This window comes from Pseudophryne corroboree, unplaced genomic scaffold (assembly GCF_028390025.1).
Source record: "Pseudophryne corroboree isolate aPseCor3 unplaced genomic scaffold, aPseCor3.hap2 scaffold_875, whole genome shotgun sequence".
NCBI classification, from domain to species: domain Eukaryota; kingdom Metazoa; phylum Chordata; class Amphibia; order Anura; family Myobatrachidae; genus Pseudophryne; species Pseudophryne corroboree.
Window position 1 is genome coordinate 103137 of NW_026970454.1, and position 71839 is coordinate 174975.

Below are 71839 nucleotides of genomic sequence, written 5' to 3' on the forward strand. Positions count from 1 at the left end.
ATGACACCCAGAGAGTGAAACCCCTGGCAATGAGCATGACACCCAGCACGTGAAACTCTTGGCGTTGAGCAGTTTTTGTAAAAGTAATTAGAAGCTTTACTGTAGGGCATAGTGTATCACAGATATTGTGGTGTGTGACATAATATGTTCCAAAGGGCATTAATGTGTGGGGCTTAACATGGTGGAAATTACTGTACTTTTTTCCCTGTGGTGGCCGAGGTCTGTTGGTGCAGGGTCAAGAACTAGGGTGTAAGGTAGTCTTTGCCTGCAAGGCTACGCTCATTTTATGGAGACCATACCCATACATTTAAGTGTGGCATATACCTGCGCTTGCTCGCGGGGTGAGAACATCTCCCTAATTGAATTCAGCGATATGAATAGAGGTTGTGCAGCAGCCACAGAAAGGGTTAATCTCTGCAGCTTGTCACTAAATTACATTGTTGCAATTTTAGCTGGGAGCTGCAATAATTACTCTAATACATAACACAGCCAACACTTCTATATTCACACAATATACTGCATGGTGAATATAGAAGTGGTGCTTGCTAAACAGCACCTCCTACTGCATTCCACATCACCGCTGGTCACACTCATATCAGGCCCATAATGCTGTATACTATGCCATAGTGGTGCTTACTATATAACACCAGGTGCTGTGCAGTGGTCAAAACACACTAACTGGTCCCATGCTGTTGTTGAACTAAAGGCCTATACACACGATGAGATTCGGTCTATGCTAATAGGTTTAAAAAGGTTACATAAAAGCTACTTTATGTATTTATTCATTAAAGTTTTTAAGTTGTATTTTACAACCATACAATGATATGATATATAATGTATCGTATAATCATTACATAATGTTGATGGCATTGAATTGTCTCTGCCTTGACTAGTGGCAGCAGCTTCAGCACTAGGTGGAAGTGGATCTTGATCTTTCCCTATTTTACCCTCCACCTTTTTGTTCTCCATTTTTTAATGTGTGGAATTATATGCCAGTAATATATCTGGAATTAGACGGTGGTAATGTCTGGAATTAGATACCACTAGATAGATACCAGATATCACTGTGACTGGAATGATGACATATGCACAGTGACAGGACACTACCACAGCACCCTACAGCAGCCATATGCGGCACAAGACACTGGAGTATTAGTAATGTACTGTAGTATACTGAGCACCACAAGACAATGAGCAGTGATACGGAGCACTGATGAGATTACTAGAACTGACACTGAGCAGCCAGATGCAGCACTGGACTATTAGTAATGTTCTGTAGTATACTGAGCACCACAATGCAGCACAAGACAATGAGCAGTGATACTGAGCACTGATGAGGATACTAGAACTGACACTGAGCAGCAAGATGCAGCACTGGACTATTAGTAATGTACTCTAGTATACTGAGCACCACATTGCAGCACAAGACAATGAGCAGTGATACTGAGCACTGATGAGGATACTACTGAGAACTGACACTGAGCAGGAGAGACACACTACAATTTCATCTTGCGCCTCTTTTTTTATTTATCTTTGCATCATGTGCTGTTTGGGGCTATTTTTTTAAATGCCATCCTGTCTGACACTGCAGTGCCACTCCTAGATGGGCCAGGTGTTTGTGCTGCCCACTTGGGTCGCTTAGCTTAGTCATCCAGGGACCTTGGTGCAAATTTTAGGACTAAAAATAATATTGGGAGGTGTGAGGTGTTCAGAATAGACTGGAAAGGAGTAGAAATTATGGTTATTGAGCTTAATACTATAGGATCAAAATTACCCCCAAATTCTATGTTTTTAGCTGTTTGAGGTTTTAAAAAAAAATCACCCGAATACAAAACCCGAAAGGGTGGTTTTGCCAAAACGCGTCCGTATCCAAAACACAACTGCGGATCCGAAACCAAAACCAAAACGTGAAACACGAAAAATGCCCGCTGCACATCTCTAGTTAGGGGAGAAGCATGTAGCCTTATACAGCTATATCTAGAAAAATATACGATCTAATCTTTAACCAACCAATGCGAGAAAGTATTTAATGTGAAAATACGAAACACTAGACTAATTGGAGGTGCGCCCTAAAGCAAATTACAATGTTAGGATTAGGGGGTTCGGAAAGACCTCTAGTGTAAACACTACTATATACATTTTAAGATAGGAAGGTACAAATTACATATTCACATTGCATCTATGGGCTGGATTCAAATGTCCCTTTCCTCACTCAATCGTGCCCGTCAGCAGCTATTCTAATGTTGCTGCCAACGGGTGCGACATGTTTATTTCAGCTCGCTACCCCCAGGGGAAACAAGCTGAAATGTGTGCAAAGAGACCCATTTGGGCAACCAAACGGTGTCTTTTCATGATCGCGCCCATTACTTTATTCAGGTTTAGGTGCTTTGTGCACCTAAACCAGAGTGTAATGGGCGCAATAATTGAGGGCATTTGAATTTCCCTTATATGTGTGTGTGTGTGATATACACACAGACACACATACTGTATTTCTTTATATAATGGACACCTCAGTTTCTATTCATTCATGTCCTGCCCCCTACTCTGTCAGACCCCTTCCCCTCTACTTTTCTGACCCCAAACGCCACTCATTCTTGTTGAGTGCTGGTGGGCCCATTCAGAATTTTGCTATGGGGCCCACAAAGGTCTAGTTACGCCACTGGGCAGGGTTGTAGAGGAGGCGGTGCGAGGCATCCTGGGAACAGTCAAAGCTTTAGCCTGTTGGTGCCTTGGATCAAGATCCAACTCTACACCCCGATGTTAGTGTAGTGCCTTTTGGGGTTAAGGTTTTACAGAAAGTTACAGGTTTTTTTAATTTAGTAAAATATGCCCCATTTTAAAGATAGGGCATTTACATTTGTTGCACCTGTGCAGTACATAGCAGCCTGCAGGGCATGTACAGTGGCTTCATTTGGGTGCACATACATTGCCGGCTCCTGGTCGCAAACTGAAATTATTGTGTGTAAGTGGAATTAGCGGTGTTTATGTCATACAGGGGGGTGGGGGAGGTTTGTGGTTGGTGGGGGGCACGCTGTGTGATTATTATCCTGCATCTATACATACATGCGCTAACACCTGGACATACACTGATGTACCCACACCTAATATCCATACATACACGCCCTGACACCTGGACATACACCAACATTCCCACACCTGCATCTATACATACACATGCTGACACCTGGACATACACCAACATACAAGCACCTGCATCTATATATACACGCGCTGACAAATGGACATACACCGACGTACCCACTCTTGCATCTATACATACATGCACTGACATCTGGACATACAAGCACCTGCATCTATACATACACGCGCTGACACCTGAACCTACACTGACCTTCCCACACCTGCATCTATACATACACATTCTGACACCTGGACATACACAGACGTACCCACACCTGCATCTATACATACACGCGTTGACACCTGGACGTACACTGACGTACACACACCTAAATCTATATATGCATGGATGCAAATGTGGGTACGTCTGTATACGTCCAGGTGTTAGCATGTGTATGTATAGATGTTAGGTGTGGGTACATCAGTGTATATCCAGGTGTCAGCACATGTATGTATAGATTCACATGTGGGTAAGCCGGTGTACGTCCACGTGTCAGCATGTGTAGGTATAGATGCAGGTGTGGGTACGTTGGTGTACGTTTAGGGGTCAGCGTGTTTATGTATAGATGTTGGTGTGTGTATGTCAGTGTACGTACAGATATAGGTGTGTGTATGTATGTATGTATGTATGTATATGTATAGAGGAAGGTGTGATACATACATATAACACATACATGATAGATACATACATATACATACATATATCACACACACGATAGATAGATAGATAGATAGATAGATAGATAGATAGATAGATAGAACACATACATACAAGATAGATACATACATACATACATGATAGATACATATATATACACACACATACGATAGATAGATACATACATACATACATATATATATATATATATATCACAAACATATATGATTCATACATATATCACACACACATACATGATACATACATGAGAAAGACCTGGGATGGTGATGAGGCCAGGGCCCCCTGCTGATGTTGCGTTGAGGAAGGCAGTGTTCCAGGGCGGATGCCAGTCGGGGAGAGCGCCGCGCAGCCCGGGAAAAATACTGCTGAGGAGCTACATCTGGAAGAGCCCCTGGGAGGGAGAGTGCCACATGCCCCATCCTGCGTGGCAGACTCTGCAGGCCTGCACATGGGAAGGGAGGTCTCTGGCCACACATACTCACCCTTCTGCTGAAGCCCCGCTGCTGTCCCCATCAGCGCTCTCCAGCGGGGAGCGGGGCCAGGATGAACCTCAACCTGTGAGAACTATCTTCATGATCAAGAGATCTCATATGCAAGATAAGTATGTGTTGGGATAGGGCTGGGGAGGGCGGCTGCTCGGGCACACCCCCGTCAAGTTAAGGAGATTTAACTGAGGAAGCACAAGGGAACTCTCGTCTGGGGACAACAACTGCAGGGAGACCACATCTTTTCAGATGAACATGGGAGGGCGGAAGGCTGCCTAATACTGAAGCACCCTCAGACATTAAACCATATGCAACAACTATTGCAAGCATTCCTGGGGGAAGGTCTGCAGCAGACGGATTTGCATACGGTGATGTCATCCAAGCAGTGGGCCAAAGTTGGCTGGAACCCTCATCTGTATATGAAAAGAGAAAAGGGGCATGGAGGGCATGGCGGCCTTTTGCGGCGCTTGTATAACCCCAAGTTTGCATTAAACACCCCCACCCTCCTTCGGTGTGGGGCTCATGTTGGCCATGCCCAAGCCCCTGAAGCATTCAAGCTGATTTCTTGCAGCAGCTGGGCACTGTAACAGCTTCAGAGCTGCTCTACAAGACAAGTAAAAGGGTGTGGGCCCTGCAGCACCACCTGTAGTTTGCATACACACATATATAGGACAGCATCTCTTATATGCCCCAGGGTCAATAAAATAGTATCCTTGTCTAGGCTATCCATCCCCTCAGATAAGGTATTTGTCCATGCCGCTACAGCACTACACACCCAGGCCGACGCAATTGCCGGTCTGAGTAAGGTACCTGAATGTGTATAAATGGACTTCAGGGTAATCTCCTGTTTGCGGTCAGCACACTCTTTGAGGGTAGCCGTATCCTGGGACGGGAGGGCTACCTTCTTGGATAAGCGTGTTAATGCTTTGTCCTCCCTAGGGGAGGATTCCCATCGTAACCTATCCGTTGATGGGAAAGGATACGCCATAAGAATCCTTTTGGAAATCTGCAGTCTTTTATCTGGAGATTCCCAAGCTTTTTCACATAACTCGTTCAGCTCGTGTGAGGGGGGAAAGGTTACCTCAGGCTTCTTTCCCTTGTACATATGTACCCTCTTGTCAGCGACAGGGGGTTCCTCTGTGATGTGCAAAACATCTTTTATTGCCATAATCATAAATCGAATGGATTTTGCCAATTTTGGCTGTAACTTTGCATCATCGTAATCGACACTGGGGTCAGAATCCGTGTCGGTATCTGTGTCAACAATCTGGGATAGTGGGCGCTTATGAGACCCTGACAGTCCCTGCAACATAGGATCAGGCATGGGTTGAAACCCTGACTGTCCCAAAGCTTCTGCCTTGTCTAATCTTTTGTGCAATGAGTTTACACTAGCATTTAAAACATTCCACATATCCATCCAATCAGCTGTCGGCGGAGACACCACATTCATTTGCTCCCGCTCCTCTCTAATATAGCCTTCTTCCTCAGACATGTCGACACACGTGTACCGACACACTACACACACAGGGAATGCTTTTTCTGAAGACAGTTTCCCCACAAGGCCCTTTGGAGAGACAGAGAGAGAGTATGCCAGCACACCCCCCAGCGCTATATAACCCAGGAATAAAACAGTAACTTAATGTTTGCCCAGTAGTGCTGCTGTATGTAATTTGCGAATTATGTGCCCCCCCCACCCCTCTTTTCAACCCTCTTGTCTAACGTGGTATAAGCAGGGTAGAGTCCGGGGAGCTTCCTCTCAGCGGTGCTGTGGAGAAAAAATGGCGCTGGTGAGTGCTGAGGGAGAAGCCCCGCCCCCTCGGAGGCGGGCGTCTGTCCCGCTTAAACTGTAAAATTGGTGGGGGCTTATACATATATAAAGTGCCCAGCTGTATATATGTTATATTTTTGCGAAAGAGGTTTATATTGCTGCCCAGGGCGCCCCCCCTGCGCCCTGCACCCTTACAGTGACCGGAGTATGTGAGGTGTATGGGAGCAAAGGCGCACAGCTGCAGTGCTGTGCGTTACCTCAGTGAAGATCATGAAGTCTTCTGCCGCCTCTGAAGTCTTCTTTTCTTCTCATACTCACCCGGCTTCTATCTTCCGGCTCTGCGAGGGGGACGGCGGCGCGGCTCTGGGACGGACGGCGAGGGTGAGATCCTGCGTACCAATCCCACTGGAGCTAATGGTGTCCAGTAGCCTAAGAAGCAGGACCTTGCAACTCAGAGAGTAGGGCTGCTTCTCTCCCCTCAGTCCCTCGATGAGGGAGTCTGTTGCCAGCAGTGCTCCCTGAAAATGAAAAACCTAACAAAATACTTTCTGTCAGAAAGCTCAGGAGAGCTCCTGAAAAGCACCCAGTCTCCACTGGGTACAGTATCAAACTGAGGTCTGGAGGAGGGGCATAGAGGGAGGAGCCAGTGCACACCCAGAACTAAAGTCTTTCTTAAAGTGCCCATGTCTCCTGCGGAGCCCGTCTATCCCCATGGTCCTTACGGAGTCCACAGCATCCTCTAGGACGTTAGAGAAAATAGGATTTTAATACCTACCGGTAAATCCTTTTCTCTTAGTCCGTAGAGGATGCTGGGCACCCGTCCCAGTGCGTACTGTGTCTGCAGTTATTAAATGGTCCTTAACTCCAGAACATTTATGTGGAGATGAAAACATCCAAGGAAGACTTGACCATCTTCCTTGGATGTTTTCCCCCTGTGTGACTGCTCTCCAGCCTCGGAGGGTTGCATCCGTGGTCCCTAGGATCCCGTCCTGGATCCCGAACCATCGCCCCTCTAGGTGGTGAGAACTGTGCAGCCACCAATGGAGTGAGATTCTGGTCTTGGAAGACAGGATTATCCTCCGGTGCATGTGTAGGTGGGATCCGGACCACTTGTCCAACAGGTCCCACTGGAACACTCTGGCATGGAACCTGCCAAACTGAATGGCCTCGTAGGCCGCAACCATCTTCCCCAGCAACTGAATGCATTGATGGATTAACACTCTTGCTGGTTTCAGAATTTGTTTGACCAGACTCTGGATCTCCAGAGCCTTTCCACTAGAAGAAAACCTCTTCTGTGTCCAGTATCACTCCCAAAAACAACAACCGCGTCATTGGGACCAACTGCGATTTTGGCAAGTTTAGGAGCCAACCATGTTGTTGAAGAACTGTCAGGGAGAGTAGATGTTTTGCACCAACTGGTCCCTGGATCTCGCCTTTATCAGGAGATCATCCAAGTACGGGATAATTGTGACTCCTTGCTTGCGAAGGAGAACCATCATTTCCGCCATCACCCTGGTGAAAATCCTCGGAGCCGTGGACAGACCAAACGGCAACGTCTGAAATTGGTAATGACAATCCTGAATTGCAAACCTCAGGTAGCTTGATGCAGTGGCTAAATGGGAACATATAAGTAGGCATCCTTTATGTCTACCAAAACCATGAAATCTCCTTTATCCCCCGGACTGGAGATCACTACCCTGAGAGATTCCATCTTGAAATTGAATTTCTTTAGGTAGAAATTAAGGGATTTCAGATTTAAGATTGGTCTGACTGAGCCGTCCGGCTTCGGGACCACGAAGAGGCTTGAATAAAAACCTTCTCCCTGCTGACTAAGGCTGATTTGAACAATCGGTGAGGGGGAACATCTTGAAACCCCAGTTTGTACCCTTGGGACACTATTTGTAAAACCCACGAGTCCATGTCCGAATGAATCCAGAACTGACTGAAGAGTTTTAGACGTGCCCCCACTGGTGCGGGCTCCTGCAAGAGAGCCCCAGCGTCATGCAGTGGATTTGGCAGAAGCAGAGGATGATCTCTGCTCCTGCGATCTTGAAGAGGATGCAGACCTCTTCTCTCTTCTCCTTCCTCTACCTGCAAAGATAGGGGAATCTTAACTTCTTGCATATCTATTGGGCCGAAATGACTGCATCAGATAATGATGCGTCTTCATCCGTTGGGAGGGAACATAGGGCAAGAAGGTTGACTTACCTGCGGGAGCTGCCGAGATCAAATTAACTAGGCAGTCACCAAACAAGGCTTCACCTTCATAGGGAAGAGACTCCCTTTCTTCTTGGAGTCAGCATCAGCATTCTCTTGGTGAATCCACAATGCCCTCCTATCCGACACTGCCATGAAATTGGCCCGTGAACTCAAGAGTCCTATATCCCTTGCAGTCTCACGTAAGTATGCTGCAGTGTCCTTGATATGATACAACGTAAGGAGTATCCCATCTCTCCAGGGTATCTATATCGGATGACAAGGTATTCGACCAATTCTTGAATACTACTACTCACCCATGCACATGTAATGGCAGGTCTAAGTAATGTACCCGTGGTTACATAACTAGAAATAATGTAGCTTCCTGCATACGATCCGCTGGATTTGTGACAGGGCCCCGTGCAGAACAGGGGGTGACTCCCACTTTATTCTGTCCGCGGCGGGAAATGAATAAACAACCAGAATCCTTTTGGGGATTTGAAACCATCTTGTCGAGCTGGCCCAGACTTTCTCAAACAGAGATGGAGGAACGTTACATCAGCTTTCATTATATATCTATATATACATACATATAGACCCCTTTGTCAGGAACAGCAGGGTCTTCAGTGATTTTAATATGTCCTTAATATCCACAATCATGTACTGAATGCTCCTTGCCAATATTGGATCTAATCAGGAAACATTATGGTCGACATAAGTATCAGTATCCGTGTCAGTATCAGTGTGTAGTAACTGGGCAAAATAACATTTTTGCGACCCAGCGGGGCCTGAGGGAAAAGAAACATAGCCATGAATATCACATCTATTCTCTACATCTGTGTCTGGGACACAGATTTATCCAACCTTACTCTGATATTACTGAAACATTTACCCAGTCAGTTATTGGTGGTGCTAACAGGGCCACCATCATATGTCTGCATTCCTAATATAGTTTCCTCTTGGGAAAAACATTCAGCCACCGACATGTTGACACACATATACCAAGTACCCACAGACACACCGGCTTATGGGGGACAGACCGTCAGTAAATCTGTCAGAGGGACACAGAGGATTTTTCAGCTCACAATCCAGCGCCAAAAGTACACAGTCTGGGAAATAATAAACTCTATAGTGATAGACTTGTAATGCTCTAAAGATGTTCTGGTGAGGTGAGGAAGAAGCCCCGCCGCTGTAATGGCGCGTATCTGTCCCGCTCAGAAATAATTAATTACGCTAGCGGGGTAAGGACAGTGCCCAGGCACTAATGTCCACTTTTTCCAGCCTTTTGTGAGGAATTTATGCTGCCCAGGGTGCCCCCCCCCCCGTGCCCTGCACCCTGCAGTGCCTGTGTTTGTGTGGGAGCATGGCGCGCAGCGTTCCGCTCGCTGCTCGGTACCTCAGAATGCCGTCACTGAAGAAGAAGTCTTCTGTTCTTCTGCTACTCACATGTCTTCTGGCTCTGTAAGGGGGTGACGGCAGGCTGCGGGAGTGTGCATCTAGGCGTACCCAGCGATCAGCACCCTCAGGAGCTAATGGTGTCCTGTCAGCCTGACGCAGAGCCATTTAACTCACTAGAAGTTGGTCATACTTCTCTCCCCTAAGTCCCACGAAGCAGGGAGACTGTTGCCAGCAGCCTCCCTGAAAATAAAAAAAACTAACAAGTCTTTTCAGAGAAACTCAGTAGAGCTCCCCTGTAGTGCATCCAGTATCACTGCGCACAATACTAAAACTGGAGTCTGGAGGAGGGGCATAGAGGGAGGAGACAGTTCACACCCTTTGAAAGTCTTAAAGTGCCCATGTCTCCTGCGGATCCCGTCTATACCCCATGGTTCTTAATGTGACCCCAGCATCCTCTAGAACGTATGAGAAAACAAATAACGCACACACGAGGAGGAGAGAACTAAGGAAGCTATAAGGAGAAGAGGGGAGGGAGGGGGGGTTGAAAGGTAAGGTAGTAAAGGCATATTGGATAAAGTACAACCTTATACATATTCATTAATGTACCAGTAGTTAGAAGTAGAAGAGCTCTAACAGAAACCACAAAGCTTATCTAAAGCCACACCACACTGGATATGCCCAATCTCATTTGATTTTTGAAGCAAAGCAGTATTGGACTTTGTTAATACATGGATGGGAGACTGCTTGGTAGTATCAGATTCTTTAGGTGTTTTTAAACTACCAACACCATTTTCTTGGTACATTTAATTTTTACATGTATTCTTTTATGTACCAGAAGTTAGAAGTAGAAGAGCTGTAACAGAAACCACCAGCTCATCTACAGCCACAGCACACTGGATTTGCCCAATCTCTCCTGATCATGGAAGCTGAGCAGTGTTGGTCCTGGTTTTAGTACTTGGATGGGAGACCATAAGGAAATACCAGGAGCTGTGTGTATTTTTACAATACTAACACCGTTCTCTTGATGCATTCCATTTTGAAACATTGGGGCAGATCTATTAAGCCTGGTGAACTGATAAAGTGCAAGGTGATAAAGTACCAGCCAGTCAGCTCCTAACTGTCATTTTTCAAACCCAGCCTGTGACATGGCAATTAGGAGCTGATTGGCGGGTACTTTATCACCATGCAAATTATCATTTCACCAGGTTTAATAAATCGGCTGCTTACTCATTTATGTACGAGTAGTTAGAAGTAGAAGAACTCTAACAGAAACCACTAAGCTCATCTACAGCCACACCACACTGTATATGCCCAATATCACCTGATTTTAGGCCTGGTTTGTTCTTGGATGTGAGACCACCTGGGAATACCAGGTGCTGTAGGTAGTTTTATACTACCAACACCGTTCTCTTGATGCATTCCATTTTGAAACATTGGGGCAGATCTATTAAGCCTGGTGAACTGATAAAGTGCAAGGTGATAAAGTACCAGCCAGTCAGCTCCTAACTGTCATTTTTCAAACCCAGCCTGTGACATGGCAATTAGGAGCTGACTGGCTGGTACTTTATCACCATGCAAATTATCATTTCACCAGGTTTAATAAATCGGCTGCTTACTCATTTATGTACGAGTAGTTAGAAGTAGAAGAACTCTAACAGAAACCACTAAGCTCATCTACAGCCACACCACACTGTATATGCCCAATATCACCTGATTTTAGGCCTGGTTTGTTCTTGGATGTGAGACCACCTGGGAATACCAGGTGCTGTAGGTAGTTTTATACTACCAACACCGTTCTCTTGATGCATTATATTTTGAAACTTATTCATTGATGTACCAGTAGTTAGAAGTAGAAGTTAGAAACAGCAAAAATCATCTACAGCCGCATCACACTGGATATGTCCAATCTCATCTGATGTTGGAAGCTAAGCAGTGTTGTGCCTGGTTAGTTTTTGGATTTCAGGTCCTGCCTTCTGGTTTGGCCACGGCACCTCGGAAATTCACCAAGGTCATGGCCGTGATGACGACCCTTCACCATCGGTGGACCAGGGAGGAATCTCTCCTCCCGATAAACATTCTGGAATTGCGGGCAGTGTTCAATTCATTGACACTGGCCCTGCCTCTAGTACAGAACAGGCCTGTTCAAGTACAATCGGACAACGACACCACGGTAGTGTACACAAATCATCAAGGCGGCACTCGAAATTGCATGGCAAAGCTGGAAGTATCAAAAATCCTCAGTTGGGTAGAACGTCATCTGCCAGCAATATCGGCAGTGTTCATTCCCGGAGTCCTCAACTGGGAAGCGGATTTCCTCAGTCGTCAGTACGTTCACGCTGGAGAGTGGAGAGGCCGCAGCAGAAATGTCTGCACTGGTGTCAGTAGGTGACTGAGGCAGGGATGACTGGGAGATAGTGGGTGACTGAAGCATGTATGACTGGGAGATAGTGGGTGACTGAGGCCGGGGTGACTGGGAGATAGTCAGTGACTAAGGCAGGGGTGATAGGGATATAGTGGATGACTGTGGCAGGGGTGACAGGGACAGTAGGAGACTGAGGCAGGGGTGACAGGGATAGTGGGTGACTGAGGCAGGGGTGATAGGGTGACAGTGGGTGACTGAGGCAGAGGTGACAGGGATAGTGGGTGACTGAGGTAGGGGTGATATGGAGATAGTGGTTGACTGAGGCAGGGGTGACAGAGATAGTGGGTGACTAAAGCAGGGGTGACTGGTATAGTGGGTGACTGAGGCAGGGGTCGCAGGTATAGTGGTTAACTGAGGCAGCGGTGACTGGGAGATAGTGGGTAACTGGGGCAGGGGTGACAGGGAAAGTGTGTGACTCAGGCAGGGGTGATAGGGAGATAGTGGGCAGCAGATCACTGCCTCGCTGACAGCAGCACATCCCTGCTTCACTGACAGCAGCACATCCCTGCCTCATTGACAGCAGCACATACCTGCCTCACTTATAGCAGCACATCCCTGCCTCACTGGCAGCAGCAGATCCCTGCCTCACTGGCAGCAGCAGATCACTGCTTCACTGACAGCAGCACATCCCTGCCTCACTGGCAGCAGCAGATCCCTGCCTTACTGACAGCTGTATATAGGGCCTAATTCAGACCTGATCTCTGCTGTGCATATTCACACAACAGGAGATCAGGTCTGAAGTGTGTGTGTGTGTGCTGGTGCCGCAGTGCACCGGCACATGCCAGAGATGCGATCAGCATCTCTGCCCAGTGAGCGCCTCTGCCAACACATACTTATCTTGCATATGAGATCTCTTGTTCATGAAGATAGTTCTCACAGGGTGAGGTTCATCCATTACATTTTAAAGTAGGAAGGTACAAATTACATATTCAAATTACATATATGTGCTGGATTCAAATGTTTTCCCCCCTTCCTTTCTCAATTGTGCCCATCAGCAGCTATTCTAATGTTGCTGCCAATGGGTGTGACACATTCATTTCTTCTGTGGGGTACACTGGACTCCACAAGGATTCACATTGGGGTGTAGAGTAGGATCTTGATCTGAGGCACCAACAGGCTCAAAGCTTTTGACTGTTCCCAAGATGCTCAGCGCCCCCTGCTCTATAACCTCGCTTCCATGAACAGGGAGCTCAGTTTGTAGTTGGTGCCTTCAGTAGCAGGACACTTAACAGGGGGCTGCCTCAGGCAGCCTATACTTAGCTATTAATTTTGACAAGAAAAGAAGAACTTTTTTTATAAGAATGTACAAGGGCTGCAGCAGGCTAGGTCTAATAGACATCTTTACTGCAGCTCCATCACTCCCAGCGGCGCAGTATACTCCCGTGCCCTGGTTGCTGGGTCACTGCAGCGGAGGCTCCGGTTTCTTCCTAAGGTCAGTCACACACACACCGCCCTCCGGGATCACGAGGCCGCTGATGAAAGGGAGGTAAGGGGCTTCTGTGCCCACACTATACCGTGATCCAGCGTGGCAGTAGGGGGCGGGCCGTGTGCGCACTGGCGTGGACACTGATTACTGGGCAGCCGCTCCACTAGCCACCAGGGACAGTTAAGGAGCACAGCTCTGGGGGTTTTTCTCCTGTATTAACCCCATTTTGTACTACCTGCAGTGCATTGTGATAGGTAATAGAGCCTGATTCAGGTTGGATTGCAATCACAATAAGCAATCCAACTGCAAAAATTGCTAAGAGCATACGCATGCGCCTGCATTTTCTGTGACTGTCAATCGGTGTGGGGGGGGGGTCAGCAACACTCCATTTCAAAGTCGGAGATGGAGCGGTGCGGGGGCAGGGCTTCAACGGAGAAACAGGAGGCGTGGTCAGAGCGGCTGCATGACATCACATGCAGCCGTTGCGATCACAAAAATGGTGGCGGCTTCCTGCGCACACGTACAGTCTGCACTAACAGGAGGCTAACCCATTTTTTATGATCACGCTGAACTGCACTGAGACTGCAATTTCAGCGTGGTCAAGAAGGGAGGCGGCATGCTGGGTGGCCATGCCCTGTGATGGGTGGCCCCAGCATGCGAACCAAAGGATTGCAAATTCTGTTACTTAGCAGAATTTGCAATCCTTACTGAATTAGGCCATTGATTACAAAATTGTAAACAATATTTGAAGTTTTTCTTCAGGGACTAACACAAAAGATGCTTGGGGCTACTAACACATGGGTAAGCCACGTAAAGCTTCCCATGGGTCAGTGGCATCACAACGGGGTTGCGGCACACACCCGAGTGTCACCCACCAAGTGGGGTGACACCAAAGTGCCGGCTCTTCTTCAGTGACAGAATATGGGTGTTTCACTGTGACATTACGTGCAACACCCAGTTTCTGTCACTGTGCAGGAGCCAGCACCACTCACACACTAGTCCCCGGGTACAGCCCCCAACCCCCGGGATACCCGCAGCAACAAAATGGTGATTCAGGCCACGCCCCTACCTATGAGACCATGCCTCCTTTTTACCATTGCGCTGCTTATCTGCGCGCACTGCATTACAATCTCCCTCGCCGCCTCTCTGGGTGTCACCAGTGATAGTGACACCTCTGCCATGCTTGTAGCAGCTGGTCCTAAGATCTACGCCTCCAGCCCTGAGTGTTTTCCCTTGTGACTTGTTGATCATCATAGCGAAGCAGATGCTTACAGAAAACTGCAGGGGCTTAGATTGAAAAGAAAAACATTGACGAACCCATCATTTCAGCGACAGGGTCTGCCACACGACTGACTGAAATGACTGGTTGGTTTGGGCCCCCACCAAAAAAGAATCAATCAATCTCTCCTTGCACAAACTGGCTCTACAGAGGCAAGATGTCCACCTCATCATCCTCCGATTCCTCACCCCTTTCACTGTGTACATCCCCCTCCTCACAGATTATTAATTCGTCCCCACTGGAATCCACCATCTCAGATCCCTGTGTACTTTCTGGAGGCAATTGCTGGTGAATGTCTCCACGGAGGAATTGATTATAATTAATTTTGATGATCATCATCTTCTCCACATTTTCTGGAAGTAACCTTGTACGCCGATTGCTGACAAGGTGAGCGGCCGCACTAAACACTCTTTCGGAGTACACACTGGAGGGAGGGCAACTTAAGTAGAATAAAGCCAGTTTGTGCAAGGGCTTCCAAATTGCCTCTTTTTCTCCACCATTCTTTCAAAGGTGACAGAATCATATGCAGTGACAGTAGACGACATGTCAGTAATCGTTGCCAGGTCCTTCAGTCTGGACCAGATGTCAGCACTCACTCCAGACTGCCCTGCATCACCGCCAGCGGGTGGGCTCGGAATTCTTAGCCTTTTCCTCGCACCCCCAGTTGCGGTAGAATGTGAAGGAGGAGCTGTTGACGGGTCACGTTCCGCTTGACTTGACAATTTTCTCACCAGCAGGTCTTTGAACCTCTGCAGACTTGTGTCTGCCGGAAAGAGAGATACAATGTAGGTTTTAAATCTAGGATCGAGCACGGCGGCCAAAATGTAGTGCTCTGATTTCAACAGATTGAATCCTGGTTAAGCAAATTAAGGGCTCCATCCACAAGTCCCACATGCCTAGTTGAATCGCTCTGTTTTAGCTCCTCCTTCAATGTCTCCAGCTTCTTCTGCAAAAGCCTGATGAGGGGAATAACCTGACTCAGGCTGGCAGTGTCTGAACTGACTTCACGTGTGGAAAGTTCAAAGGGTTGCAGAACCTTGCACAACGTTGAAATCATTCTCCACTGCGCTTGAGTCAGGTGCATTCCCCCTCCTTTGCCTATATCGTGGGCAGATGTATAGGCTTGAATGGCCTTTTGCTGCTCCTCCATCCTCTGAAGCATATAGAGGGTTGAATTCCACCTCGTTACCACCTCTTGCTTCAGATGATGGCAGGGCAGGTTCAGGAATGTTTGGTGGTGCTCCAGTCTTCGGCATGCGGTGGCTGAAGGCAGAAAGTGGCCCGCAATTCTTCGGGCCACCGACAGCATCTCTTGCACGCCCCTGTCGTTTTTTAAATAATTCTGCACCACCAAGTTCAATGTATGTGCAAAACATGGGACGTGCTGGAATTTGCCCAGATGTAATGCACGCACAATATTGGTGGCGTTGTCCGATGTCACAAATCCCCAGGAGAGTTCAATTGGGGTAAGCCATTCTGCGATGATGTTCCTCAGTTTCCGTAAGAGGTTGTCAGCTGTGTGCCTCTTATGGAAAGCGGTGATACAAAGCGTAGCCTGCCTAGGAACGAGTTGGCAATTGCGAGATGCTGCTACTGGTGCCGCCGCTGCTGTTCTTGCTGCGGGAGGCAATACATCTACCCAGTGGGCTGTCACAGTCATATAGTCCTGAGTCTGCCCTGCTCCACTTAACCACAGACAAGTGGACATTGGGTACAACTGCATTTTTTAGGACACTGGTGACTCTTTTTCTGAGGTCTGTGTACATTTTCGGTATCGCCTGCCTAGAGAAATGGAACCTAGAGGGTATTTGGTACCGGGGACACAGTACCTCAATCAAGTCTCTAGTTGCCTCTAAATTAACGATGGATACCGGAACCACGTTTCTCACCACCCAGACCTGAGTTATCCGCTTTGCAGCAGGATGACTGCTGTGATATTTCATCTTCCTCGCAAAGGACTGTTGGACAGTCAATTGCTTACTGGAAGAAGTACAAGTGGTCTTCCGACTTCCCCTCTGGGATGACGATCGACTCCCAGCAGCAACAACAGCAGCGCCAGCAGCAGTAGGCGTTACACTCAAGGATGCATCGGAGGAATCCCAGGCAGGAGAGGACTCGTCAGAGTTGCCAGTGACATGGCCTGCAGGACTATTGGCTCTCCTGTCTAAGGAGGAAATTGACACTGAGGGAGTTGGTGGTGTGGTTTGCAGGAGCTTGGTTACAAGAGGAAGGGATTTAGTGGTTAGTGGACTGCTTCCGCTGTCATCCAAAGTTTTTGAACTTGTCACTGACTTATGATGAATGCGCTGCAGGTGACATATAAGGGAGGATGTTCCGAGGTGGTTAACGTCCTTATCCCTACTTATTACAGCTTGACAAAGGCAACACACGGCTTGACACCTGTTGTCCGCATTTGTGTACAGGATGCATACCTTCATGTCCCCATTTATCCACCTCATCAGGCGTAACTCAGATTTGCGGTACAGGACTGTCATTGCCAATTTCAGACGTTGCTGTTTGGTCTCTCCATGGCCCTGAGAATTTTCACCAAGGTAATGGCGGAAATGATGGTGCTCCTGTGCAAGCAAGGTGTCACAATTATCCCGTACTTGGGCGATCTCATAAAAGCGAGATCAAGAGAGCAGTTGCTGAACAGCGTATCACTTTCACTGAAAGTGTTACAGCAACACGGCTGGATTCTCAATATCCCGAAGTCGCAGTTGATTCCTACTACTCGTCTGTCTTTCTTGGGCATGATTCTGGACACAGACCAGAAGAGGGTTTATCTCCTGATAGAAAAGGCCCAGGAACTCATGACTCTTGTCAGGAACCTATTGAAACCAAAACAGGTGTCAGTGCATCACTGCACTCGAGTCCTGGGAAAGATGGTGTCATCATACGAGGCCATTCCAATCGGCAGGTTCCATGCGAGGACTTTCCAATGGGACCTACTGGACAAGTGGTCCGGGTCACATTTACAGATGCACTGGTTGATCACCCTGTCCCCCAGGGTCAGGGTATCACTCTTGTGGTGGCTGCAGAGTGCTCACCTTCTCGAGGGACGCAGATTCAGCATTCAGGGCTGGATCCTGGTGACCACAGACGCAAGCCTCCAAGGTTGGGGAGCAGTCACACAGGGAAGAAATTTCCAAGGTCTTTGGTCAAGTCAAGAGACTTGTCTTCACATCAACATCCTGGAACTAAGGGCCATATACAATGCCCTACGTCAAGCGGAGACCTTACTTTGCGACCAACCGGTTCTGATCCAGTCAGACAACGTCACCGCAGTGGCTCATGTAAACCGCCAAGGCGGCACAAGAAGCAGAGTGGCGATGGCACAAGCCACCAGAATTCTTCGCTGGGTGGAGAATCACGCAAGCGCACTGTCAGCAGTGTTCATTCCGGGAGTGGACAACTGGGAAGCAGACATCCTCAGCAGACACGACCTACATCCGGGAGAGTGGGGACTTCATCAGGAAGTCTTTGCACAGATTACAAGTCGGTGGGAACTGCCACAGATAGACATGATGCCGTCCCGGCTCAACAAAAAGCTACAGAGGTATTGCGCAAGGTCAAGAGACCCTCAGGCAGTAGCTGTAGACGCCCTAGTGACACCGTGGGTGTTCCGGTCGGTCTATGTATTTCCTCCTCTTCCTCTCATACCCAAGGTGTTGAGGATAATAAGACAAAGAGGAGTGAGAACAATCCTCATTGTTCCAGATTGGCCACGGAGGACCTGGTATCCGGATCTGCAGGAAATGCTCACAGAAGATCTGTGGCCTCTCCCTCTAAGACAGGACCTGTTGCATCAGGGGCCCTGTCTGTTCCAAGACTTACCGCGGCTGCGTTTGACGGCATGGCGGTTGAATGCCGGATCCTAGCATTCCGGTTGAGGTCATCCCTACGCTGATAAAGGCTAGGAAGGATGTAACGTTAAAACATTACACCGTATATGGCGAAATTATGTTTCTTGGTGTGAGGCCAGGAATGCTCCTACGGAAGAATTCCATCTGGGCCGTTTCCTTCACTTCCTACAAACTGGAGTGAATTTGGGCCTAAAATTAGGCTCTATTAAGGTCCAGATTTCGGCCTTATCCATTTTCTTTCAAAAAGAATTGGCTTCTCTTCCAGAAGTTCAGACTTTTGTAAAAGGAGTGCTGCATATTCAGCCTCCTTTTGTGCCTCCGGTGGCACCTTAGGACCTTAACGTGGTGTTAAGTTTTCTAAAATTACACTGGTTTGAACCACTTAAAACAGTGGAGTTAAAATATCTCACATGGAAGGTGGTCATGTTATTAGCCTTGGCTTCGGCTAGGCGAGTGTCGGAATTAGCGGCTTTGTCACATAAAAGCCCATATTTGGTATTCCATGTGGATAGAGCGGAATTGCAGACCCGTCCTCAATTCCTACCAAAAGTGGTCTCATCTTTTCATATGAACCAACCTATTGTGGTGCCTGTGGCTACGCGTGACAAAGGTGTTAATCAGAGACTTGGCTTTGTGGACACTTTTCAGAGAACAAATTTGTTAGCATAAAAATAAAGCCAGAAAATGAAGAGCTGTTTAATCGCGCAATTTGATTTTTTTGCCAGCATATTTCTTTTTCTCTGCAACCCACTGCTAAATTGTGCTTCCTAGATGTTTTTATAAAATCACTGAATCAAATCTAACTCTGATTACATCAGAGAAGGCCAGGTACCCCTACACCATAACAGGGGGTTTGAAATTTTGACTTGTCTACTTAAAGATCACCAAAATCTGATAACAAGGTCAATTAGGTCCCTGGGTGGGATTGAACCACCAACCTTTTGGTTAATAGCCGTACATACTAACTGATTGCGCCACAGAGACACTTTGCAAAAGTCCATACTGACAAAGGCTAATAAGCATTCATCTAAAACGTTTCCTAGAAAAACTTTAAAAAGTCAATAATCTGGAGAGTTTTTGTAAGATGTTTCTTCCATCAACCAACGAAGAAACACATTGGTACTTTCCCATGATGAGTGAGTGATTCAGGATCTCTTGAACTTACATGTGCAGCAGAGTACTGCAATGGAAGCATGCTGGGCCCATAACCCAGAGGTAGGCAGATTGAAACTATCCTCTGCTGTATGCATTTTTTTTTTGTTAATTAAAGTAATCCAAAACTGGGATTGATATTTTGTCTCTTTTATTTTTACTTAAAGTACAATAACTTTTACCATTTTAATTTGTTTTAATAGTATATTGACAGTATTGTTTTCTTTCAAAAATCCACTTCATTTTCTTTACCCTATTATTAAAATGGTAATTGACAAAAACAAACTACATTGTCACCAGAAGAGCAATACAAAATGTACAAGTGATATATTAAAATCATCTTTCCAGCTTGAATTTCAATGATGCATTGGGTCAACAATTTTGTGAGAAACATCTTCACCCTTAAATAAAGATTTTCTTAATTCCTTACCTGTGTGCTAATTAGATATCACCTTGTTTTCACATTAAACAGACTTCCACATGAGAAAGCAGCAAGGATGCAGTGGCGTTAATGTTTCCTGGTGTCAACCTGTATTATTTCAGTAGACATTGAAATAAGGATACATCTTGCTGCCTTTCCAATGAAGCAAGTTTAATTTAGTAATAGGTGAAAAACCATCCCTACAAAGGTGTTAATCAGAGACTTGGCTTTGTGGACACTTTTCAGAGAACAAATTTGTTAGCATAAAAATAAAGCCAGAAAATGAAGAGCTGTTTAATCACGCAATTTGATTTTTTTGCCAGCATATTTCTTTTTCTCTGCAACCCACTGCTAAATTGTGCTTCCTAGATGTTTTTATAAAATCACTGAATCAAATCTAACTCTGATTACATCAGAGAAGGCCAGGTACCCTACACCATAACAGGGGGTATGAAATTTGACTTGTCTACTTAAAGATCACCAAAAACTGATAACAAGGTCAATTACGTCCCTGGGTGGGATTGAACCACCAACCTTTTGGTTAATAGCCGTACACACTAACTGATTGCGCCACAGAGACACTTTGCAAAAGTACATACTGACAAATGCTAATAAGCATTCATCTAAAACGTTTCCTAGAAAAACTTAAAAAAATCAATAATCTGGAGAATTTTTGTAAGATGTTTCTTCTATCAACCAACGAAGAAACACATTGGTACTTTCCCATGATGAGTGAGTTCTTCAGGATATCTTGCACTTACATGTGCAGCAGAGTACAGCAATGGAAGCATGCTGGGCCCATAACCCAGAGGTAGGCAGATTGAAACTATCCTCTGCTATATGCATTTTTTTGTTTGTTAATTAAAGTAATCCAAAACTGGGATTGATATTTTGTCTCTTTTATTTTTACTTAAAGTACAATAACTTTTACCATTTTAATTTGTTTTAATAGTATATTGACAGTATTGTTTTCTTTCAAAAATCCACTTAATTTTCTTTACCCTATTATTAAAATGGTAATTGACAAAAACAAACTACATTGTCACCAGAAGAGCAATACAAAATGTACAAGTGATATATTAAAATCATCTTTCCAGCTTGAATTTCAATGATGCATTGGGGCAACGATTTTGTGAGAAACATCTTCACCCTTAAATAAAGATTTTCTTAATTCCTTACCTGTGTGCTAATTAGATATCACCTTGTTTTCACATTAAACAGACTTCCACATGAGAAAGCAGCAAGGATGCAGTGGCGTTAATGTTTCCTGGTGTCAACCTGTATTATTTCAGTAGACATTGAAATGAGGATGCATCTTGCTGCCTTTCCAATGAAGCAAGTTTAATTTAGTAATAGGTGAAAAACCATCCTTACAAAGGTGTTAATCAGAGACTTGGCTTTGTGGACACTTTTCAGAGAACAAATTTGTTAGCATAAAAATAAAGCCAGAAAATAAAGAGCTGTTTAATCTCTCAATTGGATTTTTCTGCCAGCATATTTTTTTTCTCTGCAACCCACTGCTAAATTGTGCTTCCTAGCTGTTTTTATAAAATCACTGAATCAAATCTAACTCTGATTACATCAGAGAAGGCCAGGTACCCTACACCATAACAGGGGGTTTGAAATTTTGACTTGTCAACTTAAAGATCACCAAAATCTGATAACAAGGTCAATTAGGTCCCTGGGTGGGATTGAACCACCAACCTTTTGGTTAATAGCCGTACATACTAACTGATTGCGCCACAGAGACACTTTGCAAAAGTTCATACTGACAAAGGCTAATAAGCATTCATCTAAAACGTTTCCGAGAAAAACTTTAAAAAGTCAATAATCTGGAGAGTTTTTGTAAGATGTTTCTTCCATCAACCAACGAAGAAACACATTGGTACTTTCCCATGATGAGTGAGTGCTTCAGGATCTCTTGAACTTACATGTGCAGCAGAGTACTGCAATGGAAGCATGCTGGGCCCATAACCCAGAGGTAGGCAGATTGAAACTATCCTCTGCTATATGCATTTTTTTTTGTTAATTAAAGTAATCCAAAACTGGGATTGATATTTTGTCTCTTTTATTTTTACTTAAAGTACAATAACTTTTACCATTTTAATTTGTTTTAATAGTATATTGACAGTATTGTTTTCTTTCAAAAATCCACTTCATTTTCTTTACCCTATTATTAAAATGGTAATTGACAAAAACAAACTACATTGTCACCAGAAGAGCAATACAAAATGTACAAGTGATATATTAAATTCATCTTTCCAGCTTGAATTTCAATGATGCATTGGGTCAACAATTTTGTGAGAAACATCTTCACCCTTAAATAAAGATTTTCTTAATTCCTTACCTGTGTGCTAATTAGATATCACCTTGTTTTCACATTAAACAGACTTCCACATGAGAAAGCAGCAAGGATGCAGTGGCGTTAATGTTTCCTGGTGTCAACTTGTATTATTTCAGTAGACATTGAAATGAGGATGCATCTTGCTGCCTTTCCAATGAAGCAAGTTTAATTTAGTAATAGGTGAAAAACCATCCTTACAAAGGTGTTAATCAGAGACTTGGCTTTGTGGACACTTTTCAGAGAACAAATTTGTTAGCATAAAAATAAAGCCAGAAAATGAAGAGCTGTTTAATCACTCAATTGGATTTTTCTGCCAGCATATTTTTTTTCTCTGCAACCCACTGCTAAATTGTGCTTCCTAGCTGTTTTTTATAAAATCACTGAATCAAATCTAACTCTGATTACATCAGAGAAGGCCAGGTACCCTACACAATAAGAGGGGGTTTGAAATTTTGACTTGTCTACTTAAATATCACCAAAATCTGATCACAAGGTCAATTACGTCCCTGGGTGGGATTGAACCACCAACCTTTTGGTTAATAGCCGAACACACTAACCGATTGCGCCACAGAGACACTTTGCAAACAGTACATACTGACAAAGGCTAATAAGCATACATCTAGAACGTTTCCTAGAAAAACATTAAAAAATCAATAATCTGGAGAGTTTTTGTAAGATGTTTCTTCTATCAACCAATGAATAAACACATTGGTACTTTCCCATGATGAGTGAGTGCTTCAGGATCTCTTGAACTTACATGTGCAGCAGAGTACTGCAATGGAAGCATGCTGGGCCCATAACCCAGAGGTAGGCAGATTGAAACTATCCTCTGCTATATGCATTTTTTTTTTGTTAATTAAAGTAATCCAAAACTGGGATTGATATTTTGTCTCTTTTATTTTTACTTAAAGTACAATAACTTTTACCATTTTAATTTGTTTTAATAGTATATTGACAGAATTGTTTTCTTTCAAAAATCCACTTCATTTTCTTTACCCTATTATTAAAATGGTAATTGACAAAAACAAACTACATTGTCACCAGAAGAGCAATACAAAATGTACAAGTGATATATTAAAATCATCTTTCCAGCTTGAATTTCAATGATGCATTGGGTCAACGATTTTGTGAGAAACATCTTCACCCTTAAATAAAGATTTTCTTAATTCCTTACCTGTGTGCTAATTAGATATCACCTTGTTTTCACATTAAACAGACTTCCACATGAGAAAGCAGCAAGGATGCAGTGGCGTTAATGTTTCCTGGTGTCAACCTGTATTATTTCAGTAGACATTGAAATGAGGATGCATCTTGCTGCCTTTCCAATGAAGCAAGTTTAATTTAGTAATAGGTGAAAAACCATCCCTACAAAGGTGTTAATCAGAGACTTGGCTTTGTGGACACTTTTCAGAGAACAAATTTGTTAGCATAAAAATAAAGCCAGAAAATGAAGAGCTGTTTAATCACGCAATTTGATTTTTTTGCCAGCATATTTCTTTTTCTCTGCAACCCACTGCTAAATTGTGCTTCCTAGATGTTTTTATAAAATCACTGAATCAAATCTAACTCTGATTACATCAGAGAAGGCCAGGTACCCTACACCATAACAGGGGGTATGAAATTTGACTTGTCTTCTTAAAGATCACCAAAATCTGATAACAAGGTCAATTAGGTCCCTGGGTGGGATTGAACCACCAACCTTTTGGTTAATAGCCATACATACTAACTGATTGCGCCACAGAGACACTTTGCAAAAGTTCATACTGACAAAGGCTAATAAGCATTCATCTAAAACGTTTCCTAGAAAAACTTTAAAAAGTCAATAATCTGGAGAGTTTTTGTAAAATGTTTCTTCCATCAACCAACGAAGAAACACATTGGTACTTTCCCATGATGAGTGAGTGCTTCAGGATCTCTTGCACTTACATGTGCAGCAGAGTACTGCAATGGAAGCATGCTGGGCCCATAACCCAGAGGTAGGCAGATTGAAACTATCCTCTGCTATATGCATTTTTTTTTTGTTAATTAAAGTAATCCAAAACTGGGATTGATATTTTGGCTCTTTTATTTTTACTTAAAGTACAATAACTTTTACCATTTTAATTTGTTTTAATAGTATATTGACAGTATTGTTTTCTTTCAAAAATCCACTTCATTTTCTTTACCCTATTATTAAAATGGTAATTGACAAAAACAAACTACATTGTCACCAGAAGAGCAATACAAAATGTACAAGTGATATATTAAAATCATCTTTCCAGCTTGAATTTCAATGATGCATTGGGGCAACGATTTTGTGAGAAACATCTTCACCCTTAAATAAAGATTTTCTTAATTCCTTACCTGTGTGCTAATTAGATATCACCTTGTTTTCATATTAAACAGACTTCCACATGAGAAAGCAGCAAGGATGCAGTGGCGTTAATGTTTCCTGGTGTCAACCTGTATTATTTCAGTAGACATTGAAATGAGGATGCATCTTGCTGCCTTTCCAATGAAGCAAGTTTAATTTAGTAATAGGTGAAAAACCATCCTTACAAAGGTGTTAATCAGAGACTTGGCTTTTTGGACACTTTTCAGAGAACAAATTTGTTAGCATAAAAATAAAGCCAGAAAATAAAGAGCTGTTTAATCACTCAATTGGATTTTTCTGCCAGCATATTTTTTTTCTCTGCAACCCACTGCTAAATTGTGCTTCCTAGCTGTTTTTATAAAATCACTGAATCAAATCTAACTCTGATTACATCAGAGAAGGCCAAGTACCCTACACCATAACAGGGGGTTTGAAATTTTGACTTGTCTACTTAAAGATCACCAAAATCTGATAACAAGGTCAATTAGGTCCCTGGGTGGGATTGAACCACCAACCTTTTGGTTAATAGCCGTACATACTAACTGATTGCGCCACAGAGACACTTTGCAAAAGCCCATACTGACAAAGGCTAATAAGCATACATCTAAAACGTTTCCTAGCAAAACTTTAAAAAGTCAATAAACTGGAGAGTTTTTGTAAGATGTTTCTTCCATCAACCAACGAAGAAACACATTGGTACTTTCCCATGATGAGTGAGTGCTTCAGGATCTCTTGCACTTACATGTGCAGCAGAGTACTGCAATGGAAGCATGCTGGGCCCATAACCCAGAGGTAGGCAGATTGAAACTATCCTCTGCTATATGCATTTTTTTTTGTTAATTAAAGTAATCCAAAACTGGGATTGATATTTTGTCTCTTTTATTTTTACTTAAAGTACAATAACTTTTACCATTTTAATTTGTTTTAATAGTATATTGACAGTATTGTTTTCTTTCAAAAATCCACTTCATTTTCTTTACCCTATTATTAAAATGGTAATTGACAAAAACAAACTACATTGTCACCAGAAGAGCAATACAAAATGTACAAGTGATATATTAAATTCATCTTTCCAGCTTGAATTTCAATGATGCATTGGGTCAACAATTTTGTGAGAAACATCTTCACCCTTAAATAAAGATTTTCTTAATTCCTTACCTGTGTGCTAATTAGATATCACCTTGTTTTCACATTAAACAGACTTCCACATGAGAAAGCAGCAAGGATGCAGTGGCGTTAATGTTTCCTGGTGTCAACTTGTATTATTTCAGTAGACATTGAAATGAGGATGCATCTTGCTGCCTTTCCAATGAAGCAAGTTTAATTTAGTAATAGGTGAAAAACCATCCTTACAAAGGTGTTAATCAGAGACTTGGCTTTGTGGACACTTTTCAGAGAACAAATTTGTTAGCATAAAAATAAAGCCAGAAAATGAAGAGCTGTTTAATCACTCAATTGGATTTTTCTGCCAGCATATTTTTTTTCTCTGCAACCCACTGCTAAATTGTGCTTCCTAGCTGTTTTTTATAAAATCACTGAATCAAATCTAACTCTGATTACATCAGAGAAGGCCAGGTACCCTACACAATAAGAGTGGGTTTGAAATTTTGACTTGTCTACTTAAATATCACCAAAATCTGATCACAAGGTCAATTACGTCGCTGGGTGGGATTGAACCACCAACCTTTTGGTTAATAGCCGAACACACTAACCGATTGCGCCACAGAGACACTTTGCAAACAGTACATACTGACAAAGGCTAATAAGCATACATCTAGAACGTTTCCTAGAAAAACATTAAAAAATCAATAATCTGGAGAGTTTTTGTAAGATGTTTCTTCCATCAACCAATGAATAAACACATTGGTACTTTCCCATGATGAGTGAGTGCTTCAGGATCTCTTGCACTTACATGTGCAGCAGAGTACTGCAATGGAAGCATGCTGGACCCATAACCCAGAGGTAGGCAGATTAAAACTATCCTTTGCTATATGCATTTTTTTTTTGTTAATTTAAGTAATCAAAACTGGGATTGATATTTTTGCTCTTTTATTTTTACTTAAAGTACAATAACTTTTACCATTTTAATTTGTTTTAATAGTATATTGACAGTATAGTTTTCTTTCAAAAATCCACTTAATTTTCTTTACCCTATTATTAAAATGGTAATTGACAAAAAAAACGACATTGTCACCAGAAGAGCAATACAAAATGTACAAGTGATATATTAAAATCATCTTTCCAGCTTGAATTTCAATGATGCATTGGGGCAACAATTTTGTGAGAAACATCTTCACCCTTAAATAAAGATTTTCGTAATTTCTTACCTGTGTGCTAATTAGATATCACCTTGTTTTCACATTAAACAGACTTCCACATGAGAAAGCAGCAAGGATGCAGTGGCGTCAATGTTTCCTGGTGTCAACCTGTATTATTTCAGTAGACATTGAAATGAGGATGCATCTTGCTGCCTTTCCAATGAAGCAAGTTTAATTTAGTAATAGGTGAAAAACCATCCCTACAAAGGTGTTAATCAGAGACTTGGCTTTGTGGACACTTTTCAGAGAACAAATTTGTTAGCACAAAAATAAAGCCAGAAAATGAAGAGCTGTTTAATCACGCAATTTGATTTTTTTGCCAGCATATTTCTTTTTCTCTGCAACCCACTGCTAAATTGTGCTTCCTAGATGTTTTTATAAAATCACTGAATCAAATCTAACTCTGATTACATCAGAGAAGGCCAGGTACCCTACACCATAACAGGGGGTATGAAATTTGACTTGTCTACTTAAAGATCACCAAAATCTGATAACAAGGTCAATTAGGTCCCTGGGTGGGATTGAACCACCAACCTTTTGGTTAATAGCCGTACATACTAACTGATTGCACCACAGAGACCCTTTTACTTGCCTTACAGAGCAGCTCTGGAGCTGTTACAGTGCCCAGCTGCTGCAAGAAATCAGCTTGAATGCTTAAGCGGCTGGGGCATAGCCAACATGAGCCCCACACCGAAGGAGGGTGGAGGTGTTTAATGCGAACTAGGGGTCATCCAAGCGCCGCAAAAGGCCGCCATGCCCTGCACACCCCTTTTCTCTTTTCATATGCAGACGAGGGTTGAAGCCAACTTTGACCCACTGCTTGGATGACATCACCATATGCAAATCCATCTGCTGCAGGCCTTCCCCCAGGAATGCTTGCACTAGTTGTTGCATTTGGTTTGTTGTTTGGGGGTGCTTCAGTATTAGGCAGCCTTCTGCCCTCCCATGTTCATCTGAAAATATGTGTTCTCCCTGCAGTTGTTGTCCCCAGATGAGAGTTCCCTTGTGCTGCCTCAGTTGAATCTCCTTTACTTGACAGAGATGTGCCTGAGCAGCGGCCCTCCCCAGCTCTATCCCAAATCATACTTATTTTGCATAGGAGATACCATGGTCATGAAGATTGTTCTCCCAGGGTGAGGTTCATTCATTGCATTCTGGGTATGCTGACCCCTATGATTTCCCCAAATGTGGGAAACTCGACTGCATTATTTGTGGTAGTGGGGGACTGTGTTTGTGCTTTCCTCTGGTCAGCTCTGGTAAAAGTCAGATTTCTTTGTCTCAGATCTTCCTCTAGCCTTGTTCTTTTTTCTAGAGTTCCCTTGCGCTGCCTCAGTTGGATCTCCTTCACTTGACAGGGGGGTACCCGAGCAGCAACCCTCCCCAGCTCTAGCCCAACTCCTACTTACCTGCCAGGTGAGATACTATGATCATGAAGGTGCTTCTCCCAGGGCAAGGCTCACCCATTGCACTCTGGGTGTGCTGCTCCTGCGATTTCCCCAAATGTGGGAAACTTGACTGCATAATTTGTGTTTCCCCTGGTCGGCTCTCGTATAATTCAGATCTCTTTGTCTCAGGTCTCTCTCCAGCCTAGTTTGCTGTCTGTTTCCACTTCTCTTTTCTTGAGCCGCTCCCTTCTATGCCCTTGCGCACTATCCTGACTTCTCCCGTCTGCTTACTTTGTGCTTTCCAATGCACAATGCAAACTACAGGTAGTACTGCAGGGCCCACACCCTTTTACTTGCCTTACAGAGCAGCTCTGGGGCTGTTACAGTGCCCAGCTGCTGCAAGAAATCAGCTTGAATGCTTCAGGGGCTGGGGCATAGCCAACATGAGCCCCACACCGAAGGAGGGTGGAGGTGTTTAATGCGAACTAGGGGTCATCCAAGCGCCGCAAAAGGCCGCCATGCCCTGCACGCCCCTTTTCTCTTTTCATATGCAGACGAGGGTTGAAGCCAACTTTGACCCACTGCTTGGATGGCATTACCATATGCAAATCAATCTGCTGCAGGCCTTCCCCCAGGAATGCTTGCACTAGTTGTTGCATTTGGTTTGTTGTTTGGGGGTGCTTCAGTATTAGGCAGCCTTCTGCCCTCCCATGTTCATCTGAAAATATGTGTTCTCCCTGCAGTTGTTGTCGCCAGATGAGAGTTCCCTTGTGCTGCCTCAGTTGAATCTCCTTTACTTGACAGAGATGTGCCTGAGCAGCGGCCCTCCCCAGCCCTATCTCAAATCATACTTTTTTTGCATAGGAGATACCATGGTCATGAAGATTGTTCTCCCAGGGTGAGGTTCATTCATTGCATTCTGGGTATGCTGACCCCTGTGATTTCCCCAAATGTGGGAAACTCGACTGCATTATTTGTGGTAGTGGGGGACTGTGTTTGTGCTTTCCTCTGGTCAGCTCTGGTAAAAGTCAGATTTCTTTGTCTCAGATCTTCCTCTAACCTTGTTCTTCTTTCGAGAGTTCCCTTGTGCTGCCTCAGTTGGATCTCCTTCACTTGACAGGGGGGTGCACGAGCAGCGACCCTCCCCAGCTCTAGCCCAACTCCTATTTACCTGCCAGGTGAGATACTATGATCAGGAAGGTGCTTCTCCCAGGGCAAGGCTCACCCATTGCACTCTGGGTGTGCTGCTCCTGCGATTTCCCCAAATGTGGGACACTTGACTGCATAATTTGTGTTTCCTCTGGTCGGCTTTCATATAATTCAGATCTCTTTGTCTCAGGTCTTTCTCCAGCCTAGTTTGCTGTCTGTTTCCACTTCTCTTTTCTTGAGCCGCTCCCTTCTATGCAGTTGCGCACTATCCTGACCTCTCCCGTCTGCTTACTTTGTGCCTTCCAACGCACAATGCATACTACAGGTAGTGCTGCAGGGCCCACACCCTTTTACATGCTTTACAGAGCAACTCTGGAGCTGTTACAGTGCCCAGCTGCTGCAAGAAATCATCTTGAATGCTTCAGGGGCTGGGGCATAGCCAACATGAGCCCCACACCGAAGGAGGGGTCATCCAAGCGCCACAAAAGGACACCATGCCCTGCACATCCCTTTTTTCTTTTCATATGCAGACGAGGGTTGAAGCCAACTTTGACCCACTGCTTGGATGACATCACCATATGCAAATCCATCTGCTGCAGGCCTTCCCCCAGGAATGCTTGCACTAGTTGTTGCATTTGGTTTGTTGTTTGGGGGTGCTTCAGTATTAGGCAGCCTTCTGCCCTCCCATGTTCATCTGAAAATATGTGTTCTCCCTGCAGTTGTTGTCCCCAGATGAGAGTTCCCTTGTGCTGCCTCAGTTGAATCTCCTTTACTTGACAGAGATGTGCCTGAGCAGCGGCCCTCCCCAGCCCTATCCCAAATCATACTTATTTTGCATAGGAGATACCATGGTCATGAAGATTGTTCTCCCAGGGTGAGGTTCATTCATTGCATTCTAGGTATGCTGACCCCTGTGATTTCCCCAAATGTGGGAAACTCGACTGCATTATTTGTGGTAGTGGGGGACTGTGTTTGTGCTTTCTTCTGGTCAACTCTGGTAAAAATCAGATTTCTTTGTCTCAGATCTTCCTCTAGCCTTGTTCCTCTTTCGAGAGTTCCCTTGTGCTGCCTCAGTTGGATCTCCTTCACTTGACAGGGGGGTACCCGAGCAGCGACCCTCCCCAGCTCTAGCCCAACTCCTACTTACCTGCCAGGTGAGAAACTATGATCATGTAGGTGCTTCTCCCAGGGCAAGGCTCACCCATTGCACTCTGGGTGTGCTGCCCCTGTGATTTCCCCAAATGTGGGAAACTTGACTGCATAATTTGTGTTTCCCCTGGTCGTCTCTCGTATAATTCAGATCTCTTTGTCTCAGGTCTCTCTCCAGCCTAGTTTGCTGTCTGTTTCCACTTCTCTTTTCTTGAGCCGCTCCCTTCTATGCCCTTGCGCACTATCCTGACTTCTCCCGTCTGCTTACTTTGTGCCTTCCAACACACAATGCAAACTACAGGTAGTGCTGCAGGGCCCACACCCTTTTACTTGCCTCACAGAGCAGCTCTGGAGCTGTTACAGTACCCAGCTGCTGCAAGAAATCAGCTTGAATGCTTCAGGGGCTGGGGCATTGCCAACATGAGCCCCACACCGAAGGAGGGTGGAGATGTTTAATGTGAACTAAGGGTCACCCAAGCGCCGCAAAAGGCCGCCATGCCCTGCACGCCCCTTTTCTCTTTTCATATGCAGACGAGGGTTGAAGCCAACTTTGACCCACTGCTTGGATGGCATTACCATATGCAAATCAATCTGCTGCAGGCCTTCCCCCAGGAATGCTTGCACTAGTTGTTGCATTTGGTTTGTTGTTTGGGGGTGCTTCAGTATTATGCAGCCTTCTGCCCTCCCATGTTCATCTGAAAATATGTGTTCTCCCTGCAGTTGTTGTCCCCAGATGAGAGTTCCCTTGTGCTGCCTCAGTTGAATCTCCTTTACTTGACAGAGATGTGCCTGAGCAGCGGCCCTCCCCAGCCCTATCCCAAATCATACTTATTTTGCATAGGAGATACCATGGTCATGAAGATTGTTCTCCCAGGGTGAGGTTCATTCATTGCATTCTGGGTATGCTGACCCCTGTGATTTCCCCAAATGTGGGAAACTCGACTGCATTATTTGTGGTAGTGGGGGACTGTGTTTGTGCTTTCCTCTGCTCAGCTCTGGTAAAAGTCAGATTTCTTTGTCTCAGATCTTCCTCTAGCCTTGTTCTTCTTTCGAGAGTTCCCTTGTGCTGCCTCAGTTGGATCTCCTTCACTTGACAGGGGGGTGCCCGAGCAGCGACCCTCCCCAGCTCTAGCCCAACTCCTACTTACCTGCCAGGTGAGATACTATGATCAGGAAGGTGCTTCTCCCAGGGCAAGGCTCACCCATTGCACTCTGGGTGTGCTGCTCCTGCGATTTCCCCAAATGTGGGAAACTTGACTGCATAATTTGTGTTTCCTCTGGTCGGCTCTCGTATAATTCAGATCTCTTTGTCCCAGGTCTTTCTCCAGCCTAGTTTGCTGTCTGTTTCCACTTCTCTTTTCTTGAGCCGCTCCCTTCTATGCCCTTGCGCACTATCCTGACCTCTCCCGTCTGCTTACTTTGTGCCTTCCAAAGCACAATGCATACTACAGGTAGTGCTGCAGGGCCCACACCCTTTTACATGCTTTACAGAACAGCTCTGGAGCTGTTACAGTGCCCAGCTGCTGCAAGAAATCATCTTGAATGCTTCAGGGGCTGGGGAATAGCCAACATGAGCCCCACACCGAAGGAGGGTGGAGATGTTTAATGAGAATTAAGGGTCATCCAAGCGCCACAAAAGGACGCCATGTCCTGCACATCCCTTTTTTCTTTTCATATGCAGACGAGGGTTGAAGCCAATTTTGACCCACTGCTTGGATGACATCACCATATGCAAATCCATCTGCTGCAGGCCTTCCCCCAGGAATGCTTGTACTAGTTGTTGCATTTGGTTTGTTGTTTGGGGGTGCTTCAGTATTAGGCAGCCTTCTGCCCTCCCATGTTCATCTGAAAATATGTGTTCTCCCAGCAGTTGTTGTCCCCAGATGAGAGTTCCCTTGTGCTGCCTCAGTTGAATCGCCTTTACTTGACAGAGGTGTGCCTGAGCAGCGGCCCTCCCCAGCCCTATCCCAAATCATACTTATTTTGCATAGGAGATATCATGGTCATGAAGATTGTTCTCCCAGGGTGAGGTTCATTCATTGCATTCTGGGTATGATGACCCCTGTGATTTCCCCAAATGTGGGAAACTCGACTGCATTATTTGTGGTAGAGGGGGACTGTGTTTGTGCTTTCCTCTGGTCAGCTCTGGTAAAAGTCAGATTTCTTTGTCTCAGATCTTCCTCTAGCCTTGTTCTTCTTTCGAGAGTTCCCTTGTGCTGCCTCAGTTGGATCTCCTTCACTTGACAGGGGGGTGCCCGAGCAGCGACCCTCCCCAGCTCTAGCTCAACTCCTACTTACCTGCCAGGTGAGAAACTATGATCAGGAAGGTGCTTCTCCCAGGGCAAGGCTCACCCATTGCACTCTGGGTGTGCTGCCCCTGTGATTTCCCCAAATGTGGGAAACTTGACTGCATTATTTGTGGTAGTGGGGGACTGTGTTTGTGCTTTCTTCTGGTCAACTCTGGTAAAAATCAGATTTCTTTGTCTCAGATCTTCCTCTAGCCTTGTTCCTCTTTCGAGAGTTCCCTTGTGCTGCCTCAGTTGGATCTCCTTCACTTGACAGGGGGGTACCCGAGCAGCGACCCTCCCCAGCTCTAGCCCAACTCCTACTTACCTGCCAGGTGAGATACTATGATCATGTAGGTGCTTCTCCCAGGGCAAGGCTCACCCATTGCACTCTGGGTGTGCTGCCCCTGTGATTTCCCCAAATGTGGGAAACTTGACTGCATAATTTGTGTTTCCCCTGGCCGTCTCTCGTATAATTCAGATCTCTTTGTCTCAGGTCTCTCTCCAGCCTAGTTTGCTGTCTGTTTCCACTTCTCTTTTCTTGAGCCGCTCCCTTCTATGCCCTTGCGCACTATCCTGACTTCTCCCGTCTGCTTACTTTGTTCCTTCCAACACACAATGCAAACTACAGGTAGTGCTGCAGGGCCAACACCCTTTTACTTGCCTCACAGAGCAGCTCTGGAGCTGTTACAGTACCCAGCTGCTGCAAGAAATCAGCTTGAATGCTTCAGGGGCTGGGGCATTGCCAACATGAGCCCCACACCGAAGGAGGGTGGGGGTGTTTAATGCGAACTAAGGGTCATCTTGAACTTGAACCGTTTTATATACGTGTTCAAAGATTTAAAATGGGTCTCACCGAACCGTCCGGTTTCGGTACCACAAACATTGTGGAATAGTAACCCCTTCCTTGTTGAAGGAGGGGTACCTTGACTATCACCTGCTGCAAATACAGCTTGTGAATTTGCCTCTATCACAGCCTCCCTGTCCAAGGGAGATGTTGGCAAGGCAGATTTTAGGAAACGGCGAGGGGGAGTCGTCTCGAATTCCAGCTTGAATCCCTGAGACACTACTTGTAGAATCCAGGGATCCACCTGTGAGCAAGCCCACTGATTGCTGAAGCACTTGAGACGGGCCCCCACCGCACCTGGCTCCACCAGTGGAGCCCCAGCATCATGCTGTGGACTTAGCGGAAGCGGGGGAGGACTTTTGTTCCTGGGAACTGGCTGTATATATATATATATATGCACACACACTCATGTATATACATGTATACACAAATACACGTATGTACATGTTTATGTATGTATAATACACTGAGTACATTATATTTATGAATTAATTGCTTCCCGATTCTGCAGCAGCATCATCAGCACCATCAGTGTTACTCACAGTCACTTCACACTGACTGCTGCACAACACATCACTTAATTTCCGGGCCGCCCGCCACCTGGTGAAGAGACATGGGAGATGAAGGACCAGCAGTGCCACGTTGAGCGGAAGTATTGTGATTTAGTTACCCACACACTCCTTGTGACACCTGCTCCCCGTCTGCCCTCCCACCCGCCGCCTGCCATCCGGAACCCGCACTGACAAGTAAGTCTCAGCAGAATGTGTCTGCCGGCGGCTCCCAGTCCCCCCTAGAGGAACACTGCCAGTGGTGTGGCAGCCGCGGCACACTAGGACTGAGAGACCGCAGCGGGAGGAAAGCACGGGTGGGCGGGAGGAGAGCATAGGCGGACATCACCACGTCACATTGCAAGGTGACACCAGTCCCCCCAGTGAGGCCGCCGACGAATGCACTCAGCATAGTATTAGCAGCAGGCAGAGGGGGGGCGGGCGCAGCGGTGGTGGGAGGTACGGAAATGAGCTACAGGCTAGGCTCCACCGATCACACACTCAGCGATCACTGTGCCACAGCAAGCGTATCGTGCAGCGGTGCTGGACATTAGGGAGTGCCTGTGCGCACCAGGCACCCCCTGTACGCACGCCTATGCGCTACCACCCCCCATATGCCACACTACATCACTATGCTATAGCCCTCCCATATGCTGCACTTCATAGTTACACTATACCCCCCATACAACATACTACATCACCACAGTACACTACTCACAATAAAATTAAAACATCCCAGTTCCTCATTCTTAATGAGCTCACGTGAGTTCTCTCCCCAACGGAGCTCCAGACCAAGTAACAATGAAGACACCAGCAGCGTGTAGGGGGCAGGCCTGGTCCACTTGTCAGGAGAGAGCAGTCACTGGAGGGTAAGAAGGGGACGGGGCCTAGTCCTACAGACGGGAGAGAGCACAGACAGGAGAGAGCAAGGTACAGGGGTAGAAGGGGACGGCTGATGTGAAGAAGGGGGCGGGGCCTATTCTTGCATCCTTTCAAATTTCGACTTTTTAAAATTCGACATTTGACAAATTCGACTTTTCTGCAATGGTACAAATGCGGCAATTCAACAAAAGTATATTCAATTGAAGTTTGTAAATTCGACAACAGTGCTTTTAAACAGTAAATTCGTCATTTTCAATCCGCCACACTTTGCAGGCGGAATCTAATAAAAAATAATATTTTTTTGGGGTAATAGCATATCTATTTATATTAGAAGGGATTAGGTACTTGGTTTGTCTTTTTTGGAGGCACAAGTATTATTTATATATTTTTTAAAAGATTATTATTATTATTTTTTTTTTTTTAAATGGAATGTGAAAAACCCGGAAAAGAAAAATTGCGTGGGGTCCCCCCTCCAAAGCATAACCAGCCTCGGGCTCTTCGATCCGGTCCTGGTTCTAAAAATCCGGGGGAAAAACGGACAGGGGATCCCCCGTATTTTTAAAACCAGCTCCGGGCTCTGCGCCTGGTGCTGGTGCAAAAAATACGGGGGACAAAAAGAGTAGGGTCCCCCATTATTTTTACACCAGCATCGGGCTCCACTAGCTGGACAGATAATGCCACAGCCGGGGGTCACTTTTATACAGTGCCCTGCGGCCGTGGCATTAAATATCCAACTAGTCACCCCTGGCCGGGGTACCCTGGGGGAGTGGGGACCCCTTCAATCAAGGGGTCCCCCCCCAGCCACCCAAGGGCCAGGGGTGAAGCCCGAGGCTGTCCCCCCCATCCAAGGGCTGCGGATGGGAGGCTGATAGCCTTGAGAAAATTGAAAGAATATTGTTTTTTCCAGTAGTACTACAAGTCCCAGCAAGCCTCCCCCGCAATCTGGTACTTTGAGAACCACAAGTACCAGCATGCGGGAGAAAAACGTGCCCGCTGGTACCTGTAGTTCTACTGGGGGAAAAATACCCAAATAAAAACAGGACACAGACACCGTGAAAGTATAACTTTATTTCACACCTGCCGACACACACATACTTACCTATGTTGACACGAAGCAGTCGGTCCTCTTCTCCAAGTAGAATCCACGGGTACCTGAAAATAAAAGATAATTATACTCACCTGATCCAGGTTCCAGATTAACTCCACGTACTTGGCAAAACAACAAACCGAACACCCGGACCAGACGGACTGAAAGGGGTCCCATGTTTACACATGGGACCCCCTTCCACGAATGCAGACATCCGAATCTCGCGGGAATCCGACAGCGGGATGATGACGTTCGGGCGCGCTCGGGTTAGCCGAGCAAGGCGGGAAGGTTCGAACCTGCCTCGGACCCATGTAAAATGGGTGAAGTTCGGGGGGTCCGGATTCCGACGAACCGAACCCACTCATCACTAGTATGTACGTGTGTGTCAGGTGCCGTGCGCGTACGTACGTGTGTGTCAGGTGTCGTGCGTGTACGTGTGTGTGTGTGTGTGTGTGTGTCAGGTGGCGCGTACCTACATGTGTGTATGTCAGGTGCTGTGCATGTGTGTACGTACACGCGTGTATGTGTCAGGTGCCGCGTGTGTGTGTGTGTGCCAGTGTGCCAGGAGCCACGCGTGTACATGCGTGAGGGTGTCAGGAGCCGCACGTATACGTACATACGTGTAGGTTTCAGGTGCCGCGCGTATACATACGTGTGTGTGTCAGGAGCCGAGCGCGTACGTACATGTGTGTGTGTCAGGAGCAACGCGCGTGTGTGTCAGGAGCCACACGTGTGCATACGTGTGTGTGTCAGGTGCCACACATGTACGTACGTGTGTGTGTGTGTGTGTTTGTGTCAGGTGCCGCGCGTGTACGTGTGTGTGTCAAGTGCCGCGTGTGTACGTACGTATGTGTGTGCCTGGAGCCGCGCGTGTACATACATGTGTGTGTGTGTGTCTCAGGTGCTGTACGTGTATGTGTGTGTCTCAGGTGCTGCACGTGTATATGTGTGTATTTCAGGTGCTGCATTTGTATGCGTCAGCTGCCACGTGGGTGTCAGGTGTTGAGCGTGTATGTGTTTGTGTCAGCTGTCGCATCTGTATGTGTGTGACTGTCAGGTGCTGCGCGTGTATGTGTGTTTCAGGTGCTGTTCATGTATGTGGGAGTGGCAGGTGCTGCATGTGTATATATGTGTGAGTGGCAGGTGCTGTGTGTGTATACGAGTGTGTGTGAGGTGCTGCGAGTGTATGTGTGTGTTAGGTGCTCTGAGTGTATATGATTGTGTGTCAGGTGCTGTGCATGTGTGCGTTAAATGCCACATGTATATATGTGTGTCAGGTGCTGCGTGTGTGTGTGTGTGTCAGGTGCTGCATGTTTGTATGTGTGTGTGTGTGTCAGGTGCTGCATGTCTGTATGTGTGTGTGTGTCAGGCGCTGCATGTCTGTGTGTGTGTGTGTGTGTGTGTCAGGTGCTGCATGTCTGTATATGTGTGTGGGTGTGTCAGGTGATGCATGTCTGTGTGTGGGTGTGTCAGGTGATGCATGTGTGTGTGTGTGTGGGTGTGTCAGGTGCTGCATGTCTGTGTGTGTGTGTGTGTGGGTGTGTGTGTCTGTCAGGTGCTGCATGTGTGTGTCAGGTGCTGCATGTCTGCGTGTGTGTGTGTCAGGCGCTGTATGTCTGCGTGTGTGTGTCAGGCGCTGCATATCTGTGTCAGGTGCTGTGTGTGTGTGTGCGTGTCTGTCAGGTGCTGCGTGTCTGCGTGTGTGTCAGGCGCTGCGTGTCTGCGTGTGTGTCAGGCGCTGCGTGTCTGCGTGTGTCAGGCGCTGCGTGTCTGCGTGTGTGTCAGGCGCTGTGTGTGTGTCAGGCGCTGCGTGTGTGTCAGGCGCTGCGTGTGTGTCAGGCGCTGCGTGTGTGTCAGGCGCTGCGTGTGTGCGTGTGTGTCAGGCGCTGCGTGTGTGTCAGGCGCTGCGTGTCTGCGTGTGTGTCAGGCGCTGCGTGTCTGCGTGTGTGTCAGGCGCTGCGTGTCTGCGTGTGTGTCAGGCGCTGCGTGTCTGCGTGTGTGTCAGGCGCTGCGTGTCTGCGTGTTTGTGTGTCAGGTGCTGCGTGTGTGTGTCAGGTGCTGCGTGTGTGTGTGTCAGATGCTGCGTGTCTGCGTGTGTGTTAGGTGCTGCGTGTGAGTATGTCAGGTGCTGCGTGTGTCAGGAGCATGTGAGTGTCAGGTGCGTGTGTGTCAGGCGCTGCGTGTGTCAGGCGCTGCGTGTGTCAGGAGCTGCCTGTGCGTGTGCGTGTGTGTCAGGCGCTGCCTGTGTGTCAGGCGCTGCGTGTCTGTGTGTGTCAGGCGCTGCGTGTCTGTGTGTGTCAGGCGCTGCGTGTCTGTGTGTGTCAGGCGCTGCGTGTGTGCCAGGCGCTGCCTGTGCGTGTGTGCCAGGCGCTGCCTGTGCGTGTGTGTCAGGCGCCGCGTGTCTGTCAGGCGCCGCGTGTCTGTCAGGCGCCGCGTGTGCGTCAGGCGCCGCGTGTGCGTCAGGCGCCGCGTGTCTATGTGCGTCAGGCGCCGCGTGTGTGCGTGTGTGTCAGGTCCGTGTGAGTGTCAGGTGCTGCGTCTGTGTGTGCGTGTGTCAGGTGCTGCGTGTGTGTCAGGTGCTGCGTGTGAGTGTATGCGCGTGTGTCAGGTCCGTGTTAGTGTCAGGTGCTGTGTGTGTGTGTGTCAGGTGCTGTGTGTGTGCGTGTGTGTCAGGTGCTGTGTGTGTGTGTGTGTGTGTGTGTGTGTGTGTGTGTGTGTCAGGTGCTGTGTGTGTGCGTGTGTCAGGCGCTGCATATTAGTATGCGTGTCAGGCGTTGCATGTCTGTGTGTGTCAGGCGCTGCGTGTCTGGGGGGGGTGGCCGGACACACAGCAGAGAGGGGGTGGGGGTGGCTGGACACACAGCAGAGAGGGGAGGGTGACCGGACACACGGCAGGGAGGGGAGGGGGTGGCCGAACACAGCAGGAAGAGGGGGGAGTTGCCGAACACACAGCAGGGGAGGGGAGGGGATGGTGGCCAGACAAACAGCAGGGGGAGGGGAGGGGGGGGAGGGTAGGCCGGACACACAGCAGGTGAGGGGGGGGGGTGGCTGGACACACAGCAGGGAGGGGGGGGTAGGCAGGACACACAGCAGGGGAGGGGAGGGTGGCCGGACAAACAGCAGGGAGAGAGGGGGGGGGTAGGCCGGACACACAGCAGGGGAGGGGGGGTGGCTGGACACACAGCAGGTGAGGGGGGGCTGGACACACAGCAGGTGAGGGGGGGGGGCTGGACACACAGCAGGTGAGGGGGGGGCCTGGACACACAGCAGGTGAGGGGGGGGCTGGACACACAGCAGGTGAGGGGGGGGCTGGACACACAGCAGGTGGGGGGGGGGGGGCTGGACACGCAGCAGGTGAGGGGGGGGGCTGGACACGCAGCAGGTGAGGGGGGGTAGGCCGGACACACAGCAGGGGAGGGGAGGGTGGCCGGACACACAGCAGGGGAGGGGAGGGTGGCCGGACACACAGCAGGGGAGGGGAGGGTGGCCGGACAAATAGCAGGGGAGGGGAGGGTGGCCGGACAAACAGCAGGGAGGGGTGGGGTAGGCCGGACACACAGCAGGGGAGGAGGGGGGGCTGGACACACAGCAGGTGAGGGGGGGGGCTGGACACACAGCAGGTGAGGGGGGGGTAGGCCGGACACACAGCAGGGAGGGGGGGGGGGTAGGCCGCCGGACACACAGCAGGGGAGGGGAGGGTGGCCGGACAAACAGCAGGGAGGGGGGGGGGTAGGCCGGACACACAGCAGGTGAGGGGGGGGGGGGTGGCTGGACACACAGCAGGGAGGGGGGGGGTAGGCCGGACAAACAGCAGGGAGGGGGGGGGGGTAGGCCGGACACACAGCAGGGAGGGGGGGGGCTGGACACAGCAGGGGGGGGGGTAGGCCAGACACACAGCAGGTGAGGGGGGGGGTGGCTGGACACACAGCAGGGAGGGGGGGGTAGGCCGGACAAACAGCAGGGAGGGGGGGGGGGGTAGGCCGGACACACAGCAGGGAGGGGGGGGGCTGGACACAGCAGGGGGGGGTAGGCCAGACACACAGCAGGTGAGGGGGGGGGTGGCTGGACACACAGCAGGGAGGGGGGGGGGTAGGCCGGACACACAGCAGGTGAGGGGGGGAGGCTGGACACACAGCAGGTGAGGGGGGGGGCTGGACACACAGCAGGTGAGGGGGGGGGGTAGGCCGGACACACAGCAGGTGAGGGGGGGGGTGGCTGGACACACAGCAGGGAGGGAAGGGGGTAGGGGGGTGGCCTTATTATAATAACCGTGTGGGGGAGGAGTCTGCGGCGGTGGGTGAATGAGATGTGGGGGCAGGCTGCTAAGGGTGCAGGGGAGGAGGGGAAGGGAGCCGGATGGATCTGAATGTGAGCCGCACGTAAGGGACCATACTGATCCTCCCCACCTCAGCCCGCTGGTGCTGCTGCCTGACTTCTTCCGTGCAGCACAGCTGTCTTCTCCGGCTGCCGCTGCCGCTCCCGCACCCGCTTCAGGTGTGGGGGTACCACACCGCTCAGTAGGCAAGCGCTGTCAGTCAGGAGTCAGCGCTGCACCGGATGTCTCTTCTGGATGTCCTCTGACTTTCTCCTGCGGCGCAACTCCAGCTATTCCTCCCGCTGCGGCTCCCACTTCGGGTAAGGGGACCATATTGCTCAGTAGTGAGCACTTTCGGTAAGCCTGCGGCTGCTATGCCGCTACCCCTCTCCTCCACAGTCCTAATGGGTCGCTGCAGTCTGTAAGGGACCGCAGGTGCACACACCCAGGAACCGCTGGCTCTCCTCCCGCCGCCAGCAGCTACTTTTATAACCTCAGCCTGCACGAGACCCCTTCCCTCACTCACTCTCGCTCTCCTGGCGGCCACTGCGCAGCCGCAACAAATTGAAAAGCCCTATCTCTATAATGGGGCATATTTCTCTTAATTAAAAAAACCCTATAACTTTCTGAAAAACCACAACCCCAAAAGGCACTACACTGGGGCATACTCTATCTAGTAAAACAAACCCCAAGTCTTAATTCGTCCTCTATCCGGAGTTATGCCTTCCCAAAAAATATCTAATTCACTCTATAGGAAAACGGTGTCAAAAAGCCACAAAGGAAGTCACAGAAAAAAACTGACAGTTGGAACTTTAGGTTACTCCCAATTCCTCATTTTTTATTATTTTGCCCTGAAATTTGGCATGCAGCACCGGGTGACGATTCTACACGCCCATGCCAAATTTCAGCTCAGTACGTCCAATCAGTTTTGAGGTGTAGCCCCTCAAACACCATGCCCCCATCTCAGAAGTTCCCTATGGGAGAATTCCGTTTGTTCGATTCAGCCTTAATATAAGGGCACGACCGTGCCCTTATAATATCTATCTATCTATCTATCTATCTATCTATCTATCTATCTATCTATCTATCTATCTATCTATCTATCTATCTATCTATCGTATGTGTGTGTATATATACATCTATACATACATGCGCTAACACCTGGACATACACTGATGTACCCACACCTAATATCCATACATACACGCCCTGACACCTGGACATACACCAACATTCCCACACCTGCATCTATACATACACATGCTGACACCTGGACATACACCAACATACAAGCACCTGCATCTATATATACACGCGCTGACAAATGGACATACACCGACGTACCCACACTTGCATCTATACATACATGCACTGACATCTGGACATACAAGCACCTGCATCTATACATACACGCGCTGACACCTGAACCTACACTGACCTTCCCACACCTGCATCTATACATACACATTCTGACACCTGGACATACACAGACGTACCCACACCTGCATCTATACATACACGCGTTGACACCTGGACGTACACTGACGTACACACACCTACATCTATATATGCATGGATGCAAATGTGGGTACGTCTGTATACGTCCAGGTGTTAGCATGTGTATGTATAGATGTTAGGTGTGGGTACATCAGTGTATGTCCAGGTGTCAGCACATGTATGTATAGATTCACATGTGGGTAAGCCGGTGTACGTCCACGTGTCAGCATGTGTAGGTATAGATGCAGGTGTGGGTACGTTGGTGTACGTTTAGGGGTCAGCGTGTTAATGTATAGATGTTGGTGTGTATGTCAGTGTACGTACAGATATAGGTGTGTGTGTGTGTGTGTGTGTATGTATGTATGTATATGTATAGAGGAAGGTGTGATACATACATATAACACATACATGATAGATACATACATATATATCACACACACGATAGATAGATAGATAGATAGATAGATAGATAGATAGATACATACAAGATAGATACATACATACATGATAGATACATATATATACACACACATACGATAGATAGATAGATAGATAGATAGATAGATAGATAGATAGATAGATAGATAGATAGATAGATACATATATATATATATATATATCACAAACATATATGATTCATACATATATCACACACACATACATGATACATACATGAGAAAGACCTGGGATGGTGATGAGGCCAGGGCCCCCTGCTGATGTTGCGTTGAGGAAGGCAGTGTTCCAGGGCGGATGCCAGTCGGGGAGAGCGCCGCGCAGCCCGGGAAAAATACTGCTGAGGAGCTACATCTGGAAGAGCCCCTGGGAGGGAGAGTGCCACATGCCCCATCCTGCGCGGCAGACTCTGCAGGCCTGCACATGGGAAGGGAGGTCTCTGGCCACACGTACTCACCCTTCTGCTGAAGCCCCGCTGCTGTCCCCATCAGCGCTCTCCAGCGGGGAGCGGGGCCAGGATGAACCTCAACCTGTGAGAACTATCTTCATGATTAAGAGATCTCATATGCAAGATAAGTATGTGTTGGGATAGGGCTGGGGAGGGTGGCTGCTCGGGCACACCCCCGTCAAGTTAAGGAGATTTAACTGAGGAAGCACAAGGGAACTCTCGTCTGGGGACAACAACTGCAGGGAGACCACATCTTTTCAGATGAACATGGGAGGGCGGAAGGCTGCCTAATACTGAAGCACCCTCAGACATTAAACCATATGCAACAACTATTGCAAGCATTCCTGGGGGAAGGTCTGCAGCAGACGGATTTGCATACGGTGATGTCATCCAAGCAGTGGGCCAAAGTTGGCTGGAACCCTCATCTGTATATGAAAAGAGAAAAGGGGCATGCAGGGCATGGCGGCCTTTTGCGGCGCTTGGATAACCCCAAGTTTGCATTAAACACCCCCACCCTCCTTCGGTGTGGGGCTCATGTTGGCCATGCCCAAGCCCCTGAAGCATTCAAGCTGATTTCTTGCAGCAGCTGGGCACTGTAACAGCTTCAGAGCTGCTCTACAAGACAAGTAAAAGGGTGTGGGCCCTGCAGCACCACCTGTAGTTTGCATACACACATATATAGGACAGCATCTCTTATATGCCCCAGGGTCAATAAAATAGTATCCTTGTCTAGGCTATCCATCCCCTCAGATAAGGTATTTGTCCATGCCGCTACAGCACTACACACCCAGGCCGACGCAATTGCCGGTCTGAGTAAGGTACCTGAATGTGTATAAATGGACTTCAGGGTAATCTCCTGTTTGCGGTCAGCACACTCTTTGAGGGTAGCCGTATCCTGGGACGGAGGGCTACCTTCTTGGATAAGCGTGTTAATGCTTTGTCCACCCTAGGGGAGGATTCCCATCGTAACCTATCCGTTGATGGGAAAGGATACGCCATAAGAATCCTTTTGGAAATCTGCAGTCTTTTATCTGGAGATTCCCAAGCTTTTTCACATAACTCGTTCAGCTCGTGTGAGGGGGGAAAGGTTACCTCAGGCTTCTTTCCCTTGTACATATGTACCCTCTTGTCAGCGACAGGGGGTTCCTCTGTGATGTGCAAAACATCTTTTATTGCCATAATCATAAATCGAATGGATTTTGCCAATTTTGGTTGTAACTTTGCATCATCGTAATCGACACTGGAGTCAGAATCCGTGTCGGTATCTGTGTCAACAATCTGGGATAGTGGGCGCTTATGAGACCCTGACAGTCCCTGCAACATAGGATCAGGCATGGGTTGAAACCCTGACTGTCCCAAAGCTTCTGCCTTGTCTAATCTTTTGTGCAATGAGTTTACACTAGCATTTAAAACATTCCACATATCCATCCAATCAGCTGTCGGCGGAGACACCACATTCATTTGCTCCCGCTCCTCTCTAATATAGCCTTCTTCCTCAGACATGTCGACACACGTGTACCGACACACTTCACACACAGGGAATGCTTTTTCTGAAGACAGTTTCCCCACAAGGCCCTTTGGAGAGACAGAGAGAGAGTATGCCAGCACACCCCCCAGCGCTATATAACCCAGGAATAAAACAGTAACTTAATGTTTGCCCAGTAGTGCTGCTGTATGTAATTTGCGAATTATGTGCCCCCCCCCCCCCCCTCTTTTCAACCCTCTTGTCTAACGTGGTATAAGCAGGGTAGAGTCCGGGGAGCTTCCTCTCAGCGGTGCTGTGGAGAAAAAATGGCGCTGGTGAGTGCTGAGGGAGAAGCCCCGCCCCCTCGGAGGCGGGCTTCTGTCCCGCTTAAACTGTAAAATTGGTGGGGGCTTATACATATATAAAGTGCCCAGCTGTATATATGTTATATTTTTGCGAAAGAGGTTTATATTGCTGCCCAGGGCGCCCCCCCTGCGCCCTGCACCCTTACAGTGACCGGAGTATGTGAGGTGTATGGGAGCAAAGGCGCACAGCTGCAGTGCTGTGCGTTACCTCAGTGAAGATCATGAAGTCTTCTGCCGCCTCTGAAGTCTTCTTTTCTTCTCATACTCACCCGGCTTCTATCTTCCGGCTCTGCGAGGGGGACGGCGGCGCGGCTCTGGGACGGACGGCGAGGGTGAGATCCTGCGTACCAATCCCACTGGAGCTAATGGTGTCCAGTAGCCTAAGAAGCAGGACCTTGCAACTCAGAGAGTAGGGCTGCTTCTCTCCCCTCAGTCCCTCGATGAGGGAGTCTGTTGCCAGCAGTGCTCCCTGAAAATGAAAAACCTAACAAAATACTTTCTGTCAGAAAGCTCAGGAGAGCTCCTGAAAAGCACCCAGTCTCCACTGGGTACAGTATCAAACTGAGGTCTGGAGGAGGGGCATAGAGGGAGGAGCCAGTGCACACCCAGAACTAAAGTCTTTCTTAAAGTGCCCATGTCTCCTGCGGAGCCCGTCTATCCCCATGGTCCTTACGGAGTCCCCAGCATCCTCTAGGACGTTAGAGAAAATAGGATTTTAATACCTACCGGTAAATCCTTTTCTCTTAGTCCGTAGAGGATGCTGGGCACCCGTCCCAGTGCGTACTGTGTCTGCAGTTATTAAATGGCCCTTAACTCCAGAACATTTATGTGGAGATGAAAACATCCAAGGAAGACTTGACCATCTTCCTTGGATGTTTTCCCCCTGTGTGACTGCTCTCCAGCCTCAGAGGGTTGCATCCGTGGTCCCTAGGATCCCGTCCTGGATCCCGAACCATCGCCCCTCTAGGTGGTGAGAACTGTGCAGCCACCAATGGAGTGAGATTCTGGTCTTGGAAGACAGGATTATCCTCCGGTGCATGTGTAGGTGGGATCCGGACCACTTGTCCAACAGGTCCCACTGGAACACTCTGGCATGGAACCTGCCAAACTGAATGGCCTCGTAGGCCGCAACCATCTTCCCCAGCAACTGAATGCATTGATGGATTAACACTCTTGCTGGTTTCAGAATTTGTTTGACCAGACTCTGGATCTCCAGAGCCTTTCCACTAGAAGAAAACCTCTTCTGTGTCCAGTATCACTCCCAAAAACAACAACCGCGTCATTGGGACCAACTGCGATTTTGGCAAGTTTAGGAGCCAACCATGTTGTTGAAGAACTGTCAGGGAGAGTAGATGTTTTGCACCAACTGGTCCCTGGATCTCGCCTTTATCAGGAGATCATCCAAGTACGGGATAATTGTGACTCCTTGCTTGCGAAGGAGAACCATCATTTCCGCCATCACCCTGGTGAAAATCCTCGGAGCCGTGGACAGACCAAACGGCAACGTCTGAAATTGGTAATGACAATCCTGAATTGCAAACCTCAGGTAGCTTGATGCAGTGGCTAAATGGGAACATATAAGTAGGCATCCTTTATGTCTACCAAAACCATGAAATCTCCTTTATCCCCCAGACTGGAGATCACTACCCTGAGAGATTCCATCTTGAAATTGAATTTCTTTAGGTAGAAATTAAGGGATTTCAGATTTAAGATTGGTCTGACTGAGCCGTCCGGCTTCGGGACCACGAAGAGGCTTGAATAAAAACCTTCTCCCTGCTGACTAAGGCTGATTTGAACAATCGGTGAGGGGGAACGTCTTGAAACCCCAGTTTGTACCTTTGGGACACTATTTGTAAAGCCCACGAGTCCAGGTCCGAATGAATCCAGAACTGACTGAAGAGTTTTAGACGTGCCCCCCACTGGTGCGGGCTCCTGCAAGAGAGCCCCAGCGTCATGCAGTGGATTTGGCAAAAGCAGAGGACGATCTCTGCTCCTGCGATCTTGAAGAGGCTACAGACCTCTTCCCTCTTTTCCTTCCTCTACCTGCAAAGAAAGGGGAATCTTAACTTCTTGCATATCTATTGGGCCGAAATGACTGCGTCAGATAATGATGCGTCTTCATCCGTTGAGAGGGAACATAGGGCAAGAAGGATGACTTACCTGCGGGAGCTGCCGAGATCAAATTAACTAGGCCGTCGCCAAACAAGGCTTCACCTTCATAGGGAAGAGACTCCCTTTCTTCTTGGAGTCAGCATCAGCATTCCCTTGGTGAATCCACAATGCCCTCCTATCCGAGACTGCCATGAAATTGGCCCGTGAGCACTTGTGCCCGGTGTAGGATTTTTAAATATGTGTAGTTTACTGTATGCAAAGGTTTAAAACCTTTTAGGAACTGAGATCTAAGGTGTATTACATGTAGTTTAAAAAAAACAAAAAAGGTTTATTTTATGGCAGTAGTTTCCAAACTGGGGTTCTTGCACTGGTAGCATAGTTTGGTGGTCCAGGACCAATTAAAATTATTTATATTTTATTAAATTGGCAAAACCATTCCCTCACAACATAACTGAACCTGAGGATGACATGCTATAAACACAATTTACTTAATTTTATATTTTTTTCTGAATTTCTCAATAAAAAAAACTTTGGCCTAGGGGTGCCGTGAAACAAATTGTGATACTCTAGGGCAGGGGTGTCAAACCCATGGGCCGCATGCCGCCCCCAATGCATCCTTTTGTGGCCCACAGGCCGGGGTCCGACAGGGGTCCTTTTGTGGCCCGATCACCTTGCTTAGAGCGAGGGCAGGAGAGTGCAGCCAGAGTCTTTGCTTTCTATGTGCGGCACCATCTTCCCGAAGAGATCACCGGGAAGATAGTGCCCCTTCCACTGGCTACAGCACAGGTATACTGGGGTGGGGTAGCAAACTGGGGGCCCCAATGGGCCCCTCCAGCAGTCCCTCTACCAAAACACGTCTTTTGGTGGTTTTGCGGTGTTGTTATAACTACATGGTGACGATACTGTAGCACAGAGATTTTCAACCATTTACAACTCACGTCACACAGAACAAGATTTAAATATTGACAAGGCACACTGAAATATAATGGTGATGCATGGTGCAGTATCGTGTCCTAGGATGTCATGTCGCAGCTTCTCCATAGGTAACGCCTGAACAGGCCCGGTGACAGGGGGGACAAAGGGGACACTTGTTCAGGGCTCCAAGTATTAAGAACAGAAATAATGGGGCCACAGTGCCAATATTGCTTTTTAAAGTGTATCCACCAACTGCTCAATTTAAGCAGGAAAACAATTAACAGGCCAACTAAACCCTTCCCCCTCCTTTTACCCCATCACTTTGTCCAGTCCCTGTGGTCCATACTGTATTGCCATTATTATGCATGTTGCTGTGCTGGCCCTTTTCTGAATGTCCCTGCCACCGCCACCGAAGAGCTGGATAGCCCAGTATGAAAACCACCTGCCGGCCTCACTGACGGTCCGAGTCAAAGGCTCCATTTTTTTTAAAGATCCCTCTGCCAAGTTAAGGGGGGGTTGAGGGGGCCCCAGAGATATCAGTGTACTGGGCCCCGAGATTTCTGTTGCTGGCCCTGACCCTCAGGGGCGTATCTACCCCTTGGCCAGGATGGCACTTGCCAGGGGCACCATCCAGCTGTGCCAACCGTGGCTAAGGGATAGAGTTCTGCAGTCTCGAAAGGGCGCTATGGCAATCAGCGTGGGACTGACCAATTAGACGGTGAGGGAAGGATACTGAAATTGTCCCAACCCTGTTACAGTTTGAAACGCCCCTCAACTGCTGTCCACTCCTAGCTCTGCCCCTTTGAAATTATTAATCCCTACCCCCCGGTAGGCGGAGTTCTCCAGGCCCATACTCAGGAGTCACCACTGCTGTACATTATGTGCCGGTTGTAGAGGCAGAGCGGGGAACATCAGAGAACGCCACAAATTACACAGTGGGCAAGGAGATGGCTGGAGACAGCTGCACAGCCATGCCTTGCAAGTTCGAGAGAGCTGTTGAATTTCAGCACTTCAAGCCAGAGCCTGCCCCCTGCTGCCCAAGCAGTCCGTGACAGTTAGTGTCGAGGAGGGGGGGATTTGTGCATGTGTGCTATCAGTGTGTGTGTGGGGGGGGTGGGGGGGTGGAGGATGTGTGTGACTGTGAGGGAGCTGTCAGTGTCAGTGGGGAGAGGAGCAGGAGGGAGTTGTCAGTGTGTGGAAGTGATGAGAGTTGTCAGTACTGGGGAAATGTGTGTGTGTGTGTACTAGATTTAGGAGTGTGTGTTTGTGAGAGGTTTCAGTTGGGGAATTAGAGTTCATACAGTAATTAAATGTTTTCATATTGAGAACTACATCTCCCAGCATATACAGTGTGCTGGGGATGCTAACAAGCTTTATTTAAAAGTTTAAAAAACATTGCTTTTATGACTGCTATGGTTAAAAAGGGAGAGCTATAAATCAATTTATCAGTGAATGATCGCAGTTTGAGCTGTTACATTTTACTGAACCACCTATCCCTCCACACTCACTACCTGTCCTCAGGATACATTTACCATCCCGGCAGACGGTATACCGGCGGTCATTTGACCGATGTTGGAATCCTGACACCACTTGGGAGACTGGTGCCGGCACACAGACAGCCAACATCCCGAAGGCGAGTATTGGAGGGAGGGTTAGGACCGGGGGAGCGGGTGTTAGGGAAGGCACTAGGAGGGGGGGGGGGGTTAGTCCTAGCTGCCACCCCCTGAGGGTTAGCACTATCCGCCACCCCCCCAGAGGATTAGGATTAGGTATCATGTGACTGCTGGAATCCCGACCGCCGGATGCCATACCCAACCCCCTTTACTTTTTCAGGCATTTCTATCTCTCCTCTCTCTATGGTGTTCCGATTGCCCACTTTCCCTTGTGCTTTTCTCTCTCTCTCTCTCTCTCCTTTGTTTAGAGCATCAGTTTCTGTAGTCCACTTTATCCTTATTTTTTCCAGTGTTTCACTATCTCTCTGATGTAATGAGGATGTATGGTCTAGAGGGATCAGTAATGCATTGTACTGTATAGAGGCGTCAGGGATGTAGCGTAGGGTATAGAGGCGTCAGGGATGTAGCGTAGGTTATAGAGGCATCAGGAATGTAGCGTAGGGAATAGAGGCGTCAGGGATGTAGCGTAGGGAATAGAGGCGTCAGGGATGTAGCGTAGGGTATAGAGGCGTCAGGGATGTAGCATAGGGAATAGAGGCGTCAGGGATGTAGCGTAGGGAATAGAGGCGTCAGGGATTTAGCTTAGGGAATATAGGCATCAGGGATGTACTAGCAGGTATATAGAGGTCAGTGTACTGTATAGAGGGGTCAGTAATGCAGTGATGGTTATAGAAAGGTCAGTGATGTAGTGTAGGGTATAGAGGGGTCAGTTATGTAGTGTGGGGTAAAGAGGGGTCAGTAAAGATACTAAGCTGAAGTACTTAGAACACTTCTTGAATTAAGACACAACCTGCAAGAAAAAGTATGCAATATGGGTGAAAAGGCAAATGTCAGAGGTCTGATACAAGTGACCAGCTCCACACCTTGCACCACATAGCGTTATGTTAAACTGGGATATGTTCTTTTTTGGTGTGTGTGTATGTATGTGTGTGTGTGTGGGGGGGGGGGGGGGTGCCAAAGGAAATTTTTGCCAGTGGCTCCTTTGGTCTAGAACCAGCCCTGATCACAAAATATTTTTGTCTGAGCAGACTGGACACTGATCAGCGTTGGCTCATTCTCAGCCCCCCGCCCAGCCTCTGCTGCCAACAGACTGCTATTAGCTAGTTAACCTTCTGCCTTCCCTATCTATGACACAGACTGCTGCTAATGCTACCAGACTGTTCCCAGTGGCTTCACACCAACAGTGAATCCCAGCCGATGATGTAGGGCAGCGTGTGGGGGAGGGGGTCAGTTGCTGTGGCTCCAACATGGTGACCGCCAATGGACTGCAATGCTTTATCGAAAGGGGGGGCGCCAGTCCCTTACTTTGCCAGGGGCGCTTGGACCCCTAGCTACACCTCTGTTGACCCTAACCGATACCCCTAAACTAACCATAATTCCTGCAGTAAAAATCCATGTTTCTATGTATATAGGGGGTCATTCCGAGTTGATCGCATGCTGCCGTTGTTCGCTGCGTAGCAATCAGTTGAAAAAAAATGGCTAATCTGTGCATGCGCATGCTCCGTAATGTGCATGCGCATCGTACGGGTACAAAGTCCATTGTGGTTTTGCACTAGTTCTAGCGATTATTCCAATCACAGAACAGGCCACAAGGAGATTGACAGAAAGAGGGCGTTTCTGGGTGTCAACTGACCGTTTTCAGGGAGTGCTTGGAAAAATGCAGGCGTGGCAGAAGAAATGCAGGCGTGGCTGGGCATTCGCTGGATGGGTGTGTGACATCAAAAGCCGTCCCTCGGTTGTTAGAATCAACGCACACGAAGTGTAACTACAGTGCTGGTCTTATTTTGAAACGATTTTGCAGGCGCTCTGCTGCTCAAGTGTTCGCACTTCTCCAAAGTGAATATACACTCTCCAGTGGGCAGCGACAATGCGTTTGCATGGCTGCTAAAAACTGCTAGCGAGCAATCAACTCAGAATGACCCCCATAGTGTATTGCAAGAAAATATCTGTAAATCCAATGGTACCGTAAGTGCGGTATATACTCGCACTTCTTTGCGGGGTGAGAACATCTCCCCTAAGTGAAGTCAGCCCTATGAATAGAGTTTGTGTGATCCCTGTGCAGCAGTCACAGAAAGGGTTCATCTCTGCAGTTTGTCACTCAAATTACATTGCTGCATTTTTTCTAGAAGTGGATCTGAGAGCTGTTACCCGCAGACCAGCTACAATAATTATCCTGGGTACTCACTAGACCAGTGGTTCTCAAACTGCACCCTGGGGTGCCTCAGGACACCTGCAGGGGTGCCTTGGATTGGTGGTCCAGGACCAATTCAAAATATTTATAGTTAGTGTTATAGGCAAAACCAGTGCTGTTGGCTGGCAATCATAACATATGTGCACAAGCAGAAGCAAATCCTGTCCCCTACCAAAGGGCCAGTGCTAGGGTGTTTGGCGCCTCCCTGCAAACTATTAATTTGGGCCCTCTCTCCAATACTTAATAAAGGGACAGTGCGCTCCTTAAAAAAAGAAGGTGTGGTATCACAAGGAAGGGGCATGGCCACACAATAGCACCCCAAATCAAAATACGTCACACAGTAGCACTATCTTATTGTCATTACACCGCATGTAATAATAATAATAATAATACCCACAGTCGCAGTGCCCTTTATACACATAACCACCATATCAGTGCAGCTTACACACATAATGCCAACAGTAGCAGTGCCCCTTCTACACATGCCCACGGTGGCAATCCTTTACATGGCAAATATCAACCTGGTTTTGCCATGTAAAGGATTGCCACTTTAAAAACAAACAATCAAACAAAAACAAAAAAAACAACAGGAAAAAACACAAAATCTCTCACTTTCTGATTCTCACACCCTATTACATTCCTCCCTATATATTTAAATGTTTCTATTACTGTATGTTCCCTCTTCCCTTCTCCAAACTATACACATCAACATTTTTTAGTATTTCCAGGTAAGTTTTGTGATGTAGGCCATGCACAATTTTAGTTGCCCTAATGTATTTACAGCCTTCTGGAGATATGGCTTCTGGAACTGAACACAGGATTCTAAATGTGGCTGTACCAAGGACCTATACAGTGGCATTACAGGTTGAGTATCCCTTATCCAAAATGCTTGGGACCAGAGGAATTTTGGATATCGGATTTTTCTGTATTTTGGAATAATTGCATACCATAACGAGATATTATGGTGATGGGACCTAAATCTAAGCGCAGAAGGCATTTATGTTTCATATACACCTTATACACACAGCCTGAAGGTCATTTTAGCCAATATTTTTTATAACTTTGTGCATTAAACAAAGTGTGTGTACATTCACAGAATTCATTTATGTTTCATATACACCTTATACACACAGTCTGAAGTTCATTTAATACAATATTTTTAATAACTTTGAGTATTAAACAAAGTTTGTGTACACTGAGCCATCAAAACACAAAGGTTTCACTATCTCAGTCTCACTCAAAAAAGTCCGTATTTCGGAATATTCCGTATTTCGGAATATTTGGATATGGGTAACTCAACCTGTATTACTTTTTTCTGCTACTGGTTCTTTAACCTATGCAAACAAGCATCTGACTTGCCTTTCCTATTGCTTTGTTACATTGCTTACCTGAAATAGTAATACTTAGATAGCTTTCCTCTTGCCATTATAATGCCCTTAATATTATAGTTAGCCTTTGCATTTTTGAGACGTGTATGATTTTGCATTTTTTGGCATTAAATGTTGCCATGTTCTTGACCATTCCTCTAGTCCAGGGGCGGAACTGCCAGAGACAACGGAGTCAGTTGCCGCCGGGCTCCAGCCCTAAAGGGGCTTCCTCCATTGCCCCCCGGCTGTTACGTGCCCTTCCTACTAAATAGACAAAGGCGCTACCAGCAGGGTCTCGCAGTTTGTACATTCCATGCCGTAACACCCTTCTTTCCACCTTCACAATGAAGCTATTGGTACTTTGCAAAAAAAAAAATTATTAGCATTGCAACTCAGCAGATCAATGCAGTGTGCAGCCACACACTCCATATATCTGCTCAGCCACAAAGCTGATTATTTCTTCACAAAGTACAAGGTGAGCTCCAAATAGAATTCTCTAGCTTAGATTATACCTTTCTATGCAAGGGTAAATAGCTCAATTGTTTGACTGCAATGCCACAGGAAATGGTTTGGATCCAAGACAGTGTGACTGAATAATAAAGAAACCTTAAGATGAGTTCATGAATGTTGTATAAGTATTAGTGAGAGAAGGGGTCAGGAGCATGCTAGGCTGCAAAAAATAAGGTAGGCTGCAAGTGAAAGTAATGATCTCCTATATATTTTCCCAGATCTGTCACTCTGTGTGGCTAACTCTGGGGGAAGTCACAGCAATGGGCGGAGACGGCAACTGCAGGACGATACACCAGTGCCAGCAGCAGACCGTAACAAAGTGACAGATCAGGGAGAATATATAGGAGGTAGGGAGGTGGCCATGGTACATGGCTGGCCAAGGGACACTAGCTCATGTACACCTTTACCACTGAGGCTGGCCACCAAGGATGGACCTGTCACCAGTGCACATGCAATAACCTCTTCTGCTGCCCTCTTTGCAACTCAGATTGCCCAGTGCTCCCCTTCGCTAACAGTCCACAAAGTTTCCCCATCTCACGATCTGCCTCCTCACCCCCACTTTCATCTCTACAGCACACGCGCATATCATACAAGATCCCATCATGCGTACGTAGGTCTGAAATGCAAGAGGGAGGTTGGGGGGAGATTGGCATGCGCCAGCAACACCACACAGCTCACTGTGACCACAGTGGAGAGACGCTGCAACAGGACAATACACCAACCTCGGAGCAAGGAACTGCGTCGGTCAGGAGGAGAACTATTTCAATAGCATAAAAAGGTTAATGCGTCCCACCCTATGGACACCAGACTCATCAAGTCACTGTTGCCAGAGTCTCATACAATGACTCTGAACCTCTAAGCACACTATTTGACTGTCCACACCCTGCTGTGCCTATTACCCATCTCCTCCACCACCCTCAACACTGACCCACACATCATTCACCCACAAAGATACAATAAAGGTAGTTTGGATAAATTAGCTAAATGAAATGGATTTAACCAATTTATCTAAATGACCATTTTTGGATGTTTTCCAGTGTTTGTGAGCAAATGGTCAATTGTCATTTGCTGCCACATATTAGCATAATTTTGTTTCAACTAGAAAAAAAAATTGGACAGATAATCTAAGTGTGGATCCAGTTTAAAGGTCCGTATTCACGGCCCGATTTTGGGGAGAGATGTGTGCTGAGCGAACTGCTCAGCACACATCTCTCCCCCCGCTCAGCACAGCGTGATGTGTGCTGAGCATACGGGGGGTGGGGGGGGCGCTCATTTCACCCCCTGTGTAGGGCATTCTGTGTGTATCCAGCTTAACAGGTGTGAGCATCATACAACTACTGACTTGCGAGTAACTATACAGCAGCTCCATACCTTGTGACTTGAAGAAACACCAGTTAGCCCCGGGAATGCTGCAGTCAAAGCAACAATTCCTCTTCTTACATTCCGCTGCACTTATTGTGGGGTAGCCGCAATCCCTTCTGCTGTACGGTTCCACATTACATTGTTTCTTGTCACTTCCTGTTGATGCAGTAAGGAAACATCCAGGAATTACAGCAGCTTAGTTTTTTTTTTAACTGGGGCAATTTAGCTAGATCACAGGGCAATTTAGCTCCTTTGGTCCTTTTTTAGGACCAGTTAATCAGACAGTTGAGCAAACTGAAAAACAGCTAACAGGAAATTTCCACTTAAATGGTATTTTCTAATCTTATCTGACCATGACTAAGAATAAAGGATACACAAGATAAACTCTTAGAGCCATGGACCTTATCCATGTTTAAGCTCCATCAAATCTGTAATCAATAGCACTACATGCTCCCACTTTACCACTGTACTATATACTCTACCTGTGTTTTTAAGGTAAAAACACCATTTAACCCCAGTGACACTTGAATTAAAGCAGCAGCCTCTGGAATAGCATTCCTTAGCATTAATCCCAGGAAATCTGCAATCTTCACGCTCTTTGATAGCCATGCTACATTGCTGTTTACTTGGATGGAGCAGAGAGCACAACATCAGGACATAGGAAATATTACAATGCATGATAAGAAAGGTGTGAGCTCTACAGCAAGGCCTCTAACCCTTTGCCAGTGCCAAATACATAGGGCTTAACTCAGATCTGATCACAGCAGCAAATTTATTAGCTAAAACCATGTACACTGCAGGGGGGGGGTGTATAATATGTGCAGAGAGAGTTAGATTTTGGTGCGGTGTGTTCAAACTGAAATCTAAATTGCAGTGTAAAAACAAAACAGCCAGTATTTACCCTGCACACAAACAATATAACCCACCTAAATCTCTCTGCAAATGTTATATCTGCCCCCCCCCCCATCCCTGCAGTGCACATGGTTTTGCCCACTAGCTAACAAATTTGCTGCATCTGGGAATTACAGCAGCTTAATATTTCTTTTTACAGAAGGTTCAGCAAATTAAATTATTTAGTGAAATACTGTAATCATAACAGTTACAGGGATATTGTAGGTAGATTTATTGTCAGTGGATAAATGTAAAAATTAAACCCTTAGGCATAGTTCCAAAATGCTGTCATTGCAATCCAGATTTTAAGGATATCATGCTTGAGCACAGGTGACTTAATTAGAACTTCGGTCAATGTGAATTAACCATTGGACTCAACCATGGTTATCCTTAAAACCCAGGGGTCTATTTAAGATCGATCTTAATCGATGTTGGGCTTCCAGGTTGAAAAAAACACACACATTTACTAACATTTTAAAATTTATATAAAAAAATCATCTGTTCGTAAATGCAGTGCACATGGTTTTGCCCAACTGCTAACAAAAATCCTGCTGCGATCAACTCAGAATTACCCCATTGCACACGCTAAGCTGCCGCCTACTGGGAGTGAATCTTAGCATCTTAAAATTGCGAACGAAAAATTTGCAATATTGCGATAAGACATCTCTGTGCAGTTTCTGAGTAGCTCGAGACTTACTCTGCCAGTGCGATCAGTTCAGTGCTTGTCGTTCCTGGTTTGACGTCACAAACACACCCAGCGTTCGCCCAGACACTCCTCCGTTTCTCCAGCCACTCCCGCGTTTTTCCCAGAAACGGTAGCATTTTTTCCCACACGCCCCTAAAGCGGCCTGTTTCCGCCCAGAAACACCCACTTCCTGTCAATCACATTACGATCACCAGAACGATGAAAAAAACGTGAGTAATATTCCTAACTGCATAGCAAATTTACTTGGCGCAGTCGCAGTGTGAACATTGCGCATGCGCATTAAGTGGAAAATCGCTGCGATGCGAAGAAAATGACCGAGCGAACAACTCGGAATGACCACCTATGTGCACTGCAGGAAAGGCAGATTTAACATGTGCAGAGAGAGTTAGATTTGGGTGTGGTGTGTTCAATCTGCAATCTAATTTGCAGTGTAAAAATAAAGCAGTCAGTATTTACCCTGCACAGAAACAAAATAACTCACCCAAATCTAACTCTTTCTGCACATGTTATATCTGCCTCCCCTGCAGTACACATGGTTTTGCCCAACTGCTAACAAAATTCCTGCTGCAATCATCTTGGAATTACCCCCATCGATTGATGTTTTCACACTGCTCGTGTATATAAGACATACGGCCTAATTCAGTTTGGATCGTAATACGCGTTCCAACCGCAAAAACTATGAAGAGGATGGGGGCATATACGCAGGGTCCATCCTGTGCGTGTGCCTACATTTTCTCCGGGTGCCCCGCAGAAAATGCGAATGCCTCTGCCTGTCAATCAGTAGAGGGCGTACCTTCGCAGGTATATCGCGATCATGAGCCATGTCTCCCATTTTTGTCATTATAGGTGCTCTGTGAGCTGCTGGCCATGCCCCAGCCCCTCTGTCTCCCGTGAATAGACATTGAGGCTTATTCAGACCAGATCGCTTCAATTTATTTTCACCCAGCGGGCAATCTGGTCTGCACTGCACATGCGTATGCGCCACAATGCGTAAGTGCGACGGTCCGGAGATCACAAGAAGATTGACAAGAAGAGGGTGTTTGTGTGGGTGGCAACTGAATGTTTCTAGGGAGTGTCCGGAAAAACACTGGAGGGACCCGGCGTTTTGTGGGAGGATTTGTGACGTCACCTCAATGGCTGAGTAAGTGCTGAGCTGTGCAGCTCTTGTGCACATGTGATCACACACCTGCACAGCAAATTTTCCCTTCCGCTGTAGCCGGCAACTACCTGATTACAGGGATGCAAAAAACACACCCTAGCGATCAGGTCTGAATTACCCACAATGTGCATATTTGCAGAGCAACAAGCTACAGGGAGCCTTCCACCCCCCCCCCCCCCCTTCCCCATGGGAAGGGGGGGGGGGGGTTGTTTGGGTTAGCTGGACATTCCCCAAAAAAGTGACTGTCCTGCAAAAATTGGGATAGTTGGGAGGTATGTTCAAATACATTTATTGTTTTGCATGCAGGGTAAATACTGGCTTCTTTGACATTTAGCCACAAATGCTGCACAGCTGAATTACAGTATTACACTGCAATTAACAGTTATGCTAGGACATTCCCCCTCCCAAATCTACCTCTCTCTGCATGTTACATCTGTCCCACAGTGGCGTGCGGTGAGGTCAGTGGCTAGTGAGGCACTACAGCCATAATGTCCGCCGAATCCTGCCGATGACCCTTAGCCAATGCCCGCTACTGCCTCTGAGCCGATACCCGCTGCCACCGCCAATGGCTTACAAACTCGCCCACAATCAACTGACCCAGCCCTCCACCACTAATTTCTATCTCAGTCCGATGCCGCCAATGCCCGCTGCCTGCCTGCTCATTGTTCTCGTTATATATTATAAATTTTTAAAGAAAAAAAAATGAGTGTTTGGGACTGGGAAGGGTGAGGGAGGAGGACATGAATGCAATTTTGTTGTCCAGGGCTTCCATTAACTTAAAGGAGAAGGGTCTGAATGGGTTAAAAAAAATGCGTGAGGTCCCCCCTCCTTAGTATAACCAGCCTCGGGCTCTTTGAGCCGGTCCTGGTTATTTAAATACTGGGGGAAAAATTGGACAGGGGTTCCCCGTATTTAGACAACTAGCACCGGGCTCTTAGACCGGTCCAGGTTCCAAAAATACGTGGGACAATAGATGTAGGGGTCCCCCATATTTTTAAAACCAGCACCGGGCTCCACTAGCCAGAGAGATAATGCCACAGCCGGGGGACACTTTTATGTAGGTCCCTGCGGCCCTGGCATTACCCCTCCAACTAGTCACCCCTGGCCGGGGTTCCCTGGAGGAGTGGGGACCCCTTAAATCAAGAGGTTCCTCCCCTCGAGGCACCCAAGGGCCAGGGGTGAAGCCCGAGGCTGTCCCCAGCACCCCTGGGTGGTGGGTGCCGGGCTGATAGCCATGTGTGTAAAAAAAGAATATTGTTTTTTCGTTGTGGAACTACAAGGCCCAGCAAGCCTCCCCCGCTTGCTGGTACTTGGAGAACCTCAAGTACCAGCAGGCGGGGAAATAACGGGCTTGCTGGTACCTGTAGTTCTACAACAACAAAAAATACCCAAATAAAAACACAAACACACACAGCGTGACAGTAAAATTATTGAGACAGGCTGTAGCATGTGGGTGCATGTAACCCTATAAAAGTGATGGATTGGGTGACTATTACAATACCCACTGTTGCTGTCTGAAAAATGATGGATTTATAGATTGCTCTGCCGAGACATGTTTTTTTCTAAAATGCACCACAGGTATGGATGGATAGTATACTTGACGACACAGAGGTAGGTAGAGCAGTGGCCTACTGTACCGTACTGCTATATATTATATTATTTATTATTATTATTATTATCCTTTATTTCTCTGACGTCCTAAGTGGATGCTGGGGACTCCGTCAGGACCATGGGGATTAGCGGCTCCGCAGGAGACAGGGCACAAAAGTAAAAGCTTTAGGATCAGGTGGTGTGCACTGGCTCCTCCCCCTATGACCCTCCTCCAAGCCTCAGTTAGATTTTTGTGCCCGGCCGAGAAGGGTGCAATCTAGGTGGCTCTCCTAAAGAGCTGCTTAGAGTAAAAGTTTTGTTAGGTTTTTTATTTTCAGTGAGTCCTGCTGGCAACAGGCTCACTGCTACGAGGGACTTAGGGGAGAAGAAGTGAACTCACCTGCGTGCAGGATGGATTGGCTTCTTAGGCTACTGGACACCATTAGCTCCAGAGGGATCGAACACAGGCCCAGCCATGGAGTCCGGTCCCAGAGCCGCGCCGCCGACCCCCTTGCAGATGCCGAAGAGTGAAGAGGTCCAGAAACCGGCGGCAGAAGACTTTTCAGTCTTCATGAGGTAGCGCACAGCACTGCAGCTGTGCGCCATTGTTGTCAGCACACTTCACACCAGCGGTCACTGAGGGTGCAGGGCGCTGGGGGGGCGCCCTGGGCAGCAATGAAATACCTATACTGGCTAAAAGATACATCACATATAGCCCCTGGGGCTATATGGATGTATTTAACCCCTGCCAGGTCTCAGAAAAATGGGAGAAGAAGCCCGCCGAAAAGGGGGCGGGGCCTATTCTCCTCAGCACACAGCGCCATTTTCCCTCACAGAAATGCTGGTGGGAAGGCTCCCAGGCTCTCCCCTGCACTGCACTACAGAAACAGGGTTAAAACAGAGAGGGGGGGCACTTATTTGGCGATATGATTATATATATTAAGATGCTATAAGGGAAAAACACTTATATAAAGGTTGTCCCTGTATAATTATAGCGTTTTGGTGTGTGCTGGCAAACTCTCCCTCTGTCTCTCCAAAGGGCTAGTGGGGTCCTGTCCTCTATCAGAGCATTCCCTGTGTGTGTGCTGTGTGTCGGTACGTGTGTGTCGACATGTATGAGGACGATGTTGGTGAGGAGGCGGAGCAATTGCCTGTAATGGTGATGTCACTCTCTAGGGAGTCGACACCGGAATGGATGGCTTATTTAAGGAATTACGTGATAATGTCAACACGCTGCAAGGTCGGTTGACGACATGAGACGGCCGGCAAACCAATTAGTACCTGTCCAGGCGTCTCAAACACCGTCAGGGGAGTTAAAACGTCCTTTTACCTCAGTCGGTCGACACAGACACGGACACTGACTCCAGTGTCGACGGTGAAGAAACAAACGTATTTTCCTTTAGGGCCACACGTTACTTGTTAAGGGCAATGAAGGAGGTGTTACATATTTCTGATACTACAAGTACCACAAAAAAGGGTATTATGTGGAGTGTGAAAAAACTACCTGTAGTTTTTCCTGAATCAGATAAATTAAATGAAGTGTGTGATGATGCGTGGGTTTCCCCCGATAGAAAATTATTGGCGGTATACCCTTTCCCGCCAGAAGTTAGGGCGCGTTGGGAAACACCCCTTAGGGTGGATAAGGCGCTCACACGCTTATCAAAACAAGTGGCGGTACCGTCTCCAGATACGGCCGCCCTCAAGGAGCCAGCTGATAGGAGGCTGGAAAATATCCTAAAAAGTATATACACACATACTGGTGTTATACTGCGACCAGCGATCGCCTCAGCCTGGATGTGCAGCGCTGGGGTGGCTTGGTCGGATTCCCTGACTGAAAATATTGATACCCTTGACAGGGACAGTATTTTATTGACTATAGAGCATTTAAAGGATGCATTTCTATATATGCGAGATGCACAGAGGGATATTTGCACTCTGGCATCAAGAGTAAGTGCGATGTCCATATCTGCCAGAAGATGTTTATGGACACGACAGTGGTCAGGTGATGCAGATTCCAAACGGCACATGGAAGTATTGCCGTATAAAGGGGAGGAGTTATTTGGGATCGGTCCATCGGACCTGGTGGCCACGGCAACAGCTGGAAAATCCACCTTTTTTACCCCAAGTCACATCTCAGCAGAAAAAGACACCGTCTTTTCAGCCTCAGTCCTTTCGTCCCCATAAGGGCAAGCGGGCAAAAGGCCAGTCATATCTGCCCAGGGATAGAGGAAAGGGAAGAAGACTGCAGCAGGCAGCCCATTCCCAGGAACAGAAGCCCTCCACCGCTTCTGCCAAGTCCTCAGCATGACGCTGGGGCCGTACAAGCGGACTCAGGTGCGGTGGGGGGTCGTCTCAAGAGTTTCAGCGCGTAGTGGGCTAACTCGCAAGTGGACCCCTGGATCCTACAAGTAGTATCCCAGGGGTACAGATTGGAAATTCGAGACGTCTCCCCCTCGCAGGCTCCTGAAGTCTGCTTTACCAACGTCTCCCTCCGACAGGGAGGCAGTATTGGAAACAATTCACAAGCTGTATTCCCAGCAGGTGATAATCAAAGTACCCCTCCTACAACAAGGAAAGGGGTATTATTCCACACTATATTGTGGTACTGAAGCCAGACGGCTCGGTGAGACCTATTCTAAATCTGTAATCTTTGAACACTTACATACAAAGGTTCAAATCAAGATGGAGTCACTCAGAGCAGTGATAGCGAACCAGGAAGAAGGGGACTATATGGTGTCCCTGGACATCAAGGATGCTTACCTCCATGTCCCAAATTGCCCTTCTCACCAAGGGTACCTCAGGTTCGTGGTACAGAACTGTCACTATCAGTTTCAGACGCTGCTGTTTGGATTGTCCACGGCACCCCGGGTCTCTACCAAGGTAATGGCCGAAATGATGATTCTTCTTCAAAGAAAAGGCGTCTTAATTATCCCTTACTTGGACGATCTCCTGATAAGGGCAAGGTCCAGAGAACAGTTGGAGGTCGGAGTAGCACTATCTCAAGTAGTTCTACGACAGCACGGGTGGATTCTAAAAATCGCAGCCGTTTCCGACGACACGTCTGCTGTTCCTAGGGATGATTCTGGACACAGTCCAGAAAAAGGTTTTCTCCCGGAGGAGAAAGCCAGGGAGTTATCCGAGCTAGTCAGGAACCTCCTAAAACCAGGAAAAGTGTCAGTGCATCATTGCACAAGGGTCCTGGGAAAAATGGTGGCTTCTTACGAAGCGATTCCATTCGGCAGATTCCACGCAAGAACTTTTCAGTGGGATCTGCTGGACAAATGGTCCGGATCGCATCTTCAGATGCATCAGCGGATAACCCTATCTCCAAGGACAAGGGTGTCTCTCCTGTGGTGGTTACAGAGTGCTCATCTTCTAGAGGGCCGCAGATTCGGCATTCAGGATTGGATGCTGGTGACCACGGATGCCAGCCTGGAAGGCTGGGGAGCAGTCACACAAGGAAAAAATTTCCAGGGAGTGTGATCAAGTCTGGAGACTTCTCTCCACATAAATATACTGGAGCTAAGGGCAATTTACAATGCTCTAAGCTTAGCAAGACCTCTGCTTCAAGGTCAGCCGGTATTGATCCAGTCGGACAACATCACGGCAGTCGCCCACGTAAACAGACAGGGCGGCACAAGAAGCAGGAGGGCAATGGCAGAAACTGCAAGGATTCTTTGCTGGGCGGAAAATCATGTGATAGCACTGTCAGCAGTGTTCATTCCGGGAGTGGACAACTGGGAAGCAGACTTCCTCAGCAGGCACGGCCTCCACCCGGGAGAGTGGGGACTTCATCGGGAAGTCTTCCACATGATTGTGAACCGTTGGGAAAGACCAAAGGTGGACATGATGGCGTCCCGCCTGAACAAAAAACTGGACAGGTATTGCGCCAGGTCAAGAGACCCTCAGGCAATAACTGTGGACGTTCTGATAACACCGTGGGTGTACCAGTCGGTGTATGTGTTCCCTCCTCTGCTTCTCATACCCAAGGTATTGAGAATTATAAGACGTAGAGGAGTAAGAACTATACTCGTGGCTCCGGATTGGCCAAGAAGGACTTGGTACCCGGAACTTCAAGAGATGCTCACAGAGGACTCATGGCCTCTGCCGCTAAGAAGGGACTTGCTTCAACAAGTACCATGTCTGTTCCAAGACTTACCGCGGCTGCGTTTGACGGCATGGTGGGGGAACGCCGGATCCTAAGGGAAAAAGGCATTCCGGAAGAGGTCATTCCTACCCTGGTCAAAGCCAGGAAGGAGGTGACCGCACAACATTATCACCACATGTGGCGAAAATATGTTGCGTGGTGTGAGGCCAGGAAGGCCCCACGAAGAGATTTCAACTCGGTCGATTCCTGCATTTCCTGCAAACAGGAGTGTCTATGGGCCTCAAATTGGGGTCCATTAAGGTTCAAATTTCGGCCCTGTCGATTTTCTTCCAGAAAGAATTGGCTTCAGTTCCTGAAGTCCAGAAGTTTGTCAAGGGAGTACTGCATATACAACCCCCTTTTGTGCCTCCAGTGGCACTGTGGGATCTCAACGTAGTTCTGGGATTCCTCAAATCACATTGGTTTAAACCGCTCAAATCTGTGGATTTGAAATATCTCACATGGAAAGTGACCATGCTGTTGGCCCTGGCCTCGGCCAGGCGAGTGTCAGAATTGGCGGCTTTGTCTCGCAAAAGCTCATATCTGATTGTCCATTCGGACAGGGCAGAGCTGCGGACTCGTTCCCAGTTTCTCCCTAAGGTGGTGTCAGTGTTTCACCTGAACCAGCTTATTGTGGTACCTGCGGCTACTAGGAACTTGGAGGACTCCAAGTTGCTAGATGTTGTCAGGGCCCTGAAAATATAGGTTTCCAGGACGGCTGGAGTCAGGAAAACTGACTTGCTGTTATCCTGTATGCACCCAACAAACTGGGTGCTCTTGCTTCTAAGCAAACGATTGCTAGTTGGATGTGTAGTACAATTCAGCTTGCACATTCTGTGGCAGGCCTGCCACAGCCAAAATATGTAAATGCCCATTCCACAAGGAAGGTGGGCTCATCTTGGGCGGCTGCCCGAGGGGTCTTGGCTTTACAACTTTGCCGAGCTGCTACTTGGTCAGGGGCACACCCTGACTGAGGAGGACCTGGAGTTCTCTCATTCGGTGCTGCAGAGTCATCCGCACTCTCCCGCCCGTTTGGGAGCTTTGGTATAATCCCCATGGTCCTGACGGAGTCCCCAGCATCCACTTAGGACGTCAGAGAAAATAAGAATTTACTTACCGATAATTCTATTTCTCGCAGTCCGTAGTGGATGCTGGGCGCCCATCCCAAGTGCGGATTGTCTGCAATACTTGTACATAGTTATTGTTACAAAAATCGGGTTATTATTGTTGTGAGCCATCTTTTCAGAGGCTCCGCTGTTATCATGCTGTTAACTGGGTTCAGATCACAGGTTGTACAGTGTGATTGGTGTGGCTGGTATGAGTCTTACCCGGGATTCAAAATCCTTCCTTATTGTGTACGCTCGTCCGGGCACAGTATCCTAACTGAGGCTTGGAGGAGGGTCATAGGGGGAGGAGCCAGTGCACACCACCTGATCCTAAAGCTTTTACTTTTGTGCCCTGTCTCCTGCGGAGCCGCTAATCCCCATGGTCCTGACGGAGTCCCCAGCATCCACTACGGACTACGAGAAATAGAATTATCGGTAAGTAAATTCTTATTTTATATGGCGCCACAAGGGTTCCGCAGTGCCCAATTACAGAGTACATAAACAAATAATCAAACAGGAAAACAGCAACTTACAGTTGACGACAATATAGGACAAGTACAGGGTAAATAAACATAGCTACATCAGCAGATGACACTGGAATAAGTATCAGGTGGCAGAAGACTGCTGGATTTGGTGCAGCTGAAGATTATTAAAGTAAGAAAAGAGTAAGCACATGAGGGAAGAGGGACCTGCTCGTGAGAGCTTACATTCTAAAAGGGAGGGGTAGACAGACAGGGGTGAGACAGATGGGGTACATAGAGAGCATGGAACAGAGGTTTAGGATGAGATTTGGCTGGGTTTGGTGAAGAAGTGGGTCTTGAGAGCCCGTTTGAAGTTTTGTAGAGAGGTGGAGAGTCTGAGGGGGAGAGGTAGGGAATTCCAGAGAAGTGGTGCAGCACGTGAAAAATCTTGGAGGTAGGAGTGGGAGGAAGTAATCCGTAGGCAGGAGAGTCGGTGTGCATTAGCAGAGCGAAGAGGACGGGTGGGAGTGTAAAGCGAGATAAGATCAGAGATGTAGATGGGAGAGGAGTGGGTGAGGGCTTTGTAAGCAAGTGTGAGAAGCTTGAAATGGATTCTGAAAGGGAAGGGGAGCCAGTGAAGGACTAGTAAGAGAGGAGAGGTGGACGTAGTGCGTTTGGTGAGGAAAATGAGCCGGGCAGCAGCATTGAGGATAGATTGGAGTGGAGAGAGGTATTTGTCAGGAATGCCAGTCAGGAAGAGATTACAGCAGTCCAGTCTGGAGATGACCAGTGAGTGGATAAGAGTCTTAGTAGCATCCTGGGTCAGAAAGGGTCTGATCCTGGAAATATTTTTTAGATGAAAACGGCAGGTTTGTGAGAGGTGCTGAATGTGTGGTTTGAAGGAGAGGGAGGAGTCAAGGATTACTCCAAGACAGCGCGCTTGGGGGGTAGAGGAGATAGTAGTGCGATTGTAGGAGGTGAGATTATGCGGGAGGGAGGGAAGATGATCAGCTCGGTCTTAGACATGTTAAGTTTAAGAAAGCGCTGGGACATCCAGGAAGAGATAGCAGAGAGACAGTTGGAGATACGAGTGAGGAGAGTAGGGGAGAGGTCTGGAGAGGAAAGATAGATTTGAGTGTCATCAGCATAGAGATGATATTGGAAACCAAAAGAACTAATGAGCTTACCTAGTGAGGACGTATAGAGAGAGAAGAGAAGAGGACCAAGGACAGAACCTTGGGGTACCCCTACAGTTAGTGGAAGTGAGGGGGAGGTGGAGTCATGAGAGGAGACAGAGAATGAACGGTCAGAAAGGTAGGACGACAACCAAGAGAGGGCAGTGTTACGCAGACCAATGGAGTGAAGGATTTGCAGTAGGAGAGGATGGTCCACAGTGTCAAAAGCAGCAGAGAGATCAAGTAGAATAAGTAGAGAGTAGTGTCCCTTAGATTTAGCAGCATGGAGGTCATTGCATACTTTTGTAAGGGCAGTTTCAGTGGAGTGGAGAGGACCGAAGCCAGACTGGAATGGGTCAAGCAGTGAGTGTGAGGAAAGAAAGGAAGTAAGGCGGTTGTAGAAAATACGCTCAAGGAGTTTGGAGGCAAAAGGGAGGAGAGAGATGGGTCGGTAGTTGGAGAGAGTGTTTGGATCAAGGGTAGGTTTTTTAAGAATAGGAGAGATGAGAGCGTGCTTGAAGGCAGAGGGGACAGTGCCTGATGAGAGGGAGAGATTGAGAAGGTGGGAAAGATGGGAAAAAGCAGAAGAAGAGAGGTGGCAAAGGAGGCGGGAGGGGATAGGGTCAAGTGGGGAGGTGGTTGTGGGCGGAAAGGAACGAATGAGGGCCATGACTTCCTCTCCAGATGCATGGGAGAAAGATGACAGAGTTGGTACGAGGGATGGGGAGGGTTGGTAAGGGATGGGAGAAGGCTGGTTACTGATAGTCTGGTGTGATGTGATGTCCTGACGTATGGAGTCAATTTTGGATGTGAAGTAAGTGGCAAAGTCAAGAGCAGAGAGTGAGGAAGGGAGACGAGGTGGAGGTGGGCAGAGGAGTGAGTTGAGAGTGGCAAAGAGGCGCCGGGGGTTGGAAGACTGGGAGGAGATGAGGTTCTTGAAGTATGACTGTTTAGCAAGAGAAAGGGCAGCACTGAAGGATGAGAGCATAAGTTTGAAATGGAGGAAGTCTGCCTTAGAGCGTGATTTCCTCCAGTGTCGCTCAGCAGTACATAAGCATTTTTGCAGATATCTGGTGCATTTGGTGTGCCAGGGTTGAGGTGTTAATTTGCAAGGGTGAATAGTCGTTGGTGGAGCAACAGAGTCAAGAGCAGAAGTAAGGGAAGCATTGTATGTGGAAGTGGCTTGTTCAGGGCATGAGAGAGAGAGAATAGGAGAGAGAAGTGAGTCAAACAGGGAGGAAAGGAATGTGGTGTCAATAGCTTCAATGTTACGCTTAGTGATGGTAGCCTTAGGAGGTAGAGATGGGGAAGTCGAGAGAGATAGGTTGAAGGAGAGCAGGTGGTGGTCAGAGAGGGGAAATGGGGAGTTGGAAAAATCAGAAATATCACAGCGGTGAGTGAAGACCAGATCCAGTGAGCTCCCATTCACATGGGAGGGTGAGGAGGTCCACTGGGAGAGACCAAGTGAAGAGGTGAGGTTAAGGAGTTTAGAGGCAGGGGATTGTGTGGGTATGTCAATAGGGATGTTGAAATTGCCTAGGATAATGGTGGGAATGTCAGAAGAGAGGAAGTGAGGAAGCCAGGAAGCAAAGTTGTCGATGAATTTGGAAGCAGTGCCAGGGGGGCGGTAAATGACAGCTACTCTAAGATGGACTGGTTGGAAGAGGCATATGGCGTGGACCTCAAATGTAGAGAATATAAGGGATGGTTCTGGTGGTATGAGTTGGTAGGAGTAACTAGAAGGTAAAAGGACCCCAACACCACCCCCATGGCGACCCCCAGGTCGGGGTGTGTGTGTGAATGTAAGGCCCCCAGCAGAGAGAGCAGCAGCAGAAGTAGTGTCAGAGGGCGTAATCCAAGTTTCAGTAATGGCTAGTAGGTGTAGGGAGTTGGAAATGAAAAGGTCATGAGTGGGGACCAGTTTGTTACAAACAGATCTGGCATTCCAGAGGGCACAGGATAGGGGGTATGAGTTTGTGGGAGAGATGTGAATTAGATTTTCAGGGTTGCTGTAGCGATGAGGTGGGATTAACTTTGAGGGCAGGGATGATGAGAGAGTAGTGATGGTACGGGTGCCTAAGCTAGGAGGGGAAACTGCAGGAGGTGGGCAGGGAGGGAGGTCAGTGTGATGTGGATGGGGGTGTGGGGAGGTGACAGGGAAGGGAGAGAGGGAGCAGGGCTGAGTTGTGGGGTAGCAGGACCATGGGGCAGAGGTGAATGAAAGTGGGGTAACAGGAAAGGTGGGGGAAGGAAACAGAGGGATGGAGGGGAGACAGAGGAGGGGAGAGAGGAGGAGGTGGAGGAGACTAGTGGGGAAGGATAAAGATACATTATTAGGTAGACACTGAGTGATGTGGGGAGTATAAGAAAACCTTGACATAGTGTTAAGTAGGTAAATAGGTTGAAGTAGTGGAAGTAGGAGAGGAGACTGTAATGCAATCCGAGCAGAAGAATTGCAGAAATGCAGGTGAGAAAAGCAGTGTAGGCTCAAGGGGTGTAGATTTAGTATGAAATGAGTCAAAAGCGTAGATAAAGTGGGTGCAGAAATGTATTTGGAGTGTAAGAAATGAAAGGATTGTGAGAGGTTTAAGAAGCAATGGTAATTATGTTAGATGTTTTAAGTGTTTGCAGGTAAAATTGCATTGGTGCAGCTGTGCTTAAAAAACAAAATTACAATAATACAGATACAGGCATTTGTAGGTGAAATGGATGGTTTATGAAATGTCCAAGTAAGGTAGTTCTGTGCTATGTAATCAGATGCAACAATCAGGAGGTGAGTGATCTGAGGAGTAAGTGACTCACATTTGTTATTAGTTCTTCAGTTTTCTTTGTTTTGTTAGATTGGTGTGCTTCTGTTTTCCTTCTTTTTCACTTCGATTGAACGCTGATTGAACACTGCTGTTATGTGTCAATTTTATCACGCTTTGATAAAAATGCACGCTTAGATCAATAAATGCACAGCCAAATGGCTTTGCACAGCCTACACCATTGGACTTAAGTAGAAGACTATTACAAGTGAAACCAATAATTGAAATCTGTAACCACACCCCACCCCCTCAAATGCCAGGCAATAAATTACCTTAAAAACAACAACCAGGCATTCCACAAAGATTAAACTGGGTCTATATCATTCAAAACTTTAAAAAAGTACTTCAAAATCACATACTATGCAATAATGTTTCAATTTGCATAACCCAGCAGAATTAGCTTTGCATATATAGATATAGTGCAGCAGAATATATTGGTGGTTGTAGTCAATTGTAATTACCTGGAGGTGACAAGAAGAGAAGAAACGTCAATTCACAATCGATATCAGCTGAAGATAAATTAATGCTGATTGAACACTGCTGTTATGTGTCAATTTTATCACGCTTTGATAAAAATGCATGCTTAGATCAATAAATGCACAGCCTACACCATTGGACTTAAGTAGAAGACTATTACAAGTGAAACCAATAATTGAAATCTGTAACCACACCCCACCCCCTCAAATGCCAGGCAATAAATTACCTTAAAAACAACAACCAGGCATTCCACAAAGATTAAACTGGGTCTATATCATTCAAAACTTTAAAAAAGTACTTCAAAATCACATACTATGCAATAATGTTTCAATTTGCATTACCCAGCAGAATTAGCTTTGCATATATAGATATAGTGCAGCAGAATATATTGGTGGTTGTAGTCAATTGTAATTACCTGTAGGTGACAAGAAGAGAAGAAACGTCAATTCACAATTGATATCAGTTGAAGATAAATGAATGCTGATTGAACACTGCTGTTATGTGTCAATGTTATCACGCTTTGATAAAAATGCACGCTTAGATCAATAAATGCACAGCCAAACGGCTTTGCACAGCCTACACCATTGGACTTAAGTAGAAGATATTACAAGTGAAACCAATAATTGAAATCTGTAACGACACCCCACCCCCTCAAATGCCAGGCAATAAATTACCTTAAAAACAACAACCAGGCATTCCACAAAGATTAAACTGGGTCTATATCATTCAAAACTTTAAAAAAGTACTTCAAAATCACATACTATGCAATAATGTTTCAATTTGCATAACCCAGCAGAATTAGCTTTGCATATATAGATATAGTGCAGCAGAATATATTGGTGGTTGTAGTCAATTGTAATTAACTGTAGGTGACAAGAAGAGAAGAAACGTCAATTCACAATCGATATCAGCTGAAGATAAATTAACGCTGATTGAACGCTGCTATGTGTCAATTTTATCACGCTTTGATAAAAATGCACGCTTAGATCAATAAATGCACAGCCAAACGGCTTTGCACAGCCTACACCATTGGACTTAAGTAGAAGACTATTACAAGTGAAACCAATAATTGAAATCTGTAACCACACCCAACCCCCTCAAATGCCAGGCAATAAATTACCTTAAAAACAACAACCAGGCATTCCACAAAGATTAAACTGGGTCTATATCATTCAAAACTTTAAAAAAGTACTTCAAAATCACATACTATGCAATAATGTTTCAATTTGCATTACCCAGCAGAATTAGCTTTGCATATATAGATATAGTGCAGCAGAATATATTGGTGGTTGAAGTCAATTGTAATTAACTGTAGGTGACAAGAAGAGAAGAAACGTCAATTCACAATCGATATCAGCTGAAGATAAATTAACGCTGATTGAACGCTGCTGTTATGTGTCAATTTTATCACGCTTTGATAAAAATGCACGCTTGGATCAATAAATGCACAGACAAACGGCTTTGCACAGCCTACACCATTGGACTTAAGTAGAAGACTATTACAAGTAAAACCAATAATTGAAATCTGTAACCAAACCCCCCCCACCTCAAATGCCAGGCAATAAATTACCTTAAAAACAACAACCAGGCATTCCACAAAGATTAAACTGGGTCTTTATCATTCAAAACTTTAAAAAAGTACTTAAAAATCACATACTATGCAATAATGTTTCAATTTGCATTACCCAGCAGAATTAGCTTTGCATATATAGATATAGTGCAGCAGAATATATTGGTGGTTGTAGTCAATTGTAATTACTCAGCAGAATTAGCTTTGCATATATAGATATAGTGCAGCAGAATATATTGGTGGTTGTAGTCAATTGTAATTACCCAGCAGAATTAGCTTTGCAAATATAGATATAGTGCAGCAGAATATATTGGTGGTTGTAGTCAATTGTAATTACAAAGCAGAATTAGCTTTGCGTATATATAGTGCAGCAGAATATATTGGTGGTTGTAGTAAATTGTAATTACCCAGCAGCAGCTCTACTGCACTCAACATCACCAGTGCTCACAATATATATAATGCTATATACTATGCCATAGTGGTGCTTACTATATAAC

The 71839-nt window shown here is 46.9% G+C and overlaps 10 non-coding genes and 1 pseudogene across 10 annotated transcripts; all 11 read left to right on the forward strand.

Annotated features, from left to right (window-relative positions):
- Window positions 1-28330: 28330 nt before the first annotated feature.
- LOC135043680 (U1 spliceosomal RNA) lies at window positions 28331-28494 on the forward strand. Its single transcript, XR_010236503.1, has one exon. It is a non-coding gene; the product is annotated as a U1 spliceosomal RNA (small nuclear RNA).
- Window positions 28495-28646: 152 nt separating this feature from the next.
- On the forward strand, window positions 28647-28809 carry LOC135043687 (U1 spliceosomal RNA). Its single transcript, XR_010236509.1, has one exon. It is a non-coding gene; the product is annotated as a U1 spliceosomal RNA (small nuclear RNA).
- Window positions 28810-29480: 671 nt separating this feature from the next.
- Window positions 29481-29644, forward strand: LOC135043681 (U1 spliceosomal RNA). Its single transcript, XR_010236504.1, has one exon. It is a non-coding gene; the product is annotated as a U1 spliceosomal RNA (small nuclear RNA).
- A 152-nt stretch (window positions 29645-29796) lies between these two features.
- Window positions 29797-29959, forward strand: LOC135043688 (U1 spliceosomal RNA). Its single transcript, XR_010236510.1, has one exon. It is a non-coding gene; the product is annotated as a U1 spliceosomal RNA (small nuclear RNA).
- A 646-nt stretch (window positions 29960-30605) lies between these two features.
- Window positions 30606-30769, forward strand: LOC135043685 (U1 spliceosomal RNA). Its single transcript, XR_010236507.1, has one exon. It is a non-coding gene; the product is annotated as a U1 spliceosomal RNA (small nuclear RNA).
- Window positions 30770-30921: 152 nt separating this feature from the next.
- On the forward strand, window positions 30922-31084 carry LOC135043689 (U1 spliceosomal RNA). The gene has a single exon (XR_010236511.1). It is a non-coding gene; the product is annotated as a U1 spliceosomal RNA (small nuclear RNA).
- A 671-nt stretch (window positions 31085-31755) lies between these two features.
- On the forward strand, window positions 31756-31919 carry LOC135043691 (U1 spliceosomal RNA). Its single transcript, XR_010236512.1, has one exon. It is a non-coding gene; the product is annotated as a U1 spliceosomal RNA (small nuclear RNA).
- Window positions 31920-32071: 152 nt separating this feature from the next.
- Window positions 32072-32234, forward strand: LOC135043686 (U1 spliceosomal RNA). Its single transcript, XR_010236508.1, has one exon. It is a non-coding gene; the product is annotated as a U1 spliceosomal RNA (small nuclear RNA).
- A 671-nt stretch (window positions 32235-32905) lies between these two features.
- On the forward strand, window positions 32906-33069 carry LOC135043684 (U1 spliceosomal RNA). Its single transcript, XR_010236506.1, has one exon. It is a non-coding gene; the product is annotated as a U1 spliceosomal RNA (small nuclear RNA).
- Window positions 33070-33221: 152 nt separating this feature from the next.
- LOC135043683 (U1 spliceosomal RNA) lies at window positions 33222-33384 on the forward strand. Its single transcript, XR_010236505.1, has one exon. It is a non-coding gene; the product is annotated as a U1 spliceosomal RNA (small nuclear RNA).
- A 152-nt stretch (window positions 33385-33536) lies between these two features.
- Window positions 33537-33678, forward strand: LOC135043690 (U1 spliceosomal RNA; annotated as a pseudogene).
- Window positions 33679-71839: the final 38161 nt, after the last annotated feature.